The sequence below is a fragment of the Eleutherodactylus coqui genome, chromosome 7, assembly GCF_035609145.1.
Source record: "Eleutherodactylus coqui strain aEleCoq1 chromosome 7, aEleCoq1.hap1, whole genome shotgun sequence".
NCBI classification, from domain to species: Eukaryota; Metazoa; Chordata; class Amphibia; order Anura; family Eleutherodactylidae; genus Eleutherodactylus; species Eleutherodactylus coqui.
The window spans coordinates 119,416,787-119,477,734 of NC_089843.1; the positions used below are offsets into that span (position 1 = coordinate 119,416,787).

At 43.6% G+C, this 60,948-nt stretch overlaps 1 protein-coding gene across 2 annotated transcripts; it reads right to left on the bottom strand.

Moving 5' to 3' along the window:
* Nucleotides 1–10,751: 10,751 nt before the first annotated feature.
* TMEM144 (transmembrane protein 144) lies at nucleotides 10,752–51,378 on the bottom strand. Of its 2 annotated transcripts, none has more exons than XM_066573590.1 (12): nucleotides 51,307–51,378; nucleotides 47,241–47,413; nucleotides 42,894–43,016; nucleotides 39,581–39,680; nucleotides 36,505–36,585; nucleotides 34,472–34,553; nucleotides 30,832–30,905; nucleotides 22,213–22,331; nucleotides 20,444–20,563; nucleotides 13,822–13,919; nucleotides 13,224–13,277; nucleotides 10,752–11,618 (listed from the first exon to the last, which is right to left on the bottom strand). In XM_066573590.1, exons 2-12 carry the CDS (start codon nucleotides 47,380–47,382, stop codon nucleotides 11,535–11,537), a joined length of 1,077 nt encoding a protein of 358 aa, XP_066429687.1. In that variant the 5' UTR covers nucleotides 47,383–47,413; nucleotides 51,307–51,378; the 3' UTR covers nucleotides 10,752–11,534. The 2 variants fall into 2 exon arrangements, with proteins under 2 accessions (XP_066429687.1, XP_066429688.1); XM_066573591.1 differs by lacking the exon at nucleotides 51,307–51,378 and adding an exon at nucleotides 47,912–48,033.
* Between the last annotated feature and the right edge of the window lie 9,570 nt (nucleotides 51,379–60,948).

Below are 60,948 nucleotides of genomic sequence, written 5' to 3' on the forward strand. Positions count from 1 at the left end.
GGATGGGTCACAGGACAGATGGTGTCCATTGACTTCAATGGGAGCCACCTTTGCAAAAATGGAGCATGCTGCGATTTTTTTCTCTACTTGCGGAAACCGCAATTGGCTTTCGCAAGTGTGCAGGAAAAAGCGAGTTTCCATAGCATGCTCTGGACGGTATTTGCTGCCGATCCACGATGCAGATGCCCGCAGAAAAAATCCACCCCTGTGCAGATGGCCTAAAGAAGTGTTCTTACTGCGTTATTGTATTGGCTGTGTGACTCGCAGGTTCCTTGGCAGCTGCTGAAAACAGCGCTGTGATGTAATCCCCAAACAGAAACAAAAGGAGCCATTCACTTCTATGGTGAATCAGACACCTTTTTGGGGTTCCTTTTACAAGGTTTCCGTTAGTTTTGGTTTTATTTGGGAGTACAGAATAACGTACGTGACTACGCTATGGAAACTCCACTCTTTCTTCAGATCTGAGTGAAATGTTTCTGTGATAAGACAAGTGAAAGCTGTGGGTTTAAAAGGATCTGTAGCTGTCAAAAAGCAGTTACTGAAAAAAAGGAAACAGACAAAAGAAAAGTAAAAATTTGCACTAGAACTCAAACTGGACTTGTGAGATGTGGAGAGACACTCTATGAATCCAAATGTAACATCTTTCTAGTAACAGTAAGTAGTATGTACAGAACTGAGCCAAGCAACAATTCTTTCAACAGTTTAACTCCATGTGTGACACGTTTATAACAGCACCCCAAGGGATACACACCGGCTCGGCTACATCATCTGTATTTATGCAGGGGTTTGATTTTTTTATATCTTTTTCATTTCAGCACAAAAATATAGATAAATAGAACACAGGGGATACAGTTTCTTTTACATAGGATTCTTATGAAGCAGCTAAAATCTGTATCATCCCCCAAATTATATATCCCCCCCCCCCCTTCTTTACGTTGACATAGGCACAGCAGTGTATGATCACAACCTTGAGGGTACACATAGGATATATACATATATAGTGACACTCCAGGAAATTTGGACAACTTCTGATGAATTGCCCCAGAGATTAGAGCTTTCTTCTGGGGTCCCACCCACAGGACATCATGTGATCAGCTCACCATCTGGGGACCATTCTAGCAAAAACGCATCGTATAAACATAACAAGCTCGTTAATGGTTGCTCAGACAGGAATTAAGTGAAGAATGGGTTGGGTTCTGACTTTTGCGCAATACTGCATGTTGTGTTGACGTACTGTATGGAGAATTTATTACGGTAATGTGAACTGGATCTGCCCCTGCAGACCTTATAGTCCAATATACCCTTATCAGTCAAACATGAGGGGAATGCTCATCTTCTTTAACACATTGGCGCTATTAGGCATACATGTATGCCTTCCTAAGTTGGGGTTTGTGAGGAGCGAGACCGTGATCTTAAACCGCTCCATACACAGCCGGTTCTGGCAGTCTTTGACAGATGACGCCAGCCAGCAACAGCTGACGCTGATCATGGCTGTTTAAATGTCACAGTCACTTCTGACAGCGGCATTTAAATGCCATAATTAGCGTTTGAGGTTCCCATTGTGTCTATTAAGGATCAAACCCAATGATCTATTAATGCAATGTATGTTATGGATCCTCACCTTCTTGTCACCCAAATCATGAAATTCTATTTTAATGAGCTTAGTGCAGTGGTGTGCAGTGTAACGGATAATCCAGTTTTTGGATGATGTCACTCACTGAATGCCTGTGATTGGCCGGCGCTCGATCCAATCACAGCGCTTCCCCACACAGCGCTGACAGCGGGGGATTTCAAAACCAAGCCAGGGAGATGACAGCGGGGAGAAGACTGAAGCAGCTTGCCGCACTGCTGGGGATATACGGTACCTATTTGTCAAGTCTGCATTCTCATCGGTCATCTCCTGTAGCAAACAGTCTGGTAGAAATTTCGATAAAACAAGGTAGTATTTTATCTCCTGGTTGCTTCCATATAAAGCTAAAAACTGTGAATAAGCAGAACTCAGCCTTGCTATAGAAGACATGGGGAAGGTTTATGCTGTAAGATATTTCTCACTAAAGGTACCTTTACACGGGACGACTGTCGGGTGCTTTTCATTCTGTAAATGCAGGCGAAGCCGGATAGACATAATTCCGGCAGCCCTGCCTCAATTCACAGTAAACACGATTTGCTCCTGATTGAGTGGTTCCCGTTTACACAGCCCGATAAACACTTGGTGCTTAGCTTTACTTTAAACCAAATGACTCCGACAGGTGAGCGACTTCTTGCTCAGTGTACTGTCAGTGACCGCATGTACATCGGACGATTTTCGCCCAAAGGGGAAGATCTTAAGGTAGGCGTTGCCTTATTATTTTAAAGAAACAAAGAAAAAAGTATAAGACATTTTATTGAATTGTACAAAGTTAAGCCCTGCTAGGTAGGATGGAGGACCCCCGTTATCAGAAAACAAGGTATTTGTATATATGACATCTTTCAAGAATTTATTAAATTCTTAAAGGGGTTGTCCCGCGCCGAAACGTTTTTTTTTTTTTTCAACCCCCCCCCCCCCCCCCCCCGTTCGGCGCGAGACAACGGCGATGCAGGGACATAAAAAAAAAACCGCTCAGCGCTTACCTTAATCCCCGCGCTCCGGTGACTTCTATACTTGCCGGTGAAGATGGCCGCTGGGATCCTCTTCCTCCGTGGACCGCAGCTCTTCTGTGCGGTCCATTGCCGATTCCAGCCTCCTGATTGGCTGGAATCGGCACGTGACGGGGCGGAGCTACACGGAGCCGGCATTCTGCACGAGCGGCCCCATTGAAGACAGGAGAAGACCCGGACTGCGCAAGCGCGGCTAATTTGGCCATCGGAGGCCGAAAATTAGTCGGCACCATGGAGACGAGGACGCCAGCAACGGAGCAGGTAAGTATAAAACTTTTGATAACTTCTGTATGGCTCATAATTAATGCACAATGTACATTACAAAGTGCATTAATATGGCCATACAGAAGTGTATAGACCCACTTGCTGCCGCGGGACAACCCCTTTAAGTCCATCTTGTTAAGGGTGACAGTCATCTCAAATACAATAGCATGACATCACAGAAAGCAAAAAAGGTGATATTAGCAGGGAATAGACATGAATTTATTAAGATGAATGAGTGTTAAAGCTCATACATTCTTAAAGAGAATCTGTCATGTTGAGCCTGGAGTCTGATCTGCCAGCATCATGTTATAAAGCAGAATTTGCTGAGTAGATTGATATATACAGATGTAGCAGATTTAGCTTGTCTCTGATAACTTGTCACAGAAGGTTCTCTCTTCTTAAAGCCCCATTTAGACGGGATGACTGTCAGGCAAACGAGGCTTGACACTCGACCCAGCAAGTTGCGCAGGAACTAGTATCGTTGGCTCGCAGTGGGGCGGCTGGAGATTTCACTCCTCGCTCTCCCCCGCCCCTCTCCATTCACTAACACAGCGGCTGTTCAGTACTGAACGGCTGCTGTTTGCCCTGAACGTTCATCTCGGCCATCGTTTAAGCTGCCTAAAATCATGAACGACGAGTGTTCAGTACTAAACCGTCGCTGTGTTAAGTGAATAGAGAGGGGTGGGGGGGGGTGGGGAGCGAGGAGAAAAATCTTCAGCCGCCCCACTGAGAGTCAACGATACTCGGTCCTGTGCAAAAGCGCAGAAGTGAGTACATGCGGTGACGAGTGTCGGGCATCGTTTGCCCGACCGTTCTCCTGTCTAAATGGAGCTTAAGCCATTAGAAAGAGATTGTTCTCCTATCTTAACACAACAAAATCTTTTGTAAAGTAATTGAAAGGGTAATTAAACTGTGGCACAGAAAGTTATAATAATGCATTAAAAGTCGTGTTAAACTCTGCGGCATCTGTAGTTTTGTGGTAAAAGATTCAGCAGAATTTGTTTATTCATTTATATCCTTGCGCATTTTAGGCTTAGGAGTCCAGTGGGTGGTGTTATCAGTGATTAGCAGCTTTCTATATATGTACTCTTAGGCACTATTTTGACAAAAGTATTAGGACCCTCACCAATCCTGTGCTGGCAGGTGAAGGGGGTATGCAAATCGGATGTGTGAGCATTAGGTATAAAGGAGGGTACCACACACGTATGTAATGTTATCCTAGTACAGAAACCTTCAGAATGTCACGAGGTGTAGAATTGAACTTCCAACAGGGAATGATTGTGGGATGTCACCTGAGCAACCAATCTGTACAATACATTGCAACACTTTTGGATCTTACAAAGTCTATCGTTATTTGGAAATGGAAAATATCTGGTGTATAAAGTGCAGCCACATTTGGGGAGACTTCATAAACTGACAGAACATGGACTATGAAGCCTGTGAGGGCATCACACACAGGCTGGCGAAACACTCGCTCAGGAGATCTCACAGGCCCATGAAACATCCATTAGCACCAGAACTATTCATAGTGAACTGCATGTGAAGGGTTACTATGGACGAACGGTGGCAAACAAGCCCAACAGCAAAGCAGAAAATGCAGAGGGGCCTGCAATGGTGCTTGGAGCGTCGTTCTTGGACTGTAGATAAGTGTAAGTGTTGTGGACAGCGGAATCACTGTACACCATCTTCCGATCATATCTCTTGGGTGTGGGGGTTGCCTGGAGAGGAGTTTCCCAACAGTTCCAGTTTATGTTGGGAAGAAATCGTGCCAATGGTTATAGTGAAGTCTATCCTCAACGCCACTGGGTACAGAGACATTTCAGACAATGTGGAATTCGCTACCCTGTGCCAATACACTGGTACTGCTCCATGTCTCTAGCGAAATGACCGAGGTACCATGTCATACAGCAGACAGTATTGAGGTATGGTTTGAGGATCAGAACAGCTGCAAACTTCATTAGTAAGTTCAAACTCCAGATTTCAATCCCATCAAGCATCTATGGGACAAACTAGGAATGCTGTATCCGTGCAAGCCCAACATGCCCATCATGCCTCGCATCACTATCTGAAGCCCTCCTTGAGGAATACAAGCAAATCCCTTCACATATCTATTGGAATTTGGTGGAAAGCATGGCTAGGAGGGTCACTGCAGTCATTGAGGCCAAAGGTGGCCCAACACCATATTGAAATCTGAATAAAATCAGATTTCATCACCTTCAGTGTGTCCCAATACTTTTTTTCAATATAGTATACACAGAAGGGTGTCAATCACCAAGTAGACCACCCACAAACCTCCTACAACCCAGAATGAGCACAGATATAAATGAATAAACAAATTCTGCTGAATTCTGTCCCATAAAACTATAGGGCTTATGTACTATTCAAAAATGCAGCAGTTTTCTGGCGCAAATTAACTGAGAAAACTGTCTTACATACTTTGTGCCACATTTCCGATGTGTTTTTAGACCCTTTCGGACAGATTTTCAAACTTGTCTGAAGAAGGGGCATGGCCTAAATAGCACCAACATGTGTCAAAAGTTTGATATAAACTAAGCCAACCAATAGGTGGTCTAAACTGAGACTAGACAGTCATCAGAACTTCTATGTAGAAAGTATATGTAAATAAGCCTATATTAATTACACATATATTACTATATATAGGCTCCTTTACAAATACTGTAATGGTTGGTTATATATTATATATACACTACCGTTCAAAAGTTTGGGGTCACATTGAAATGTCCTTATTTTTGAAGGAAAAGCACTGTACTTTTCAATGAAGATAACTTTAAACTAGTCCTAACTTTAAACAAATGCACTCTATACATTGCTAATGTGGTAAATGACTATTCTAGCTGCAAATGCCTGTTTTTTTGTGCAAAATCTACAAAGGTGTATAGAGGCCCATTTCCAGCAACTATCACTCCAGTGTTCTAATGGTACAATGTGTTTGCTCATTGGCTCAGAAGGCTAATTGATGATTAGAAAACCCTTGTGCAATCATGTTCACACACCTGAAAACAGTCTAGCTCGTTACAGAAGCTACAAAACTGACCTTCCTGTGAGCAGATTGAGTTTCTGGAGCATCACATTTGTGGGGTCAAGTAAACGCTCAAAATGGCCAGAAAAAGAGAACTTTCATCTGAAACTCGACAGTCTATTCTTGTTCTTAGAAATGAAGGCTATTCCATGCGAGAAATTGCTAAGAAATTGAAGATTTCCTACAACGATGTGTACTACTCCCTTCAGAGGACAGCACAAACAGGCTCTAACCAGAGTAGAAAAAGAAGTGGGAGGCCGCGTTGCACAACTAAGCAAGAAGATAAGCACATTAGAGTCTCTAGTTTGAGAAACAGACGCCTCACAGGTACCCAACTGGCATCTTCATTAAATAGTACCCGCAAAACACCAGTGTCAACATCTACAGTGAAGAGGCGGCTGCGGGATTTTGGGCTTCAGGGCAGAGTGGCAAAGAAAAAGCCATATCTGAGACTGGCCAATAAAAGAAAAAGATTAAGATGGGCAAAAGAACACAGACATTGGACAGAGGAAGACTGGAAAAAAGTGTTGTGGACGGATGAATCCAAGTTTCAGGTGTTTGGATCACAAAGAAGAACGTTTGTGAGACGCAGAACAAATGAAAAGATGCTGGAAGAATGCCTGACGCCATCTGTTAAGCATGGTGGAGGTAATGTGATGGTCTGGGGTTGCTTTGGTGCTGGTAAGGTGGGAGATTTGTACAGGGTAAAAGGGATTCTGAATAAGGAAGGCTATCACTCCATTTTGCAACGCCATGCCATACCCAGTGGACAGCGCTTCATTGGAACCAATTTCATCCTACAACAGGACAATGACCCTAAACACACCTCCAAATTGTGCAAGAACTATTTACAGCAGAAGCAGGCAGCTGGTATTCTATCGGTAATGGAGTGGCCAGCGCAGTCACCAGATCTGAACCCCATTGAGCTGTTGTGGGAGCAGCTTGACCGTATGGTACGCCAGAAGTGCCCATCCAACCAATCCAACTTGTGGGAGATGCTTCTAGAAGCGTGGGGTGCAATTTCACAAGCTTACCTCAACAAATTAACAGCTAGAATGTCAAAGGTGTGCAATGCTGTAATTGCTGCAAAAGGAGGATTATTTGACAAAAGCAAAGTTTGATGTAAAAACAATGTTATTTCAAATACAAATCATTATTTCTAACCTTGTCAATGTCTTGACTCTATTTTCTATTCATTTCACAACGCATGGTGGTGAATAAGTGTGACTTTTCATGGAAAACACAAAATTGTTTGGGTGACCCCAAACTTTTGAACGGTAGTGTATATATGCGCTCAGCAAATTCTGCTGCATAACCTGATGCTTGCAGACCAGACAGCATAGTGTATCTAATGTTACATTCCCATGTCCACTCAATTAGTGAACTTCTGATAAAAGGGGCTGTCAGGTTATTGGGCAACCCCAGTTCAATACCACTGCACGCATTAAAACAAGAAACAGAAGTATACTTAGCCATCCACAGGATCCAGCGCTGCAGCCAAGGTGATTCTTTTAACAGATGATGTCACAGGAAATCACTTGACCATTGCAGCATCACATTCTTGAACCCCTGGCGTCATGCCACTCCGGATATGAGCGCCAATGCCAGGAGAATGAGCGTTAAAGGGGTTGTCTCGCGAAAGCAAGTGGGGTTCAGCACTTCTGTATGGCCATATTAATGCACTTTGTAATATACATCGTGCATTAATTATGAGCCATACAGAAGTTATTCACCTACCTGCTCCGTTGCTAGCGTCCCCGTCGCCATGGATCCGTCTAAATTCGCTGTCTTCTGGCATTTTTAGATGCGCTTGCGCAGTCCGGTCTTCTCCCTGGTGAATGGGGCCGCTCGTGCCGGAGAGCTGGTCCTCGTAGCTCCGCCCCGTCACGTGTGCCGATTCCAGCCAATCAGGAGGCTGGAATCGGCAATGGACCGCACAGAGCCCACGGTGCACCATGGGAGAAGACCCGCGGTGCATCGTGGGTGAAGATCCCGGCGGCCATCTTGGTAAAGGAAGAAAGAAGTCGCCGCAGCGCGGGGATTCGAGTAAGTAATAAACTTTTTTTTTTTTTTAACCCATCCCTTGGGTTTGTCTCGCGCCGAACAGGGGGGCCTATTGAATAAAAAAAAAAAACCTGTTTCGGCGTGAGACAACCCCTTTAATGCTGCAGCCCCCCACAGGCTGCAGTGGTCACCTGATTTGATATGACATCTGTCAACAACAATCATCTGGATGGCAGCGGGCTGCCGCGCTGCATCTTGGCGGTTACACAGGGGCAAGTATAGTTCTGCTGATTGTTTTTATGCAGGCAGTGCTATTAAATCAGTTGTTTTGTTTTCCTCTTGTCAAAACGGTCCCATGAATTCTAAGATCCTGACTGATTTAATTAACAAGACACACAATAGTTTCATTGCTCAAGTTTGATCTCAAATATCCAGCAAACAATGAAACAATAGCACCTTGTAGAGAGTTCTTCTTAAGGCCCATCTACAAGTAACGATTATCGCTCAAAATTCGTTCAAATGACTGAAAATGAGCAATAATCGTTACATGTAAAAACACAGGCATTGTGCACTTTTCATTTCAGCAATGATTTTAAGGTGAACTTAAAATCCATAGTTCAGACACAGAGATAAAGTGTCTCTCAATAGACCACATGCTATGGGACCTACAGAGCACAATGTCATAAGCTGTGGCAGTGTGCTCTGCCAGCACAGTCCCACACAGAACAGTGCAGGAATTTTAAAAAAGAAGCAGGAAGATAGAACTGATCAGCCGGAAACTTCCTGCTTCTATTTTTAAACTCTTGCACTGCTTTGTTTACAGGTTGCCACGGAGACCATTGGCGTGTCAGAAGCCTGCCGATGGTCTCTGTGGCAGGGAGAGCTGGTGCTTGGCTGTCAGAGGATAGCCGGGCACCAGCTCTTCCACAGCAGAGAATGGAGAAAACCTCCGATCTCTGCTGTGTTAACCCTTTACATGCCGTGGTCTATGCAGCCGCAGCATGTAAAGGGCTGACAGAGGGAGGGGGCTCCATCTGTCAGAGGACAGCTGGGCACCAGCTCTTCCATAGCAGAGAATGGAGAAAACCTCAGATATCTGCTGTGTTAACCCTTTAGATGCTGCGGTCTATGCGACTGCAGCATGTAAAGGCTGTCACTATCAGACCCCCGGAATGTTATAAGGGGGTCCTGATGGGTCTCTGTGGAAGTCCCCTAAAGGGACAAAAATTTTAAGAGAGTTAAAAAAAAAAAAAAAATTAAAAAATATATATTATATATATATATATATATATATTAAAAACACATTTCTCACTTTACTTTGTAAAAAATTAAAAACAAAATTACACATGTGGTATGCCTGCGTCATGATGACCCAGAGAAGGAAGTTAGTACATTATTTAACCCCTTAATGACACGGCCCCTTTTTTCCCCCTTTTCGTTTTTTCCTCCCCGCAGTTTAAAAAATCATAACTCCTTTATTTATTCATTGACATCGCTGCATGAGGGCTTGTTTTTTGCAGAACCAGTTGTATGAGAATGCAGTGAAAAATAAAAATAAAAACATGCCAGAATTTTACATGTTCCTAAAAATTTGATAAATGAAGACTAGAGTTCATCCCGCAAAAAACAAGCCCTTCTAGAGCTCTGGCAATGGAAAAAAAACAATTAATACCGCTCTTGGAATGTGGCGACACAAAAGCAAACCTTTAAGTAAAAAAAAAGTTTTAAATGTACAAAAATAGCAAAACATAAAAAAAACTGTATAAACTTGGTATCACCGGAATCGTGTTGACTCAGAGAATAACGTTATCACACTATTTATTCTGCACGCTGAACGCCGTAAAAAGGAAATCCAAAAGACAAATGGCAGAATTTCTTTTTTTCCCCCCAATCTTTCAACAATTTCTTTTACAAAAGTTATGCAATACATTATATATACCCAAAAATGATGCCATCAAAAAATACAACTTGTCCCGCAAAACACAAGCCCTTATATGGCCGTGTCAATGGAAAAATGAAAAAGTTATGGCTCTTGGAATGCGACTGGAAAATTGGTTGATTAAATGATTGGCCCATTTAAAAAAACCTGCCCTGGTGGGTCTGACAGGGTGGTAAGAAACCCGCCACTGAAGGGGTTAAGGTACCTTTACAAGGGCCGATAGTTGCCAGAATAAATTGCTCAGCCAGACACTGAGTGAGAAGTCACCGAGTTGTTGCCCATCGTTCAGTTTCAGCTTGCTGAAAAAGAATGACTATTGAGTGGCTTCTCACTCAGAATAAACAGAAGTCGCTCAATCTATGAGCTGGTTTATAGTGAAAGGAGGCGGACGGGCCGGAACAATACCTGGCCTGCTCCACCTCCATTCACTTGAAGGACTATCGCTCTTGTATAAAGCACGTACCGTGTAACTGTACCTTTATCTAGCTGGAAAACAAAGGATCGCTGATGTCTGATCCTTCTTTCTCCCTCAACAGACTTTAGCGAACAGTTGAGTTGTCCCATGCACATTAAATGGTCTGCGGATTCTGCTGGAAAAGCAAAAATGTATCTAAAGTGTACAGCCTAAAATAAAGCAGAGCCATCATTAGCGCTGACTTTATACCAAGGAAGATTTATGGTCTTGGTCAAGCAGTGGTTATAGGAAGGTTTGGAAATAAGCAACATACTACATAAGTGCTCCCTCCAGGAATATCAGTGCTCCTATAAGGCTCGTCTTTTTATAATGTGTATATTTATTATATGTCATTTGCTTTTCTCTAAAGACTCGATCATAGGTCCTCAGTAATGAGGCATCTTAAGAAGCAGTTCACAACCAGTCAACACTTTTATTAGATTCACCATTTAATATCTACAGCCTGAATTCACTCAAAATATTCTATATTATTAATGCTGAAAAGTGTTCAAAACCCCAATATTACCTCTTAGGAGATGGATTACAGACAAAAATTGTAATAAAAAAATGCCCAAAGATGTCCTATAGAGATGAGCGAGCATACTCTGTAAAGGACAAGACCCGAGCGAGTATCGTCCTTTTCGAGTACCTGCCTGCTCATCAGAAAAGATTCGGGTGCCAGCGGGGAAGAGCGGGTGGGAAAGGGAAGGGGGTGGGGGATCTCTTTCTCTCCCATCCCCCCTGCTCCTCCCTGGTCACTCCCGCAACCCACCGCTCACCCCCGCCGGCACCCGAATCTTTTCTGACAAGCAGGCAGGTACTCGAAAAGGACGATACTCGCTCGAGTATTGTCCCTTAACAAGTATGCTCGCTCATCTCTAAGGTCCTATAAATTGTAATAATTGCACTTATATGGCAAGGCATTCACAATTGTGTGTAAATATGGCACAGCCAGTCACACACACAGACATATATTCTGACATATACTAGAAAATACAGATGAAAAAAAAAAAAAACACAGTGGAGAAGTTCCGTGAAGTAATCACACAATACACAGTAGTAAAAAGTGCAGAATATTTAAAAATATAAACTGTATCATCATGGAAAAAAAGACAAGGTGCAGTTTCACCCAAACATTTTTTGTCAGGAATGTATATTTAACAAAACCACGCGAGCAGCACCATCTTGTGGCCAAATCAGATTTTTGAAAAGGCTGTTAGAAGAGACCCTGATAGTACAATACAGAATGCCAGTATTAGGCACAGGTAGTTTCTCATTCCCTTAAAAAAAAAAAAAAAAAAAGATGAATGTCAATGGCATCTTATATTCACCTTCATATATTTATACACCAAAACACTTATGCAAATGAAAGATGGAACAATACATCTACAGCGCCACCTATTGGAAGGCAGCATTAAAACGCACATATATCAAATCAGACGTGGACTTGGTTATTGATTAGAAACCAAAACCCACACTACACATCCCATTAACAGCGATTGTGCTGTCACCAAGGGCATCTAAAATCCACCCAACCACGTTTAGGTATTGGTGTGATATGTTGCTAGTAAGCCCTTAATTTGTTGTTACAGCAAAATCGCTAGATTGGGAGGGTATTCCCTTTTTGATTCGTCTGGCAGATGCTTTCCTTCCTTTACAGACTGATAGTAATTAAATCCACGAGGTCATAGGCAGTGATTTATATTTCGCCTATAATATTTAATTTATAGTATTTCCACACTACCCTCCAATCCTTAGTTAGCAGGTACAGTGTTGGAAGGGTTATTGTCCCCTTGTATCATGATCATCGGCGCGCTAGTGAGACAATCCTTCTCATATCCCAGTCTTCGATATCCCCTTCCCCATAGTTACAAGGAGGGGGATTAGCACTAGAGCAAAACAGTTCGTTCACTAGATTAGTTATCTAACTGACTAAGAGGGCACTAGCTGCCAGAATGAGGAACTGACTTGCTGGGCAACATTGTAGCACCCGATATGTAGTACCAGGCAGTCGGCTAGTCACTGCACTATACTCTACTAGTGGAAGTGTAATTATGGGGAAGGGGATATCTAAGACGGGGATATAAGAAGGAATGTCTCACTAGCGTGCCGAGACATTAAGAGATTAAAAAAAAAATAAATAAAATTTGCGCTGCGCATGTTGCTGACGCGACAGGACGCATTCGCCGTGCTGAAGAAAGAAGATCTGGCACGGAGGAGACCCGTGCTGGATCTGAACAGGTAAGAAAATTTATTTTCCTGTCCATGTCTGCAGGCACGACTGGATTCTGCTGCGGGATTCAGCAGTGGAATCCGTCCGTGCAAGTGAACATTGTGCTTAATTGAATGGCTGTCTAACTTTTTTTTACAGTTACTGACAGGATAATACACACCTAGACCTACAATAATGTCTGTATAAGAGTGTAAGGCCTTGTCGGGCTCCACCAGCTGAATATCGCAGCGGTATCCGACACGGCGCCCCCCCCAAAGACCCCATATTCACCTCTCCTGATCCGCCGCAAGAATCCCATCTGGGGAGCCGCGAGCATGCGCAGAGCAGTGCATAACGCTCCAACGGTGACGTGTATTCCCATGATACTTCCGCTGTACTCACAGTGGAAGTATCACGGGACAGACTGCTTCCATTGACTACAGTGGAAGCTGGCTGTGTGAATTTCCGCAGAAGATAGAAACTGCCACAATTTTTTTCACGCTGCGGAAAGCCGCAGTAGAATTCTGCAGCATAAGCATTGGAGGGCTGAAAGCCATCAGGTTCAATAGAACCTAATAGCTGCGGAATATGCCGCAGATTTCCGCTGCAGGAAACCTGGCAGAAATCCGTCCGTGGGCATTAGCCCTAAAAATATTGGAAGGACATAACTTACCCTTATTTCTTTAAAAACTAGAACTCCCCAAAGTGCAGCAACCAATCCAGGGCCCTGTGGTAACATTATAGAGGAGATGATGAAGATACACAGACAAATACTGGAAAGACCGCAACACATAGAATGGTGAAATGTGAAACGCACTCAGGTTATTCCCACTCTAGTGGTCTGAAGTCAATTTAAAGGGTTTACTGATATATAATTGCATAATGCTTTCTGAAGAGTATAATGTCACAACAAGCACAGTTAGGGATTCCAAATCTATAGGGGTTACGCAAGGAAACTAAGCAAACTGGGAATATATGGGAATCCTCATATCCCCGTGTGCTTTAACTACAATGACACTTGAATTACTTATTACACTATGAGTATATTGTAGCTCCAATTTGGGAAGGTTTCTGGTTCAATTTAAATTTTCATATCAATTTATATATAAAACAATGGCAATTACATGATTTCCATTTAATAAAAGTGCTGTGTTATCAAGGTAAATAAATGATAGCTCAGATACCCTGCCAATACGATATGCAATAAAAAAGTCACATTCAGCATACATACAATTCTTCAGCACGATTTACTGAATCAAGAAGCCACTCACCGCAGTTATTATGGGGAAGCTGACCACAGCGCTTAGATAATTATTAGCCAGGAACCAGCAGCAATTGGCGATTGCCCATAGGAGGCCAGAGATGAAACCTTTAGATATAAAATAACATACACTTTAAGTTTCACACTTGCACTACTTCGGGTTCTAAATTCCTAGGGTTAAAAGTTGTTTTAGTAGCACATGAAATGTGATCTTCAGTTGCTGGTTCCTTAGCTGATAGATATATATATATATATATATATATATATATATATATATATATATTCACACACACACACACACACACACACACTGTAATACGTTGGACACTTTCAGGTGTAACATATAGTAAACAATATATAACAAAATTCTAAACTATGTTGTTGCTCCCAGAAAGAGAGCAGTTTGCTTCAATTCACTTACAGCACACCTCAGGATTTTTAAACCTATTAAAGACGACTAATAAGTCCATAGGTATAGGGGTCAGAGCCTCCAAAAACCCCAACAAAAATATACTCCACTTGACAAAGACCCCAAGAGGCTCGAAACGTAGCAAGATTTTGGAGGAATAAATTATTGTTTTGCATTACGCCCTGGATGCTGCCATTCTATCATTGAGAAAGTGGAATAGCTCTCAGAAAGAGAAACAAAATAATATCCCTGCAGATATGAAATATTTTAATGATTAACAAAAATAAGATAAATGATGCTAAGCAGCAAACCTTCAAGTCTGTTTAGGTCTCTTAAAGACACCCAGCTAGTGTCAAAAACTTGCTGTTTAATATTTATTTTTGTTAATCATTAATAAGTATCATATTTGCAAGAATATTTTATTTATTTCTCTTTTTCAGAGCAATAACACTTTCTTAATTGGCCAACATTTAATCCTAGAGTGGTACAGTTGGAAGGGACCTCCAGGGTCATCAGGTCCTACCCCCTGCTCAATGCAGGATCACTAAATTATCGTCTGTTCAGCCTTTGTTTGAACACTTCGATTGAAAGAGAACTCACCACCTCCCGTGGTAACCAGTTCCACTCATTGATCACCCTCACTGTCAGAAAGTTTTTTTCTAATATCTAATTTGTGACTCCTCCCTTTCAGTTTCATCCCATTGCTTCTAATCTTTCCTTGTGCAAATGAGAATAGGGCTGATCCCTCTGCACTGTGACAGCCCTTCAGATATTTGTAGACAGCTATTAAAGGGGTTGTCCCGCGGCAGCAAGTGGGTCTATACACTTCTGTATGGCCATAATAATGCACTTTGTAATGTACATTGTGCATTAATTATGAGCCATACAGAAGTTATAAAAAGTTTTTTACTTACCTGCTCCGCTGCTGGCGTCCTCGTCTCCATGGAGCCCGCCTAATTTTCGCCGTCTAAAATGGTCGAATGGCCAAATTAGACGCGCTTGCGCAGTCCGGGTCTTCTGCTTTCTTCAATGGGGCTCCGTGTAGCTCCGCCCCGTCACGTGCCGATTCCAGCCAATCAGGAGGCTGGAATCGGCAATGGACCGCACAGAAGAGCTGCGGTCCACGGAGGAAGAGGATCCCGGCGGCCATCTTCAGCTGGTAAGTATAGAAGTCACCAAAGCGCGGGGATTAAGGTAAGCGCTGAGCGTTTTTTTTTTTACTTCCCTGCATCGGGGGTTGTCTCGCGCCGAACGGGGGGGGGGGGGGGGGGTTGAAAAAAAAAAAAAAACCGTTTCGGCGCGGGACAACCCCTTTAAGTCTCCTCTCAGCCTTCTTTTTTGTAAGCTAAACATTCCCAGATCCTTTAACCGTTCCTCATAGGACATGATTTGCAGACCGCTCACCATCCTGGTAACTCTTCTCTGAACTTGCTCCAGTTTGTTGATGTCTTTTTCAAAGTGAAGCACTGAGAACTGGACACAGTATTCCAGATGAGTTCTGACTTAGGCCTCGTTCACACAAGCGTGTGTTCGCGCATACATAAGTGCATCCACGAACGTGCAAAAACACGGGTGAATACAACTTCATGCACCATTGCTTTCAATGGGACCCCCGCTGCCGCCGGCAGCCCCATTGAAAGCAATGGACTGCTGACAACCCCTGCATTGATTTTCGGGGAACGACTTCATTGAATTCCATGAATGGCCGAGCGCTGCCTGTGATTGGCTGAGCGCTGTGACCAATCACAGGCAGCGCTCAGCTGTCATTCAATGAATGGCTGAGCGCTGCCTGTGATTGGCTGAGCGCTCAGTCAATTAGATACAGCGCTTTCAGCAGACGGGGGATTTTAAATCCCCGCCTGCTGAAAGAACTTCACTACACTGCCAGGAGATCAAGCGGCTAGACGTTCCTGAGCACCGACAGCAGCAGAGAGGTGAGTATATACTTTTTTATTTTTTACACAAGCCAGGGATGGTTTTCAAGGAAGGGCTTATATTTAAAGCCCTTCCCCGAAAATCACTGCAGGGGTTTGCCGGAAGCCCAGTGAAAGCAATGGGAGAATATCGCAATCCTCTGCCACAGCTGTGACAACTGTAGCAGGGGATTCTTTACTCCCCATGGGGAGTCCCCCCTTGTCACCGAACACTGTGACAGTGCTGTCACAGTATTCAGTGACAAGGGGACTCCCCACGGGAAATATTGACACGCACCACGGACCTGTGCATGCATTCTATATGTGCTTTCTTTATTTTTCTTGCCCAGATGTAGGACTTTGCATTTCTTCTTGTTAAATACCATTCTATTATTTGCCGCCCAACTGTGCAAGCTTTTCTAGATCTTTTTGAATACTGTCTCTTCCTTAGTGTTAGCTATCCCTCCTAGCTTTGTGTAGTTGACAAATTTGATGAGTCTCCCATCAATTCCCTCCTTCAGATCATTTATAAAAATGTTGAACAACACTGGACCTAGGACAAAGCTTTGTGGTACCCCACTTGATACATTCTTCCACTTGTATGTGCAGCCATTTATGACCACTCATTGAGTACGATCACTCAGCCTGTTGTGAATCCACCTAACAGTTGCCTTGTCAATCCACTATTTGGTCTTTTTTTCAATAAGGATGGTATGAGATACTTTGTCAAATGCTTTACTAAAGTCAAGATATTCTATATCCACCACATTGCCCAGATCAACCCAGTCGGTGATTCTGTCATAGAAGGAAATTGGATTTGTCTGGCATGACTTGTTTGTTAAAAATCCATGCTGGCTCTGGTTAATTACTCTATTTTTATCCAGGTTTTTGCATACATGCTGTTTAATAATTTGTTCAAAGATCTTTCCCGTATAAAAGTCAGGCAATTAGTTTCCTGGATCCACCTTCTTCCCTTTTTTAAAAATGCCAATCTTCTGGGACTTCTTCTGTTCTCCAGGAATTTTCAAAGATTGTGGCGAGTGGTTCAGCCACTACCTCTGCTGCTTCCTTTAGTATCCTATGATGTAATTTATCTGGACCTTGAGACTTGAATTCATTTAAGTTAGCTAATGTTCCCTCACCATCTCTTTGATTATAGATAGCCTGCATTCTTTTACTCCCCCAATAGCACAGGAAGATCAGTTGATGTTACATCTACTTTCTGAGAGAAAACAGATGCAAAATAGGAATTTAAAGGTTCGGCCTTCTCAACATTATTCTTAACCAAGTCACCATTTTCATCTTGTAAGCATCCAATAGCATCTTTGACATTTCTCTTGCTTTTGATATACCCCCCAAATCCTTTTTTATTGCTTTTGGCCTCTGTTGCAAGCCTCAATTCATTATTAGCTTTAGCTTTTCTGACACTTGCCCTACAGTTTCTGCAGAGCGCATTACATTCTTCTTTAGATATTCCCCCCTTTTTCCATTTGATAAACATATTTTTCTTCCTTTTTAACATATGTGCAAGCTCTGTGTTCATCGATCCTGGTCTCTTTAAATGCTTCCCATTCTTCCTTCTTTTAGGGATTGTTAACAATTGTGCTTTGAGAATCTAATTTCACAGTATTTCCTCACCTTCTTGAACATTTCTGTCCTTAAGAACATCCAGCCATTGGATTCTTCCGTCCCTCTTTCTGAGTTCATTAAATTCTGCCTTTCTGAAATCCAACCTTGAGGTCTGAGTTTTCTCAGGTCTTCCTCTTTTCATCCAAAATTCAAGGATAGCATGATCACTGCCTCCTAAGGTCCCAGCAATCCTTACTTCCTCAACCACTTCCTCCCTGTTGGTAAAAATTAGGTCCACGATAGCAGATCCCCTTGTTTTCTCTTCTACCTTTTAGAAGATAAAGTTGTCCGCGAGAGCGGATAAGAATTTGTTAGACCCATTACTTTTACCTGAGAGAGATTCCCAACAAATGTCTGGATTGTTAAAATCTCCCACGATCACTATGTCATGCTTTTTGGAGAGCATGATGTAGAAAGAGTTCATCCATATCCTCTGCTTGTCCAGGAAGCCTATAGTAAATGCCTACAATGGTGTCCTTTCAGTTGTTCTCCCCTTGTATTCTTACCCAATCAGTTTCTACAGAACTATCATGCTCTGAAGCTTGAATCTTAGTGGAGATTAATGTTTTCCTAAAAACAACGCAATACCTCCTCCCCTTTTTTTAGGTCTGCTTCTTATAAATACGTTGTATCCTTCAAGCCTTGTATTCCAATCATGTGTATTATTCCAGTTTCCGTTATGCTTATGACATCATATTTCTCTTCCTGTGTTAGGAGCTCCAATTTTCCTTGTTTGTTTCCCATGCTCTGTGCATTTGTGTGAAAACATTTTAGTTTGTGATTGGTGTCTCTTGCTCCTCTACTTTCCTTCTGAATTTTTTGTCTTTGCTGGTGTGCTACTAACCTATTCTTTTTGACTATATACATTATAACATCTTACATCGGGTGTGTAATAAAAATAAATATATGACAATAACATAAGGAAAATGAAAAAAAAAAAAAAAAAACAAAAAACATTTATTTTCTTTTACTGCACTAATGGCCAGAGACAGGGGCCATTTATTAGTATGTGGAATTAACAGCAGTAACGGTTTTGGCTATCCAAATAACTTCCACATCTTTGTTTCATGATACATGGGGATTTAATTTTGCTATTCCATTTTCCTGTACATGATTATGGGGATATCTTTCCTGACAAGCCATATGGACAATAGGGACCTGCATCCTGGAGATGTTCATTGACTTTTATGGGAGAGTAATGCGACATGCTTTGTGACCTCTGAAGAGGTCATTTTGTAAGGTGGGAGAAGAGCTGTGAATGGTGAATTATATTACCTATATATAGGTGCCAACTTTCATTGCACTCTTGCCTGTGATGATACTGAAAAGCGTTTTCTACAGAACAGGAAGTAACAGTCGCTTTATATGGCTTATCGGTCAGGGTAAAAACTGCAGGATTTCAGGGAGTTTAAGGACCCCTGCACACGAGCGGAAATTCCGCGGCGGGATTTCCCGCAGAATATCCGCCTGTGGAAGCTGCCATAGGATTGCGTTAGAAAACGCAATCCTAGGCAGATGGCCGCGAGTTGTCTGCGTGAAATCACACGCGGAAAACAAATCGCAGCATGTTCTATTTCTGTACAGGTCTCGCAGAGGCCCACACAGAAATGTCTCTCCCGGCGCCCTGGCTTTGCTCTGCGCCGGCTGGCCTGGCAGCCGGCACATCAATGAACCGGAGCCACGGGAGAAGTGAGTGCCACACTGGTCCCTGCAGTGGCTCGGGTCGGGTCCCGCTGCGAGAATTCTCACAGCGGGATCCGACCCGGCCGTCTGCAGGCGGTCTAAAACATCAATGAACCGGAGCCGCGGGAGGGGTGAGCGCCGCACTGGTCCCTGCAGTGGAAAATAAAAAAAATAGAAAAAAAAAAAAAGCAATAGTCTACACATTTTTTAACTTTATTTTAGAGCAAGTTTGACTATGAAAATAAAAGTTTTGAAAGGAGTTTGACTTTTCATTATTATTTTACCCACAGATTGGGTTTGGGCTGACATTGGTTTCATTACCAACATTTTATTGCTTTCACTATATGTTATAACACTTTTGGGGTACATTTGAGCTTTTGATTTAGCCCCTTGCAAAATAGCTGTTCAGCCCCTTGCAACTGTTCATAACATATACACCTTAGTTACAAGGGTAAAAAGAGTACAGTTTCTTTACAAACATTAAAGAACTCATCTAGGAAAGCTAAAGGCAGTGATACACACTAGTTATAGACTAGCCAAACCCACCGATTTTGGCAGGATCGGATGATGAACTAACGGGTTTAATATCGTCCTACCTCTCCCCTGCTGGCAGATGTCAGGGGAAGATAAGATCAGCCAATTGGATTTCAACTATCAAATCCCGTTGTTCTCAGAAGATAAGCCACTGCCAAAAGTGTCTGGCAGTGGCTTTCTCACTCCACACTACATACATAAACATCACAATTTTCTTTGGAAAGTCCATTTATGTCTGAAAGTCAAATCCCCCTTCTGTAGTTGCACATTTTTTAATATGGGTCATATACAGACCAGTCCCATGCTTAAGAGGTTTGTGGTAAGTGAATTTATCAATTCAAGCAGAAACTGAACTCTCCACATATGTACATACTGGTATGTACCCACACTGCATAAGTGTCATTGAGAATAAGATGACTAGTAATCAGGTTCTGCACTTAATTCATGTGAATTTGTATCCTTACCAGGCAGTATGGCTTTTGGATAGACTTTGGGTTGGTTCTTCATAACAGCACAGTAAATAAGGAAGTATACCGTGCTAGTGAGGAATATTCCACTGAAGTGTGCAAACACATAATCAAGATCTGAAAGAGAGAAGAGCTTATTTAAGTCACTTTCTTGAGAATTGCATTTTAAGTATGGCAAATGAAAGAAATATTTGTGGTAATGTTTTGAGAATGAAAAAGTCATCAAGTCTATAAGCCGCTAACAAGCAGAAAGTTTACAGTAATTTACCACCACTCACATAATTACATCTAACAGTACCGTTGGATAGTGGATTAGTCACCAATCTAGAATCAATCTAGCAGACTTTGAATAAAAAAAAAAAAGCTTCTATTGTATACACATCATATGATGTACGATTCCCTTTGCTGCTCTCCATTCAACACACATGAAGTCAGTGCACTTGCCATAGGGCACCAACTCACAAAATCAGAATGTTGGATACATTACTGCTTTTCATCAGATCACAGAAAAGGTACTGATCCCTGTCGGCGAGATTCAGCTAGTAGGGAGTCTTTAAAAAGGGACTTTGTTGGCTATTTTGAGCCCTATCAGCTAAGCTTATGGGCTCCAAGTACCTGACATGCTGATTCCAGGGATGTAGGTTTTTTACGATGGAGAGCTAGAATTGAGAAGGTTAAGCGGGGCTTCTCCCACCCCCCAAAATGAAACTCGATATCTGCCCCGCTGTCGGTTTTTAAACCTGTCACTGCAATGCATTCTGTGCACTACATAGGCGCATGCTATAGTCCGCCACAATTGTTTAGCGGCAGGTTTGACAGCTAACACCAAAGGAACAGTCTGAGAGTTAAAGGGGTTGTCTCGCGGCAGCAAGTGGGGGTATACACTTCTGTATGGCCATATTAATGCACTTTGTAATATACATCGTGCATTAATTATGAGCCATACAGAAGTTATTCACTTACCTGCTCCGTTGCTAGCGTCCCTGTCGCCATGGATCCGTCTAAATTTGCTGTCTTCTGGCGTTTTTAGACGCGCTTGCGCAGTCCGATCTTCTGCCTTGTGAATGGGGCCGCTCGTGCCGGAGAGCTGGTCCCGCGTCGTCATCGTAGCTCCGCCCCGTCACGTGTGCCGATTCCAGCCAATCAGGAGGCTGGAATCGGCAATGGACCGCACAGAGCCCACGGTGCACCATGGGAGAAGACCCGCGGTGCATCGTGGGTGAAGATCCCGGCGGCCATCTTGGAGAAAGAAGAAAGAAGTCGTCGCAGAGCGGGGATTTGGGTAAGTAATATATATATATATATATATATATATATATATATATATATATATATATATTTTTTAACCCATCCTTTGGGTTTGTCTCGCGCCGAACGGGGGGCCTATGCAAAAAAAAAAAAACCATTTCGGCGCGAGACAACCCCTTTAAGTATAAAACTTACATTCCTAGGCTCAAAGTATCAGCTACTTTGAGCCCATAAACTAAGCTTATAGGGCTCAAAGTAGCTGACAGATTCCCTTTCCTGTAAGTGAAAGCCTGACCCAGATCAGCACATTTCTCTCCTTTAGTTTAAAATGGGTTACACATCAGATGCATTCTTTGTGCAGCCAAGAACTTCATTTTCTCACCTGTATTCTTTTATTCTAAGTTGGGGGACTATTTGAAATACTCCAATATGATGGCAAGTTTATTGACTATAAACATATACATCAACCTTGATAAAACCGAAATTAGTCAAGATAATGTACATTTTACTCCTCTTACCAAATTGACTTGATCCAGCATATATACTTTCATTGTTCTTACTGTGGTCCTTGATATAAAGAACTGGAACAAAGCTCGAACCATAGAGGACTCCTGCTCCTATTGCCATTAGTGACCCTCTGTTACAGACAGAAAAGATGTTAGAAGCAGTCATCTTACATTAAAATTGAAATAAAAAAATCAATTCCTGAAGCCCCTTTAGCTGATATATTTGAAAACTGCATTTGGGGCAATTCTGTACTCTCCATCTCTGACCCAAATATCTCCATTTACAAGCAGGAGCAATTCTGCTAATAGAGGAGAGCAAGGAGGAAAAAATGAATTTCTGACAGCGGTTCTCCCAATACCAGCAGACTACAGGTCCCATTTACGATGCTTGTATTCGGTGAGTAAAAAGTCTACAGAGAACATATCTATAACTCCATCAAGGATGTCTATAAATCTGATGGCGCCAGAAACACAGCCACTTGGGAGTCTGATTTCCCTATAGCTGTTTTGTGAGTTAACAATTTCTATAATAAAGAGGGATATAAAAAAAAAATCAAATGACTAAAAAAATGTTAACCATTTGATGAAGAAGGGGCATTGATGCCCCTTTTCCAGGTCACATTCTGAAGTGTTGGTAACCTTACTTTCAAAAAACCTTCACTTTTCTTATTTTTCTGGTGACATATCTACAAAAGGGCTTGCCTTGTAGGAGGAGTTATGTTTTTCAATGGTATAATTTAACATATCATAATTGAAGACTTTAAAAAACTATTCTAAATGGGGTGAAATGGGGAAGAAAAACGCAATTACACAATTTTTGGGGGTAAGGGGAATTTTTACAACGTTCATGGTGCAATAAGAAGTATATGTTGTCTTTATACTGTGGGTCAGTACAATCACAGCAATACAAAATTAATATATATTTTTAAATATTATAATACAATAAAACTGAGTTAACCATGTGGGATTAATAATGTAATACTTTCTAAAAATTGGTATCGCTGCATCTGTAAAAGGTCCAATTTATTATTTATAATTTTTTTTTATGTGATGACTGGGAAAAAGTTTTTTTTTTTTAACTTTTAAATATTTTTTCTATAATTAAATCTTTATTGCATTTTTTTTCTTTTTACTAGTCCCCGTAGGGAACTTGAACTTTTGACCATTTGATTGTTTATACAGTACAATGCAATATTATAGTATTGCATTATAAGGAGTGTTAAGAGGCTTCCTATTAAAGATGTGCTATGCGTACATCTTAATAGGCAGAAACAGATATTTTTGGTATAACTTACCGTAAAATCTCTTTCTCGTCGTGTTCATTGGGGGCCACAGCCTAGACCATGGGATATAGCCACTGCCCTAGGAGGCGACACTAAGCAAAAAAGTGTTAGCTCCTCCCTACCTCGCTATATCCCCCCTGCAGGCACTCAGCTAATTAGTCTGTCTGCAAGCAGTAGGAAGCCAGTGGGAGTAAGATTATACATATTATGTTTTATACATACCAAAAACTCTTGGCACAATTTTCTGCCGAACCATGACCGAAGAACAGAAAGTTCCAGCAACTGCCTAAATAAACAAGGGGTGGGTGCTGTGGCCCCCAATGAACGCGACGAGAAAGAGATTTTACGGTAAGTTATACCAAAAATATCTGTTTCTCGTCCGTATCATTGGGGGCCACAGCCTAGACCATGGGACGTCCACAAGCAGTCCCGAAAACAATATATTGGGTGGGCATTCAAAGTTCGGCTGTGCGGTCAACGACCGCCACCTGCAAGATCTTCCGGCCAAGAGCGGCGTCAGATGATGCAGCTGTGTGGACCTTATAAGATTTTGAGAACATATGTAAGGAAGTCCAGGTGGCTGCCTTACCCTCCTGAAGGGCTGAGGCTCCGTGACGGACTGCCCGGTAAGCCCCTACCGCCCGTGTGGAGTGGGCCGTAACCCGAAATGGCGGCGAGCGCCCTGAGGTGCGATACGTCTCTGTTATCGGGGACCTTATCCATTTGGATAGGGTGACTTGAGGCTGCCAAGCCCCTTCGGGTCCCCTCCGGAATAACGAAGAGGGTGTCGGTCCTACGAAGCGCCTTTGTACTTTTCACATAGATCCTCAGCGCCCTTACTATGTCCAGGTGGTGCAGCATTTTTTCCTCTTTGTGTACTGGATCTGGACAAAAAGAAGGCAAGACAATTTTCTTCATTAGTATGAAACTGTGATACCACCCTTGGTAGAAACTCGGGTGATGGCCTCAGCACCACTTTGTCCTGGTGGACGGTCATATATGGCGCCTGCATAGCCAAAGCCGCCAGCTCCGAGACCCTACGGATTGCCGTAATGGCGACGAGGAATACCACCTTCCAGGTCAGTAGTCGCATAGAAATCTCCTTCAGCGGCTCGTACGGCTGGCCCGTCATAGTGTCTAACACGAAATTAAGGTCCCAAGTTTGGACCGGGGGTTTAAACGGGGGTATCGTATGGGCGACTCCTTGCAGGAATGTACGTACTGCCATCCTCTTTGCGATTGGTTTTTGGAACAGTACCATTAATGCCGACACCTGTCCCCTTAACGAGCCTACCCTCAATCCTACCTCGAGGCCTGATTGTAAGGATGCAAGAATTCTGGCCACCGACAATTGCATCGGTTGTACCCGCCCCTCCTCACACAGGTGAAGAAGCGCTTCTCAGACTCTATAATAAACTGCCGATGAGGCTGGTTTTCTGGCCCGTATCATAGTCTGGATAACCTTCTCCGAATAACCTTTCCTCCTCCACACCTCGGTCTCAACGGCCAAGCCGTCAAATGTAGAGACTTGGAATTTGGGTGTAGAAAAAAAGGCCCCTGGGATAGCAGGTCTCTTTGCTCTGGAGGATGCCACGGTGTGTCGAACAGTATTTCTATGATGGTCGCGTACCAGCTTCTTCTTGGCCAGTCTGGTGCTATTAATACTGCTGATCATCCTTCCTGCTTGATTTTCCCTAGGATCCTTGGTATGAGAGGAATGGGTGGAAATACGTATAGGAGCTTGTACTCCTCCCACGAAATGGTTAGCGCATTCGTTGCCGCTGCTTGTGGATCCCGTGCTCGGGACATAAACGGGCGTAGCCTGTAATTTAGTCGGGACGCCCTGAGGTGCACGTCTGGCGTGCCCCACTTCCGGCATATCGTCCGAAATACTTCTGGGTGCAGCCCCCAATCGCCGGGATCCACTGTTTCTCGGCTTAGGTAATTCGCCACCCAGTATTCTCTATTCCGGGAATGTAGACTGCGGAAATCGAGCTCAGATGCTTCTCCGCCCACGTTAGTATGCCTGCTACCTCGCTCATTACCGACACGCTCCGTGTTCCTCCTTGTCGGTTGACATAGGCCACCGCTATGGTGTTGTCCATCTGAATGCGTACATTTTTTCTCTTGGGATTGGGCCCGAAGTGTCGGAGAGTCAAGTAGATGGCCCGCAACTCTAGGATGTTTATATGTAGCCTTGTCTCTTTTTGAGACCACACTCCTTGAACAGACTGATCCCCTAGTGTTCCGCCCCAACCTGAAAGGCTGGCGTCCGTCGTCACTACTGTCCAGCGACTTGGGCCCAAAGGCCATCCCGCCTGAAGCCTCCCAGGTTCCAGCCACCACTTCAGTGACCTTTGGACTTGAGGGGTTATCTGGAGTCGCTGTTCCAGGGTCATCCGGAACCCATTCCGGCGTGACAATATCAAGTGTTGTAGTTTCCTTGACTGGAAACTGGGCGAACGGAACCGCCTCGAATGCTGCCACCCTCTGGCCCAGGATAGCCATGCAGTGTCTGAGGGTTAACGGTTTCCCCTGTATTAGGGACCGGACCCCCTGCCGGAGCTTGTCTACCTTTGCTTGAGGTAGCCGGACCTGGTGCTGGCTGGTATCGAATATCATGCCCAAAACTCCAAGTGTTGTGTCGGTATTAGGCATGATTTTTCACGGTTCACTATCCAGCCGAATTCTTCTAGCATCTTCATCGTGACGTGTACGCTTTTGATGTTGCCGTCCCACGACGGTGCCTTTATTAGTATATCGTCCAGGTATGGAATGGCTGATATACCTTCCGCATGGAGTGGCGCCATCACTGCTGCTAGTACCTTCGTAAAGACCCTTGGAGAGGTAGACAGGCCGAATGGCAGCGCTGTAAACTGAAAATACCTTCCCTGTGTTTCGAAACGAAGGAATTTTTGATGCGTTTCCCGAATCGGGATATGGAGATAAGCGTCCTTGATATCTATTGAGGACAGAAATTCGCCCGGTTGCATGGAGGTTATCACGGACTTGATTGACTCTATCCGGAAATGTTTTGTTCTGATGAATTGGTTCAACCTCCTTAAATCCAGCACCGGCCTCACTCTGCCGTCCTTTTTGGGTACAAGAAAAAGATTCAAATAGAACCCTTGCCTCTCTTGTGCCTCCGGTATCGGTTTCACAACCCCCTGTGCCAGAAGGTTCCGCACTGCCTGCTGTAGGTTGGCTACTCCTTCCGGGGCGGTAGGCACTCTGGACCTGCAGAATGAATTCCGTTGGGGAGTCGTGAATTCGATTGCGTAACCGGATGTCACAATTTCCTGCACCCACTTGTTACTCACGCGCCTCCCCCATGTCTCTCGCAATTGGGAGAGCCTGCCCCCCCCCACCCTGGTGACACTGGGTGGGGGCAGCATCTCATGCCGCGCTCTTTTGATCCCGCTGTTTTAGATATTCCGGGTCGGGATCGCCATGTTTGCCTTGTTTTAAAAGAGGGGCCCCTCTTTGCGTCTGTCGGGGTTCTTGTAGACTGGGACCACTGCCCTGACCCTGGGCGGGATGAAAAAAACGCCGAAAGGATCTAAAAGAAAGAACGGTTTCCTTTTTAGTGGAACCTTCTCCTTTCTTGCCGGCATTTGTGGTAACGACGTGCTCTTGCCGCCTGTAGCGCCCTTTACCATGTCATCCAGTTTAGGTCCAAACAGCCTGTTTCCTTTGAATGGCCATTTTGTTAGGGCCATCTTGGATGCTGTATCTGCTGACCAGCTTTTTTCAGCCAGAGAGTTCACCTTGCCGTCACCGATGCAGCGGATGGCCGGGCACCGAACTTGGCTGCGTCTAGTTCTGCTGTGCATACAAATTTGTTTGCCTGTATGACGTTGTCTGTCAGTTCGAGCAACTCATTTGGTGGAGCGCCTGCTACACTGTCTCTCCGTAGCTGCTTGGCCCAGGCTATGGATGCTTTGCTGACCCATGCGGTCGCAAAAATCGTCTGTAAGGTGGTGCTTGTGGCTTAAAACACGGTTTTGCCCACGCATCCAGCTTCCTGTCTTGAGGATTAGCCAGCATTGCTACCTTGGCTGTTGGCAGTGCTGTGCTTCTAGACAGTCACGACACTGGCGGGTCAACTACCGGAGGTACCGCCCAACCCCTTTTTCAGGCCCCCTGGGAATGGGTATGTACTTTCCCAAGTCTTCCCGGGTTGCCTAAATTTCTTATCCGGGTTCTGCCATCCCTTATTAAGAACCTCCGAAAAATCCGGATGGTCTGGGAAGACCTGTCGTGATCTCCTTCTGCCGTCTAAATGACACCGCGGAAGGAGGCGTCTGCACTGTTTCCTCCATTACTTGGAGGGTTTCTCTTATGGATATTACCAGGCCGTACATTAGGCTGGCTAGGCGCGACACCTGTTCCTCGTCTAGCTCCAAAACTGACGAGCCTGCAGAGTGGTCGTAGTCTTCAGACCCACTGCCCTTGCCTGCCGTTTGGGCCGTGTCCTGGGGCGCCCATGAGCAAGATGCTCGAGGGGACTCATCGCGAGCCCGGGCTGGTCTCGCAGAATACCGGGACCGTGAAAAAAAGCCTTGATCTATGATAAGTATGCACGGACTCCCTGGACCATGAGAGCCATGAGAGTCCCTGGATCGTCTGGACTTTGAGGGTCTAGACGACCTCCCGGTGTGGCGCGATCTATGGGGAGTGTCCTCGCTGCTAAGGGACCTCCTCCTTTTGTGTGCCCTCTCTCGTGCATATTCCGAGGAGGACGCGTCTGAGCTGGGCTCTAACCGGCGTAAAATCGCCGCAGAGGATATGGCCAAGCCAGAAACGGCAGCGGCCAGGGACCTCCCCCGTTGGGGTTCGGGCCCTGGCTCCACAGGGGCGGCGGGGGGCACCGGGGACCCTGGGGCTGCGCGCACCGCGGCACATCTAGTGCAGCGGGGGTCGACTTGACCGCAAGCGAACTTACCGCTGCAGGTAGTGCAAGCGTAATGCTTCACCCTCCCCTTGGCCGGGCTGGAACCCTCTGATCTAGGGTCAGACATGGCAACAGAAAACAATTCCCAGGTAGCGGGAAAGCTAAGTACCGTTACAGGAATGCCTGCAGGGGGGATGGGGAGGGCGAGGGGAGAACACCGCAAAGTGCCGCCTTGGGCAGGCTTACCCGGTCTAGCAGCTGTTTCTGCGGTTCCCCCGGTCCAGCTGGAGCCTCTGGTCCTGACGCTTGGGTGCTGTCGGAAGTCGACGCTGGTGTACCATACGATCTCGCTGCGTTGGTGACCCGGCAGGTGCTGTGGCAGGGACTGCTGCGGAGTTGCTACTGCTGCTGGTGCCCGAGACAGGAGGTGCTGCTGCTGTCCGGGTGCTTTCTCCGTTGCAGAAGGAAACTGCAGAGGGAAACTGCAGGACTGCAGGGCTGAACGGCTGGAAGGCTGCTGTGTGCTTCAGGCGAGCTGCAGGTGCTGGGCTCAGAGGTGTAGACCAATGAAGTGTCCCAGAGCGCGGCCATTCCTCTGTCCGGCGGTCTTTTTACACTCACCCCGGTCGGAGGGGGCGTGGCCTGCCCCGGAAGCGTCCCCGCGACCCGGAAGTGACGCTTTCCGGCCGTGACGACGGCGCTCCGCCCCCCGGAGCGCCGTGCCCGGAAGTGGCCTGCCGGCCGGCGTCCTGCGACACGCAAGCTTCTATCCCTGGCCGGGAGAGCTGCCGCTGCCGCCACCTTCGCTGCTGCTATCGCCGCTGCCGCTGCCCCCGCCGTTGCCACCGCCGACGTCCTGATGCTCCTTAAGGTATGCGTTCAACGTTCGGCTGTGCGGTCTGTCCGTGTGGCGCCGGAATGCTCCATAGTCCCAAGCGGGGGTGTCTTTGTCCTGGGAGCCACAGCCTGCCCTTGCGTCGACTACTCCAGCAGTGCTGCCCCCTACGCGTCACCGTCAAACAGTGCGCTACTCCAGGGAGGGGGAGCCCTATGGCTGGCGGGTAACCGACTCAGATGCGCATTGCATGGTCGGGCCCCTTTTTCTTCTCTGGGTGAGACGCCGCAGTAGTGGTGGAGACACCCCCTGCCTGCGTCTCCCCCGGGAGGCCAGTAGAGCCAGGGAAAAGCCCCGACTGCCCGGATTCCCGAATAGCTCTTTCCATGTCTGCCTCCTAGCAGACACTAAGCTAAAGACTAATTAGCTGAGTGCCTGCAGGGGGGATATAGCCAGGTAGGGAGGAGCTAACACTTTTTTGCTTAGTGTCGCCTCCTAGGGCAGTGGCTATATCCCATGGTCTAGGCTGTGGCCCCCAATGATACGGACGAGAAATACATCGCAGCAGCATTTTAAAAAGTTATCAATTAGAACCCGCAATTAGAGCAGTGTATGGAGCGGGTTCGGCTCTCGAGCATATGCTGTGGAGAGATATATACGTCCTTACTAGAGATGAGTGAGCACGCTCGGATACAGCAGTTACTCAAGCAAGCATCGCTCTTCTCGAGTAACTGCTTACTCGTCTGAGCGTGCTTTGGGGGCGGCGGGGGGGGGGGGGGGGGGGGGAGTGAGAGATCTCTCTCTCTTTCCCCCGCTAGCCGTCGCCGCCCCCCCCCCTCCAGCCCCCGAGCACGCTTGGACCAGTAAGCAGTTACTTGAGAAGAGAGATGCTCGCTCGAGTAACTACTGTATCCGAGCGTGCTCGCTCATTTCTAGTCCTTACTGCATGGGAAGTGTGCAGTTAGGATGCATATAGTCATATGTATGTCGGGAAGAGTTTAAGGAATATTCCTTCAACTATAAAGATCTTAAAAGGTCCAAAAATGCTGTCTGATTTCATAATTCATGCTTAAATTGGGTAAAGTTTTATTCTGTTATAAAGTTCCAAACTATCACTAACTTTGATGCAGAAAAAAAAACACTGCCACAAAATCTGCCTGTGTAATTCTATCCCTGCAGAATAATGATCTCTGTGCTTTATATTTGTCATGAAGCATAGTGTTTAGCATCCAAGACAGTGAATGGGAGTGATGACAAGTATAGCACTATTATAGCACAGGGATGACATACTCTGTATTATGCTACAGAATATGTATCTGCTATATAAATGTATAAAAGACATAAAAATTATTAAAGTGTTTAATGAAAATAAATATATGTCCTTGAACTTATAAGCAGTGTATTTAGTTAATTGGAGGAAAGAAATGCGATATCCTTTCAATCCATATAACTCTGGCATGTAGAACTGGTAATGGCAGTATAGTTTGTAGCATCATCTCTTTACAGCTCTGCAGGCACCAGTCCAGCTTCCTGTCCATCTCCACATGGCTCAGCTATTGTACATCTGAATATGCTGCTGATTTGACACGTAGTGCGATTTAAATCAACACTTTGCTTACATTATTCGCCTTTGTAAAGGTGATAATTGGTCTACCCATGATTCATCTGTAACAGCGTGTTCCTCAGCGTTAATCTGCAGAGAAAAAAAATCTTAATTTAAGACACTGAACTTTTGATGCAGTAAAAGAAAAAAAGTTTACTAAATGTCCTCACCATCTGAGCAGCAGATGGGTTGTCTGCAGGAAGCAGACAGCTCTGTACACTGCACACTGGGCCAAGTTGGTACTGCAGGCTGACTCTTGTTGAAGTGAATGGTACTCTGCCTGAAATACAAATTCGACCCATTGTGCAATGTACCAAGCTTACTTCCTTCAACAAAACAGCTAGATTTCTTTATGGGGGTGTTCTAGTTTTATGAAAGCAAAATGAATTCATAGTCTAATTCAATGCTATTCAACTTCCTAATATGTTCACAAGTTTCAAGATCTCTGCTTGATGTGAATTACTAGAAACATTTTTATGGTCCTACGTACACAGCTGGGAGTTTGTTTACTGGTCTTGCCAATCCTAGCTTTCTGGTTGTGGTTTTCAGGGATTATTCTTACCGCCATTATGGAGTCGGGAAGGACTTTTTCCCCCAAATGGGCTAAATCGCTTCTGCCTCATTGTTTTTTTTTGCCTTCCTCTAGATCAACAAGGTAGGGTGGCTGGATTGAATTGGTTGTCACTAGAGATGAGCGAACGTGTTCGGCTCCGCCCCTTTTAGCCCGAACACCGAACTTTGCGAGCAATTCCGTGCTCGGGCGAAAAAAGTTCGGGGGTCGCCGTGGCAGCGCGGGGGGGTGCGGCGGGGAGTGGGGGGGGAGAGGGAGAGAGAGAGGGCTCCCCCCTGTTCCCCGCTGCTGCCGCCCGCGCCGCCGCGCCTCTCCCCGCCCCCCGAATCTTTACGCGCGGACACTGAGGTCCTCGGTAAAGCCGGTGTCCGGGTGCGTAAGTGTTCGTTAAGAACACGTTCGCTCATCTCTAGTTGTCACATTATAGAGATTGTTATAATGCTCGGTCACTTTTTTAATCCCTTAATTATAATTACTAAATCATTGATGCACTTTATTTTATTATTATATGTGTGTTGTCTTTTTTTGTATTATGTAATGTACGGATGTATCTCTATTGCACATGACACTCTTGGGCCCTTTTACACAGAAGGATTATCATTAAGGCTCTACTAGATGATGCCAATCTGGACAATAATTGTTAAGTTTAAACGCTACCGGCGACTAAACGATAATTTATCCACTTCACATTCGCCGTTCAGATTTAACGGGCATAAAAATCCAATGAGTGACTGCCTGTTTACACAGGTCGATTCTCATTTACGAATGACTGATCGTTTACAGTGAATAGAGATGGGCGTCCCGAAGCAAACTTTGGCCCACTCTGCTTCTATTCACCGAACGATTATATCGCTCCCATGTGAAAGCACAGGAGCGACAATCCTACCGTGTAAAAGGACCCTTCATGTACTCACTTTGCTCTTATCTTGCTCTTTCAGGTTTTGTGTATATTTATATGATAACTTAGCATGTATTTGCGCTGTAAATGGACGACATCATTATAAGTGACTTGCTAGCAATGTGGTTTTAAAGTGTTTTTCCCATTCTATTGTTTAGGTGTGTATGCTTTTTTCCCCTCACATACTGTAACATAATCTGTGCTTTTTTGTTAAGTATAGCAAACCTCCTCATGGTTGTTTGTTGTGCGTGCCCTCCTCCTGCATGGCAGGTTGATAACGCTTAACTATACTAAGGCCTTATGCACACAGCAGGTCCGGATTCCGGCTGCGGAATCCTGCACAGAAACCGGCCCCGACCTGTGTACCGGTCGTCTTCTTTGCTGGTGTCTGCGTGGACCCATCTTTTTTCGGCTTCTCTGTACTGCAGATGGTCCGTACGGCTCACCGTTGGACGTGCGCAGTACAGTTTTTCTTTTAAACTACTGCTTTTCCCGCAGAATCTGTGGCCCGTCCACGATGTTAATTGCGGACGGGCTACGGGTCAGACGGCTTCTATTGACTTCAATGGAAGCCGTCCACGCGAGAACCACAGAAAAATGAAGCTGGCTGTGATTTTTCATCCACGAGCGGAAACCGCAATTGGTTTCCGCTCGTGTGCATGAAGAATCATTTTTTCTATAGCGCGCTAGGGAGGGTTATTGCTGCAGAATCTTGAGTCGTATGCCAGCCCCCAATTCCACAGCAAAAATCCGCTCATGTGCATGAGGTCTAATACATTGTAGCAAACGCTTGGGGCTCTCTCACACGGCGGTTTCTCCTGCGCACTGCAGACTTATTTCTCGCGTGAGGAGAATGCAGCAGCACACAATGCATTGTGTGCCAACAAATCCCCATACAAAATCTTGACATGCATGCGCACTTAATATGTACCAAGATAAAACAGGTCACGCTCTTTTTTTTTAACTCGCAATTGTGAGGCGTTGTTGAAAGTAATGTGAAGTTCATTACTGAGCATTACGCACACAAATCCTGTGTCTGCAATACGCGGTAAAAAACACCCGTGTGGGAGAGCCCTTAATTATTTTAGTTTAAACAAGAAAATGTTTTTTTGTTCACTGACAAAGGATCTGGAAAGCAGGAGCTCAAAATACATTAAGTTTTTCAAATTGCATAGCTTTTTCTAATTTAATGATTATGACTGGACATCCGCTTTAAATAGACACTTGTTACATATGCCCAAATCATGTGGAGTTAAAAAACAAACTTAGCTAAAAGATACCGATGGCATCAGCAAATGTTCCTAAATACGGATATAAGAAATAAATAGAACTATAAAAACCTAAATTACTTAGCTTGAACGGACTCAGTCTGCGTGCAAAATAATCTCTCTGTACAAGTTAGAAAAGGGAAGTGCCAACGTTTGTCCATATATTTTTTTCCCCTTTCCCAGCCAACAATATTTGGAGTAATGATGCATCCTATGGCCAGAAACAAGCCCTCGATTTATAGAATTTTCATACGAGTCTGACATCCCCACTGACTGATAGAACTTTAACTCATGTTGCCTTTTTCGGGAGTGCTGCCATCAGGTCATAGACTATACTGGCTTGACAAGGTCACTCAAGTGAAGCCGAAAGGATACACCCTCTTTGTTCTAGTGATCATTAAGGGACTAGGGTTGGATACTGGATATCTTCTGACATATCAAATGAATCAGGTGCACTGCTCAAAAGTGTGCACTCACTTAAAGGGAATCTGTCATCTCCTATGAGCCCCTTAAAATAACAGTAATGGGCTCAAAGAAGATGCAATTCTCTCAAGTCCAGAGATAACTTTCTTATACTTAAACTCTTCAGTGTTCTCTCACTGTCCGCCTGCAAAACCGCTGCTCTATGCACCCTGTGGTCTACTTATGTGCCTGCACATAATGAGAGGACTAGTTCCTGCATTATGGTGGGTGTACCCAATTAGTCCCAACACAAGTGATATGGAAAAACAATAAATCTAATTGCCATGCAACACTACATATCGAAGCTATTACTAAATCTTACAATCTGTTTTGATCCACTTAGCAAAATCAATACAAAGTAAAATGCTGTGTGCTGGTCATAAATCTCAGGTAAATATACAGTAGTTGAATGGCACCAGCTGACTGTTAAACTGCTGAGATATAATAGAATACGTACACTAGTCCTTAGAAGCGGAGTAGTTTCTGATTCTGAGGTAACACTTTTTACTTCAGTTTTCACAAACAGAAAAATAATTGCACTAAAAAGCAAATACAAATTTTGCATTTGAAAAGACTTGGATCATCAATGTATTAAAAAGCTTCATACATCATAATAATGACAATCTAATCCATTAAAATTACAGAATGTACCTGTGGAGGGATTTGTTATTACCAACGTTGCTTTCATATACTAAGTTCTCCTATACACAATGCATTGGGAAAGTCTTCAGACACTTCCACTTTTAACATTTTGTTATGTTGTGGCCTTGTGCAAATAGCTAAAAAAATTCCAAGTTCCCCCCATCATTCTGCATTAAATACCCCAAAGTGAAAACAGAATGTTAGTTTAAAATTTTTAAAGTATGTACAAAGATTTCAAACATTTTGCATTGACACAGGTATTCAGGCTCTTTGGTAATGACACTTGAAATTTTGCTCTGGTGGCCTCCCATTTCTCTTGATGATCTTCGAGATGTTTCTACACCTTGACTGGAGTCAACCCTGTCTTTATAAGATCTCACTACTCACAATGCTTATCAGAGCCAATACCAAGCCATGAGGAAGAAAGAACTGCCTGTAGAGCTCAGAGACAGGATTGTGTAGAAGCACAGATCTCAAGAGGGCTACAAAAAAAAATTCTGCTGCACTGAAATCAGTGGCCTCCATAATTCTTACATGGAAGAAGTTTGAAACAACCAACACTCTTTCAAGTGCTGGCTGACCCACCAAACTAAGTAGTCAAGGAAGAAAGGCCTTCGTAAAGAAGGTAAGCAAGAACCCAATGGTTCCGGTTCCAAAGATTCTGTGTACAGATGGGTATTGAGTGCAGAATGGGGATAAACTCAACCCCCCCCCCCAAAAAAAAACACATTCATTTGCACAAGACCACAATATAACAAAATGCAAAAACGTGAAAGGGTCGAGTGCAGTATATTTTCAATGTCTATGGATCATGGGACCGTGGGAAAACTAAAGTTCTCAGTAGCACACAGCATCACCAAGTGCTCAAGTCTGGTTATAAAAAACAAAAAAACCAAACATATGAATGGTCAGTATATATGCATTTTTCATGCTTTCACTGGTAGTTCTAATGGATGTACTTAAAGTAAAAAATGGGATATTTTTAAAATAAAAGATTGTATTCACCAACATTAAAGGGGTTATCTGTGACAGTGGACATTTTTTCTATTGAGGACCTACCCACAGGATAGGTCCGCCACTCGGGAACCCCGACAATCAGTTGATTCCGGTGATGCTGTCAATGTGGTCAGTATTGGAAGCCAATAGAGCTGCAAACATTGTAGCCAATTGTCTGGTGCTGCACTCACAGCTACCAATTGCATTCAATGGGAGCCATGCCTGCAATTACCAACTCAAACAGGAATCAGCTGATGGTCAGAGATCCCGAGTTGTCATCAATAGAAAAAAAAGCCCAAAAGTCCCACGTACTGAGCAGCAAATGTGATTTTGGGAATTCCCTTTTAATATTTCGAGGTGTTTGCAGCCACCACTAAAATGAGCTTACTGTATACTATACATGTATAACAGTAAGCCCCCTTTAATGGTGGCTGCAGGCAACTGGTATTGAAAAATAGACATTCATTTAAAGTAAATGGCCATAGTGGCCAATATCTGAAATGTTTCACTGTGAGATAGTATAGACACTTTTTAAAAGAAGATGTCATTAGACTTATGATGTTCTGAGAACGCCATAAACTAGTGAGAGACACCCTGATCACAGTGTTGGGTCACTTACTTTGTTGGCTGCAGTACTTTTCATAAAAAGAGTCTCTTCATGCTGCACCATGAGTACAGCATGTAATCCACTCTATGCTGGGCCATCATTGTGCAGTCGGTTTCGTGTAGTCAAGTGCTGTACAGCGATCAGGGTTTCTCTCCCTGGTTAATGCTGTAGGGCAGCAGAAATATGGTGACCGATTCCCCTTATACAAGTCAATCATATAACCACTCAAAGAGGACAAAACATACCTCACTGCTGAAAGAGCTGCTCCGGCATAGTTTAAATACGGCCTTTCCACTTGTTCCGGGTTTATTCCAAACATTCCAAACCTGTGAAAACAAATTCATAATTTTACTACCTTGTCAAATGCATCTAACATTATATTCTATATACCATAAAAGAATGATATTTAACGAGGAAAAATGCAAAGTCTTACATCTGGGCAATAAAAATAAAAGAAGAAGCACGTACAGAAAGAGAGGAATTGGGCTTAACAGTAAGAGAGGAATTGGGCTTAACAGTAACACATGTGGTAGACTTGGGTATACTAATAGATCACAGACTGAACATAAGTAAACTGTGTGATGCAGTAGCAAAAACGACAAACACAATTCTAGTATGTATTAAAGGGGTTGTCCCGCGCCGAAACGTTTTTTTTTTTTTCAACCCCCCCCCCCCCCCCCCGGTCGGCGCGAGACAACCCCGATGCAGGGACTGAAAAAAAGAACAGCACAGCGCTTACCTGAATCCCCGCGCTCCGGTGACTTCTATACTTACCGGTGAAGATGGCCGCCGGGATCCTCTACCTCTGTGGACCGCAGCTCTTCTGTGCGGTCCATTGCCGATTCCAGCCTCCTGATTGGCTGGAATCAGCACGTGACGGGGCGGAGCTACACGGAGCAACACGGAGCCCCATAGAGAACAGGAGAAGACCTGGACTGCGCAAGCGCGTCTAATTTGGCCATTAGGCCATTTTAGACGGCGAAAATTAGACGGCAACCATGGAGACGAGGACGCCAGCAGCGGAGCAGGTAAGTGAAAAACTTTTTATAACTTCTGTATGGCTCATAATTAATGCACAATGTACATTACAAAGTGCATTATTATGGCCATACAGAAGTGTATAGACCCACTTGCTGCCGCGGGACAACCCCTTTAAGACAAGCATAGAGTCTAGATCATGTGAGGTCATTATCCCCTCTACTCTTCCTTGGTCAGACCTCATCTGGAATACTGTGTCCAGTTCTGGGCACCCCACTTTAAAAAAGACATAGACAAACTGGAGCAAGTTCAGAGAAGAGTTACCAAGATGGTGAGCGATCTGCTAATCATGTCCTATGTGGAACGGTTAAAGGATCTGGGAATATTTAGCTTGCAAAAAGAAGGCTGAGAGGAGACTTAATAGCTGTCTACAAATATCTGAAGGGCTGTCACAGTGCAGAGGGATCAGCCCTATACTCATCTGCACAAGGAAAGACTAGAAGCAATGGGGTGAAACTGAAAGGGAGGAGACATTAGATATTAGAAAATACTTCCTGACAGTGAGGGTGATCAATGAGTGGAACAGGTTACCATGGGAAGTGGCGAGTTCTCCTTCAATGGAAGTGTTCAAAGGCTGGACAAATATCTGTCTAGGATGATTTAGTGAATCCTGCACTGAGCAGGGGGTTGGACCCGATGACCCTGGAGATCCCTTCCAACTCGACCATTCTTTGATTAAATGCAGTCTAAGCCTTGACGATCAAGTAATTTACTCTTCTTTTCATCATCACATTCCAAGAGCTATATAGCTTTTAATACAGCTGTATGAGGACTGTCAGGTGAATTATGCTTCTTAATGGCACCATTTTTGAATACATATACAGTAATGTATTGTACAATTTTTTTTTGGAGGTGCGGGGAATCAACCTTTTTAGGCGGGATTTTGTTTTTCCAGCATACACTGTACAGATAGGATAGGACTGCAGAGTTAGTGAGTTTATAGTTATTTTTTTTACTTTTGCACAATAAAAACATTTTTAAAAATAATTTGTTTTTGTGTTGCCGCATTGTATGACCCATAACATCTGTATCTTTCCTTTCATGGAGCTGTATGACGGCTTGTTTTTTTATGCAGCGATCTTAATTTTTCACTAGTACCATTTGGGGTGCATATAATTTAGTTACTCTTGTTCCACTTTTTGAAAGGTGGGATGAACAAAAACAGTAATTCTGGTATTTTGAAAATGTGATAATTTTATAGTTTGGATCGTTACAGATACAATGATATGAATTATATGTGGTTTTATTAATGCTTTTATTTTTCCAAAGAAATAAAATCTTGCAAAAGTGAAAATGCAGAATATATATATATATAACTTCATTATGCTTGATTACTTCAATAAAACACTGCAATACTTCTGGGTTTCAGTGTATTATAATGCCAGTATTATATTGATAGTCAGCCTCCTAGTTCCTGTCTCTTCAGAAACTAATAGGCATACACTGATGGCAGACCTGGAGACCTTTGTGAGGCAGTTTGCCACCATGGTAATCTATCAGGATCTATCATACCCACCAATCAGCCCCATAGAAAATAAAGCAATTCTTGGTTCTGTGGAGTGACATGATGCAGAACACTAATCTTCTCTGCCAGTCAAGTAATGAGATCTAGGACTTCTGTTCCACAAAAAGTCTCACAAGTATTTATTCTGCTACAGATCCATTTAGTCTATATGATCGTTCAGCTGTACTGACAGTACAGATCATCATACTAATACTCTACTTTACAGAGCTTTGTCATATTCACAGGTTTTCTTTAATTCATATTTTTTTATTATTATAATATTTAAAGAGGCCAAAAAAAAGCAATTTTTTAATTTATTTTTACATCATTTATTTGCATCAACAAAATGCTTTACTTTATGGATTATTATGCAATGCCAGTGTTCACAAGCGTTACTGTTCCCTGTACTGACACCACCATCATTACTAAAGAGGTTAATGCAGAAGTAAGATTAGCAATTACGACCGACTTTCCATGTATGAGTCACAACTATTTTTATATTCATGCATATCCAAATAATATGCACATCCTGCCAAGCCAAGCATGTATTTTAGTCGGCAGCACTGGTTCTGATAGAGGTTTGCAAAGGATTGTTCAGCACACAGCTATGTAATGTGTATGGTCAACTTTCACTCCCCAACCAATTCTCTAACATGGCAGATTTTGCACAGAAACGTAATAAATCAATGCATTCTTTAGGCAATACATAAGTTCAGCTACCTTGATCTAAAATGCCTAATAATACATATATGACATTTCAAATTATATTATGCCAGTACCTTGAACTTGCCCAGCCAGTAAGAAGATTTACAGATGCCCAAATTAGAAGGCCTAAGCCAAGTCCAAGTGTCTTTACAATTGGAACAACTGTAATATTACCTGAAATGATAAAACATAATTACTTTTTTTTTCTTGTGCCCCTCTGTAATCTGGTAATCTCTTTTGAGCGATAATCTCTTGTGTGCTTTACAGCCCAAGGTGATCACTCAACGTTTGAGCGATCACCTTGCGCTCCGAGAGGAGGATACAGAAGACAAGCGGGGCTGCTTGCCTTTTGCATCCAGCTGTACCCCGCTCGGCGCGCCTGGCTGTTATGCAGCTGAGCACTCCGAGCGGAGGATGCAAAAGACAAGTGGGGTGGCCCCACTTGTCTTCTGCATCCAGCTGTTCTCTGCTTGTAGCGCCCGGCTGTTATACAGCCAAGCGCTCCAAGTGGGGTATGGAGAACAGAGCTGGACCGCTCTGTTCCTCATACCCAGCCTGTCATCAGGGAGCGGGATACAGCTGAAACAATAGTATCAGCTGTATCCTGCTGTGAATTCCTGATAACTGATCACTGATTTTTCAGCATGCTGAAAGATCAGCGATCAGCGACAGCTTAACGAAAACTGCACCATGTCAGTGCAGTTAGACACAACGATTATCGCTCAAAAGACGGCTTTGAGTGATTTTTGAGCAAAAATCGTAGGGTCTAAACCAGCCTTTAGATGTGTTTTCTACAAGAAGCAGCCTATTCTCTTAAGTAAGCTTGACTTTTCAAACTTGAGCAATAAAGAGCATTTAGTAAAAATTAATGAGAACTAGGATTGGTGCCCTGAGAGAAGTAATATTTATCACCCATCAACAGGTTAGGTAATGTTAGATCACGGGGAACTAAACTGGGCACTAGAATGGGGATCTTGAGTTAGGCGGGTGGAAAGGGTGTATGGAACAGCAGCTGAGCATGGGTATTGTCATAAAATAGGAACTTAAGTTTCATTAATTCCACAATTGTCAGCATGACTCTCACGTAATCAGCATTTCTGACACGAGCTTGCAATATGTGAGGAGGTTCTTAACCCTTTCCAATCCAATTTGTATCCTGGTTTTCCTAGGGGGCTTACTCTTTTCCTGCCGTTAAAGAACAGCACTATCTACTAACTAAAGCCGGTACTGCATGAGGTGACACGTTGGATAGGCTCCAACAGCAGAGAAGCTGGCAATATACAGTAAGAGAACCCCGAACGTCTTTTAACAGCGGAGCTGTACAGCCTTAAATCATAATGTCTTCAGAGGTCAGACAGTGAATTGGAAAGGGTTAATAATGCTATAAGGCTAAAGCAACCCTCCAAGCCTGGACCATGATGGCTTTATCGCTTCTCTGCCTATGCATCGGTAGTCTAAGACACTACATGTTGCTCTGACTGGCAACTGACTTGCTGTAACTGAGCCTCTAGTGCACACTGGTAGGCTGTATAAGTTGGTGTCCCAGATGTGTGACAATGTGTTGTGGAGGCATTCCTGCGATAACCTTGCTGTGTGCGGCCAAGCATTATCCTGCTGGGAAATGCCTCTTGGGTTCCTCTCATGGCGGCTTCCATGTGGCTGCAGGATGTCCTGAACATATCGCTGAGCTGTCATTGTCCCTCGTACCACTACCTGGGGTGACCGACTCTCATAAAAAATAATAATAATAAAACTTTATTTGTATAACGCCAACATATTCGGCAGCGCTTACATAGACAGGGGGAATACAGAAAGACAAAAGTACAAACATTACAGAACCACGGTTACATAGTAATCAGTTCATGGAAACAATAGGGGTGAGGGTCCTGCTCCAACGAGCTTACATACTACAAGTATTGGGGTGATACAGAAGGTAAAGGGCTGGAGATGTGCACGGTATGGCGAGGTGGAGAGTGAGGGATGCTATACACATAGACAATGGTCAGACATTTGGCCGTGTGACGGCAGAAACGGTATGACTGCAGGAGCGGTTTATGATGGCTACCAGGGACTGCAGTCAATAGGTCAGGGAGCATGTTATCAGGGGAGTACAGAGGGGTTTGTTTAGGGAATGCGGTATGCATCCCTGAAGAGGTGCGTTTTTAGAGCACGCCTGAAGTTCTGCGAGTCCTGGATTGTTCGGGTAGCCTTTGATAGTGCATTCCAGAGGACCGATGCTGCTCTGGAGAAGTCTTGGAGGAGGGAATGAGAAGTTCGAATTAAAGGGGCGCTCAGTCTGGTTTCGTTAGCAGAGCGGAGAGCCCGGGCTGGGTGATGGATCGAGATGAGGGAGGCAATATAGGGGGGCACTGCGCTGTGGAGGGCTTTGTGGATGAAGGTAGCGAGTTAAAATTGAATTCTGTATGTAACGGGCAGCCAGTCCAGTGAGCGGCACAGGGCAGAAGCGTCCAAGTAGCGGCTGGACAGGAAGATGAGCCTGGCTGCCGCATTCAGGATGGATTGGAGAGGGTAGAGTCTGGTGCAGGGGAGGCCGATCAGCAACGAGTTGCAATAATCAAGCTGAGAGTGGATGAGGGCAACAGTAAGCGTTTTTAGCGTGTCTACAGTGAGAAAAGAGCGGATTCTTGCGATGTTCTTGAGGTGCAGCTGACATGTTCGGGTGAGAGATGGGAGGTAGGGAGTAAATGATAAATAAGAGTCGAATATGACCCCAAAGCTGCGGGCATAATGTCTAGGAGTTATGGTGGCGCCACACACTGAGAAGGAGATGTCAGGATGAGGTCGGTTAGTGGAGGGTGGAAATACCAATAATTCAGTTTTAGAGAGGTTTAGTTTTAGGTAGACATAGTCACAGGATAGGGGATAATTTGCTGATCAGTAATGTTCGAATCCAGGGTTTTACACACATCTTCAATGAGGCCAGCGGCAGCAGCGCCAACCCCATTGAAAACAGTGGGAGAATATTGTGATCTCCTGCCGCGGCTGTGACAGCCACGGCGTGAATGAAGGGAACCCCCACAGGAATGCGAGGCTGTTTTCATATGAAACCACCTCACATCCAGGGGTTTTCAGAAGGATTGCGAGGGCGATATCAGGCTGTAAATCACAGCCAGATACCACTCTCGCCAGTGTGCAGTAGCCCTTACATATGAAAAGCTTTTCTATGTCTGGTGTAGACCACACAGCTTTCTACAATCTTGTGTAGAAAATGCAAAGAGGTGTTCTAAAGGAACAATCAATGAAATATCTACAATTATAGCAAAAACTGCCAGATAACATTCAGCATTTGGGATACAAAACTGGCAATCGCTGCTTACAAACAGTGACCACTACCAAAAATTGGGTAAAATGAAATACTTTTCTTACCTGTAGCCCAAACACAACCTCCAACCATAGCAAGAGGCCAGAATTTGGGACAGTGAAGAATTAGATTGACGACTAGAGAAACCACCCATATTGATGCGCAGAGAATCCATTGGAAGAACATGCCTGGAGACAAATCAGAAGTTTAATGACAGAAAATGAAAGCTGCTAACTTGAAGGGCTCTGTGTAATTTGCAGTCTATCCTTATATGTCACTATATAGGTTTATGTCTTATGATCACAACCTCTTTCTATATTCCCTTCAGGCAATGTATAGGCAGCTGGGAATAGCCCCCGATTACTGGGAGAATCTGAAGCCAATGGGTGCCAATCACTAGGTCAACTTCAATTTAGCTGCTGGTGCAATTACTAATTGAATAAAATAAATTGAATAAAAGAGCCCTGGATTTACCATTAACCCCTTGAGGACCAGGCTGTTTTGTACCTTAAGGACCAGACACTTTTTAGGGATTTTACCCATGTAGTAGTTTTACTGCCCTATTCTTTTTCCTTCAGCTATCATACCCGTCGCGCGTTGCTGCGAAGACAGACATACATACATTCGTTTTTATATATCTAGATAACAACCAATCACAGCGCAGCTTTTTTAGGTTACCTCAGTGGTATAATATATAACAACCAATCACAGCACAGCTTTCATGTTACCTCAGCAGTATAAAATATAACAACCAATCACAGTGCAGCTTTCATGTTACGTCAGCAGTAAGAGAAATAACAACCAATCACAGCGCAACTTTTATTCTGCCTCAGCAATATAAAAAATAGCACGAATCACAGCGCAGCATTCATTTTACCTCAGCGATATAATATATAGCAACCAATCACAGCACAGCTTTTAATTTACCTCAGCATTCTGAACATCCAGGAATTGTCTTGTGATACGTTTGGCGGATGCATCATTTTGTAGTTGAGCATGCCTCCCATTGCTCCTAATGCCTTTTGCTTTTGTGCTTGAGATGGAGATCAAACGATCTTTGTCTGGGGGGGGGCATAACTGTCGACGACGCTCGCACGCGCGCGCGTCACCTATCGTAGGATAGATGTATTATGCCAGTAATCTTCCCAGGAGTGTACTCAACAACTTCCCATAAACTTTTCCTATTTATGACAATCAATGCTCGTGCCAAATTTCAAGTTTCTATTACATCGGGAAGTGAGAAAATTCGATTCCGTACGTGAAATTTGGACGCCAATTGTTTTGCGCTTAAAATTGAATAATCGAGTTGGGACCCATTAACTTTTCCTATTGATGACATACTCAATGCTCGTGCCAAATTTCACATTTCTATGACACCGGAAAGTGAGAAAATTACATTCCGTACGTAAAATTTGGACGCTAATTCTTTTGCACATAGAATTCAATAATCGAGTTGGGACCCATTAGCGTTTCCTATTTATGACATATTCAATGCCCGTGCCAAATTTCAAGTTTCTATGTGAGAAAATTACATTCCGTACGCAAAATTTGGACGCTAACTCTTTTGCGCATAGAATTGAATAATCGAGTTGGGACCCATTAACTTTTCCTATTTATGACATAATCAATGCTCGTGCCAAATTATACGTTTCTATGACACCGGAAAGTGAGAAAATTACATTCCGTACTTAAAATTTGGACGCTAATTCTTTTGCGCATAGAATTCAATAATCAAGCTGGGACCCATTAGCTTTTCCTATTTATGACATAATCAATGCTCGTGCCTAATTTCAAGTTTCTATGACATTGGGAAGCGAGAAAATTAGATTCCGTACGTAAAATTTGCGCGCTAATTCTTTTGCGCTTAGAGTTGAATAATCGAGTTGGGACCCATTAACTTTTTCTATTTATGACATAACCAATGCTCGTGCCAAATTTCAAGTTTCTATGACATTGGGAAGCGAGAAAATTAGATTTTCCGTACGTAAACTTTGGGCGCTAATTCTTTTGCGCTTAGGATTGAATAATCGAGTTGGGACCTATTAACTTTTCCTATTTATGACATAATTAATGCCCGTGCCAAATTTCACGTTTCTATGACATTGGGAAGCGAGAAAATTAGATTCCGTACATAAAATTTGGACGCTAATTCTTTGGCGCTTACAATTGAATAATCGAGTTGGGACCCATTAGCTTTTCCTATTTATGACATAATCAATGCTTGTGCCAAATTTCATGTTTCTACGACATTGGGAAGTGAGAGAATTAGTGGCAGTGATGGAAATCGAACGATCTACGTGAGGGGGGGGCGTAACTGTCGACGACGCACGCACGCCATTTATCGTAGGATAGTTGTACTATGCCTATAATCTTCCCAGGAGTGTACTCAACAACTTCCCAAAGTTTCATGACGATCGGATGAATGGTGTAGTAGCGCATAAAGGACAAACAGACAGACAGACACGCACGCATACAGACATACATTCAATTTTATATATATAGATGATCACAACCTCTTTCTATATTCCCTTCAGGCAATGTATAGGCAGCTGGAAATAGCCCCCGATTACTGGGAGAATCTGAAGCCAATGGGTGCCAATCACTAGGTCAACTTTAATTTAGCTGCTGGTGTAATTACTAATTGAATAAAATAAATTTAATAAAAAGAACCCTGGATTTACCATTAACCCCTTGAGGACCAGGCTGTTTTGTACCTTAAGGACCAGACACATTTTAGGGATTTTACCCATGTAGTAGTTTTACTGCCCTATTGTTTTTCCTTCAGCTATCAAAATTATTTTTGCTGCATTTCTTTCCAAGACTATTTTTTATTATTTTTTCCACTAACCTTTTTTCCTGCTTTTCAGTTTTATTGAGGGTAAAAAATGTTTAACATTTATATCTTTTTTAAATTAGTATATTTACGCTAAAATAAAGTATAAGAATGAGTTCCTCATTTAGTTTCAGATGTTTGATATATAATATGTATGGTTTTTTATTACAGGGGGCATACGGCGATGGTTTTGGTTGGAGTCAGCTTTGGGTCATTTTCTTTTTTATGTATATATTTTTATTTTATTCTGCAACAATTTTTTTAACCATCTATGTCCCCCCCATGACATCATATAAGACCTCTGGTGGACATTCACATGGTCTTTTTTTTAAATTATTTTCACACACTTTTCCACTGTAGCTGGGAAAAACATCCTCCTAATGTGACAGTAGTAACTGGCAGAGCTGATCAGGTTCTGCTAGGACTCGGCAGCTCTACTATGCCAGGGGGCTCCCGGCAGTCTCGCCTAGCATAGTGGAAGAAATACTTTCACGTTTTAGTACATAGTGCTATGTACCCCAGAAAGGAGAAGGCAGAAACTGTTAAAAACCGCTTCTTCCTTCTCCTCTGGGTTCTCAGCAGTGACCGCCCGACCTGCTCCTGCTTGATTGCAGGAGTAAAGGCTTTACTCCCGCGCCGTACATCTGCTATCAGGCGGGATTAAAGCCCAGAACCAAGTGCCATAAATTTACAGCACTTATTCCTTAAGGGGTTAAACCACGGCCACCAGGCCAGACAAGTGAAATACTGCGCAAATTAACAGACTTCGCAATAAATGTAGAGTTTATCAATAAAGAGGTTTTCCAAGTTATTTATTTTACATAGTTTCAGGTTACCCATGCCCACAACTATATAAAACAAATACACTCATCTAAGTGTTGGATGGCCATTTCAGCAGTCCGGTGCTACAGCATCTGACAAATAATGTAACTCGGCTAGAAAACCCAGTGACGTCCTTCTTGGAACTTCTATTAGCTGCAGCATTCGCATCAGTCAACAACCCAAATGAGCGTTGCAGAGCTTGTAAATAGAAGACCAGTGGACTGGGAGAGCGTTTCAGGGAGGTGGGTATTGTGGGGGTAGGGTGAGGGCAGGGTGGTTCTGTACTGTGCATCTTCCCACTGCCACCAATAACTTGGAAAGCCCCTCTAAGGTGGACAGGAAGATTAACAGTTTCAGCTGCCAAAGAAAAAAAGTAAAATATATATATATATATATATATATATATATATATATATATATATATATATATATATATATATATATATATATATATATATATATATATATATATATATATATATTTTTTTTTTTTTTTAAATGAACAGCTGAATTTTTTTGTGGCACGTTAGAAAAGCACAATGGAGGAGGCCCAAAACTTTGATGTCTAATGAAGTCCTAAACGAAGAACTGCAGTAATTAGTAACAGTCCAGTCCCTTCACCTCTGAATAGCCCCAGGATTTCCATTGTGAAACATAAAAACTCACTGACCTCCATAGAGCTCTGGTCTAATTCATGCCACCTGACAGTCACCAAAAATACACAAAGTTTGCTCAACAGTACGCCAGGCTTTCTTACCATCTCCAGTGTCAAACTTCTTTACAGGGACAAAGTTAGAACCAAACAAAACAACCGATACGATGGATGATGTGAAGCCAAGTGCCAAATTAGAACTGTTAGTACTGACAGTATGGTTATCTTCAGTCATCCACTCCTCCATAACTTGGGTTCCTTGGGATCTCCCTCTGGATCTACAAAATAATAATAATGCAGAATATACATTTCAGGAGGAGATCTGAGAAAGATTAATGCGTAGTGACAATTATATTGCTAGAAACTTCATGAATAAGTTTACTCCCCCCACCCAGTCACAACAAAAGTGGAGAAACCCTACTGAAACTGTCACTTTTGTATTGTAAATTTTGAATTAATGTCTCGTGCTTATATATTCGACGCAAACCTCGATCACCTTAAATACCGTATATTTTTAACACCTTAGTGACATAACTAATTTTAGACTTAAGACCAAGTGAATAGTTTCAGAAAAAGTACTTAGAGCCAAAACCTGGACATCAAGGGTTCTAAGACTCCAGGTCCTTATCAAACCCAACCTGGAAGAAGTCAAGGATTCTAGGCATTTCTGAAGCTTGTAAATCTGGTTGATCCGAACCACACCATAAACAAAATTCCCTCCATACCCTCGAGTATACAGAAGAGAGTTTATGATTCTGTAATAGAGTATTTATTACCTCACTAGAAAGACCCTGGTTTAAAAGTGTGCTTTTCGGGATCCATGCTGCTAATCTTAACATCTTGATCTCCAGGCAATAAACCAGACTCTAAAACAGAAGGTCCTGCCTCCGTGGTAGAGGAATTGGGTCTCGGACTGAAAGAGAAGTCAATAGGGGGAACCAGGATTTTTTAGTCCATAATAGAGCTATGAGAGTTACTTTAGTTCTGCTTTTCCTGTATTTTACATAGAACCAAAAGGAAGTGAGGGAAAGGCAATAGCCAGATCCATGTCCCATGGAGAGCACATCAGACCCGTTGGGTTGTCTCTTGGGTTTAGGGAAAAGAATGTGTGGCATTTTGAGTTTTGAATATTTGTAAAAAAAAAAAATCTATTTGAGGCTATCCCCGCTGTTCTATGATCACATGGGAGGTTTTCCAATTGAGTGACCATTCTCCTGTTTTTTTTTTCTTCCAACTCAAAATAGTCCACCGCAGTATTTTGGAATCTCTTTAGATGCACCGCTGAGAGAGATGTTAGTAATATCCACTCAGGAAAAGATTTTTGCTATACAAGTTTGGATTTAAGGATATCTGGTACCTCCCTAGTGATGAATAAAAGATACGGCCATTACATTGACAGAAAAAAAACATTAAACACATTTTCCCTTTAATAGTTCTTTTGACTGGTTAAGGGGCTTCCCAAATTGTTCTCAATTCTCTATAATTAGACTTATATACAGCCTGTTCCATCAACTATCCGTGAAAATAGCAGTAAACTACTTTAGCGCCCCAACATATGTGACTTGCAGCTAAGGTTGCCGATACAAAGGGAAACATAGACCACTGAATTCTTTTCCTAAGATTCATAGTGTTTAACCACTAGGTAAGGGATTTTTTTTTAACTTGAATGGTAAATGAAACATTTCTTGATCTAAAGAGGAATCATTTCTATCCCAGGAAGACAGAGTGAGCTTCTGTAAGGGTCTGGCATGAAACTGAGTTCAACAGACCATTTATATGCAGAAAGTATGAAGGAAGGAGGATTGTTGTGGAGTAATACAGAACTTATTTAAAGGGGGGGGGGGGGGAGGGGGGGGAAGAAAATTCTATTTTATAACCTGAGGAAACTGTATGTAGTGCTCAAGGGTTATTGGGTACCTGCCTCCAAGATCCCTGGAATAAGGATAATCGCTGTGGGAAGCCTTAGATAACTCTCTAGTTGATGCAGCCAAATGTAGATTGACCGAGCTACAGAAGTGGCAGCAATATTTATTTCCAGGATGTTAGATGTATTCTCCCATGACTTCCAAAAGAGCCCATCCACCTTCCTCTCCATTGGATCCCCAAGTTGTGAGGATTCTTCAAAACAGGAGGGAGGTCTTTTTAACCACTTAGGATATTAAGATTGGGAAGACGTACAAATCCTAACATTTTCTTGGGAAAAGAGAAGCCCATCTTTAAATTCCCTAGAAATAAATGTTTTTTGGCCTCATTTCACTCCTCCATTACTAGCTATCTTAAAGTTTTTATTAACTGGGAAAACCATCTTACGGCGGGACCTCAAACAGCCAAAGATCTTGTCATGGATGACCTGGGCTGCTGTACGTCCTCAACTTCCATGGTTTCCCCTACAGCTTTAATAAGCTCATCAGTAGAAGAAAAGTAAGATTTCTTATCCTCTTCAAGAGTAACTGGATCTTCTTTCTCCATAACTTGTACTGACAGCGGACCAGAAGATCAGCTGATCGCAGGGTCCCCAGTGATTAAATATTGATGACCTAATCAATAAAATTTGCCTGGAAAACCCCTTTAAAATTCTGAACAAAATAGCATGCCGTGTTAGTTCATCTGGGAAAATGCAGGATGAAAGCTGAGTGGATCCCCGTATAGTCAATAGGATCAGTCAGGAAATGCTTGTTTCCGTCACTGATGTGGCAAAAAAAATGGAATGCCAAACACTGGTGTGTACCCAATCTAAACTGCTTGGACTTCAAACTGATACATTGTAGCGAACTGCTGGGGAGATTGAGCTACAAACATCAGCAGCTGCACCAAGATCATGTTTAATATTTGATACAACATCTCTGGCCTCTAAACATAAACACAAATGTGCTTATTCAATGATGTCAAACATTTCCTGATAATGATGGGTAATTAAATGTAAAATCTATGAGAAATTAATATTTTACATTTGAAAAAATGATTCCCAGCTTCTCCCCGCTGCCCGTCGCATTCTGCTCCCAAGATGTGCCAGTGTTTTATAGAAAGGATGTAGCATAGGATACTCAGCTTATTCTGAAACCTAGGAGCCTAGATGCAGTGGCCAGTGGGAGAAGAACGACAGGACTAAGGTGAGAATACTCCCGATAGAAAGACGGAGAACTCCTCTAGGGTGCGTTCATACGTGGTGGATTTGCAGCGGATTTTCTGCAGTGGAAAAAAGCCTGCAGCAAATTTATAAAATCTGCATCAAAATCCCATTTTGGATTTGCAGATTTGGCCCTGTATTCTGGTACCAGTTTGCAGCGCTTTTTACTCGATCAATTTAAATTCACTGTGACAAAATCTGCATGAAATAGTACAAATGTTGACACCGATTTTGGGGTGCATTTGCTGTGGATTCTCACACGTGAAAAATCCGTACCAAAACTTGCGAAAAAAAAAAGTAAAAGAAAAAAAAAACGCTCACATGTGAGAACAGTCTCCAACGCGTTTCGGCATAAAACTAAGCCCGATTCATTCGTATAGCCTGTATAAGCAACAAGTGATTTAAAGGTAGAAGGATGTGACTTAATAGATACCTGACCACGTCTGCTGCGGTTTTAGAGGCAGAATCGACGCAGAAAAAAAAACTAATATGGATTCCACTGCGTGAACATCCCCTTAGGCTGGCTGCACATGAATATAATTCACTGCGTGTTGCCTGCATGTGACAGTCACGTAGTTACTAATGCAGTGATACTGCGTACTTGCTGCAAGCTGTTGATTGCATCTTGGCGTTAATACGTGCGTTATATGCACCAAGAAAGAACATGCTGGGATCTTTCTTGAGTGCCTATTTTGCACAATGTGTGTGAGCAGCAGCATGGAAGCCTGGTACAGCACATGCCACGCACGGTGGTGTGAAGGCGTAATAAACTTCATGTATAATATGCATTATTTCCCTCATTCTTATGTATGCTTCATGTAAATGTGCGGAATGAAAAAATAATATATATATAAATTCCCATAGAAAGCATTTCATTTCTCCAGTACAAGACCGTCTCCTGTAACTCCCGGAGAGTTTACTAGCCACAAGTACACGGCTGAAGGAGGCTATAGAGTGTACTTACTATATATAGTAACATATTATATACTCTACACCCCATGTATAGTTTTCTACACTGTGCAGCTCCGGGACTGCCGCACTTACCCGTCGCTGTGCGCTCTCCCGGCTCTGCTATGCACTCTGTTCCTGATGCTACAAACAGGTCACGTGACCTTCTTCCTGATCACATGACTGGGAGATCCGGCTGCCTATTGTGTCCGCTCACCTCTGTACACGCAAGCCGCGGTGGGCGTGGTCTCAGCTGTCACTGCACGCTGCCGCCTCCGTGCTCTAGGGTGGGCGTGGTCTCAGCTGTCACTGCACGCTGCCGCCTCCGTGCTCTAGGGGTGGGCGTGGTCTCAGCTGTCACTGCACGCTGCCGCCTCCGTGCTCTACGGGTGGGCGTGGTCTCAGCTGTCCCTGCACGCGGCCGCCTCCGTGCTCTACGGGCGGGCGGGGGTCGATGGAACGCATTTTCCTCATTCTTTTTTTCTTCTACTGATCTGATAGTTTGCAGAGTTCTGCGATATGGGCAGATATTGCACGTTAACATTGCTTTTATTCACATGAGCAATTTTTCTCTGAGACGTGAGATAGAAACATCACTCACTGCATGTCCTGTTTTTGAATGATTCTATTTCAGAATCGCCCATTCTTTCATGTGGCTGCAAAACAAATCGTATCACACTCGCATTTTGTAGAGATGCAATGCATTTTTCTTGCAAAACGCATCACACTCACAGCAGAAATGGCAGGTTTAAAGAGGTTTTCCAGAGAAATACTATTGATGACCTATCATCAGTTCTTCAATAGTTGATTAGCCGGGGTCCGTCGTTCGGGATCCTGACCAATCAGCTGAATGGGCGCAAGCTGTCTGCGCCGCAATAACACAGAGGTTGGAGTGGAAGCCCCTTGCGTTGACCTCCTTATAGTTGCCTGTGCTTGTAACTGCAGGCACAGTTCTTATTAAAATAAATGGAACCCGTGCCTGCAGTTACAAGCACCGACCACTATAAGGAGGTCACTGAGGAGGCTTCTGCGACGACCCTCTGTGTGTTTAAAGTGGAAGTCCCCGCGCCGCTCTCCCATGTAGTGGCCGGTGCTTGTAACTGGATCGCCTAATCGTCAAGCACCAACTGTTTCCAGTGTTTCATGAATAGAACATGTATGGGACTTTCTGGAAATCCAACTTTAACAGCCTGCAAGTTTGCATGATCTAGAGGCCCAATTTCAGAACCTGTATGCCTCCATGCCAATCCATATCACATCTTGCATCCAAATTAGAGGCAGGCCAATATGGTACTAGAGCCTCCATGCCCGCCTGTATCACATCTTGTATCCAAAATAGATGCAGTACAATAGGGTACTAGAGCCTCCATGCCCCCTGTATCACATCTTGTATCCAAGGAAGATGCAGTACAATAGGGTACTAGAGCCTCCATGCCCGCCCGTATCACATCTTGCATCCCAAGCTAGAGGCAGTACAGCAGGGTACTAGAGGCTCCATGCCCGCCTGTATCACATCTTGTATCCAAGCTAGAGCCAGTACAACAGGGTACTAGAGCCTCCCTGCCCGCCTGTATCACATCTTGTATCCAAGCTACAGCCAGTACAACAGGGTACTAGAGCCTCCATGCCTGCCTGTAACACATCTTATATCCAAGCTAGACGCAGTACAACAGGGTACTAGAGCCTCCATGCTCGCCCGTATTACATCTTGTATCTAAGCTAGAGGCGGTACAACAGGGTACTAGAGCCTCTATGCCCGCCCGTATCACATCTTTTATCTGTAGTGGCCCATAGTTGGGGTCCACTACTGCACCTCTGTATGCATGTTTTATGTCTGTCTTGTGTTCATGTTGTACTCATGGAATGCATCAGTTTTATGTTTATTGGAGTCTGCAGGCATGAAAGGGTTAATGTCTGTTCATGTCTGGTGTTGTCTGGAAATTGTATCGTTTTGTCTATTTGTGGATTGGTTGTTGGTCATGAGATGAATGGGTGATTAGGTGATTGCATGAGAGTTCCAGAGACAGAACTGAAAAGTCAGTGAGAAAGACAGAATTAGAAAGAGAAGGAGATGGAGAGATGGTCTGCTGCTCATGCCAAAGCCTGGCCATACCAGGAACCCTCCTTTTACCAGCTACTCCAAGAGAGTATGAATGCCTGGACATGCCGGAACCGCATGGGAGTACCGCACAAGAACCACATGTAACCATAGACAGTGAGAAACTGCAAGTCTGCGAGAGAAGTGAGTGTGTGGCCGTCGTTAGAGAGAAAGTTCAATGGGGAAGAAAAACCTACAGAGAACTGGGACTGTAGAGGTATAATACACCAGGAATCCTCACCACATCAACACCCTGTAATTCGTTGTGTGCAAGAACTGTTAATTTCTTAATGTTCAAGCAAGTTTAAGTAAATGGACGGACTGGAACGTTCCCGTTCATAAAAGACTCTCTTTGTGGTCTACTTTATTCCTGTGGAGGCTCCATGTCAGAGGAGGGAACGTTGGCATCACGAGTGACAAACAGGACTTCAGGTAACAGATTACTTTTGTTGTGATCTCCCCCAGCCAGCAACAAGGTCAGGTTCCTAGCCACCCATAGCGAGAAGACAGTAGAGCCCCGTGACAAGGCCTTCACTCTTCTCCGCTGTCTCCTCGGCTCAGGGCCGCTCCTCAGATGCTGCATATCCAAGCTAGAGGTGGTACAACAGGGTACTAGAGCCTCCACACCCACCCGTATCACATCTTGTATACAAGCTAAAGACGGTACAACAGGGTACTAGATCCTCCATGCCCGCCAGTATTACATCTTGTATCCCAGCTAGACGCGATACAACAGGGTACTAGAGCCTCCATGCCTGTCGTATTACATCTTGTATCCAAGCTAGAGGCGGTACAACAGGGTACAAGAGTCTCCATGCCCTCCTGTATCACATCTTGTATCCAAGCTAGATGTGGTACAACAGGGTACTAGAGCCTCCATGCCCATCCGTATCACATCTTGTATCCAAGCTAGAGGTGGTATAACAGGGTACTAGAGCCTCCATGCCAACCCGTATCACATCTTGTATCCAAGCTAGAGGCGGTACAACAGGGTACTAGAGCCTCCATGCCCACCCGTATCACATCTTGTATCCAAGCTAGAGGCGGTACAACAGGGTACTAGAGCCTCCATGCCCTGAAATAGTACCATGGTTCGGGAAGTGCTATTGATATTGTTCTCCAGGTATTACTGTTACGGATTGTTCACAAGGTATTAATATTTTTGTGTTTTATAATTAGCAGTAGATAGCGCCTAGGTATTTGATGGTAAAAGTTCAATTGTCTAATCACTACAATTTCATTGTTTATCTTTATTTCTGTTTTCTTAATATTACATTTTTCCACATCGTCTAGTCATTACAGCACACATGGAGGTTGCCCTCTGACTTCTGTAGGGACAGGAAGAGGGAGAATTTAAAAGCACCCCTCCCTTTTACCTCCAGTTCTTACTGTTCCTACAGTGGATACAGACAGGAGAGTCCCTTTTCTGGGAGTGAGGTGGACCAAGCTTCATAGAAAGCTGCGGCTCTCCTTCCTCCCTGGGCTACGCAGGCTAAAACCCTCTGTGGGTCCCTTAGCCTTCTCCCGCTCCCGGTGGATAACAAGTGGAAAAATGACACGCAGGATCGCTCAGTGTGCTCGTGGTGATGGTATCACTGGGCACGAAGATAAGTATGTGCTTCAGTGTGGACATACGCTTCAGTTGATGTCACTCTCAATCCAAGAACCCATGTCTCTACCTCCCAGACAGGATCTTCCAACCCAGGGTCCAATCTGGTACCAGGGTTCCACGATGTTAAAATTGACAGCTTCGATGCTGAATAACAAAGACTCTTAGATCATTGTTTCTACAAAAAGGAAATAACCACCCTCTTCGAGAGTCGTAAATTATTGACTTCCTGTATATTTACTAGAGTGTGGAAGAAGTTTTGCTCTTGGTATAGCTTAGATTAGTCCAACCTGTCCGATTCTATCCTGCCTAGAATATTAGATTTCCTCAAGCAGGTCTAGAAGAGGACTGAGTCCTAGAACCCTTAAAGTACAGGTTTCTGCTCTTAGCACCTTTTTTGACCTAGTAGAACATAGATGATCCAGAGCTTCATCAAGGGAGTGAATAGGCTTCAGCCCAGTCCTGAATAGTCTCTGCAGTCCTCCCTTTAAACCTATAGAGACATTTTCTTTAAAATTCCTCACCCTGAAAGCTTTTATTCCTGCTAGCAATTAGATCTGCTGGACGGATTAGCGAGATCCAGGCTCCTTCCTGCAGGGAGCCCTATCTCTCAACATTGGATTATATGTAGAATAATTCTCAAACTTCCTTCCTAGGGTGGTTTCTACAGGGAATAGGAAATAATTCTGCTTTCATTCTTTCAAAATCCCTAAAACGATAGAGAAGAGTGCTTTGATAAATTAGAGGTTAGATGAGCAGTGCTGACCTATTTATGGGCTTTGGAGCCATTCAGGAAGGATAGTAATTAGAGATGAGCGAACCTACTCGGCCACGCCCCTTTTTCGCCCGAGCGCCGCGATTTTCGAGTACTTCCGTACTCGGGCGAAAAGATTCGGGGGGCGCCGTGGGTGAGTGGGGGGGGGGTTGCAGCGGGGAGTGGGGGGAAGAGGGAGAGAGAAAGGGCTCCCCCCTGTTTCCCGCTGCTACCCCCCGCTCCGCCACGCCTCCCCCCGCCCCCCGGCACCCCCCGAATCTTTTCACCCGAGTACGGAAGTACTCGAAAATCGCGGTGCTCGATCGAATAATTACTCGAAACGAGTACGTTTGCTCATCTCTAATAATAATCTGTTCAATTCCAGGTTCCAGGGTTCCAGATAAAGGGAAAGTGGCCTCAAAGGACTCCATTGCTAGATGGATTAGAATGGCAATCCAGAAGGCATATAGGACTTAATACATATCCACTCCAGAGGGTCTCAGAGTTCATTCTACGACAGCTCCCTTTTTTTGGGGGCTGAACATGCAAAAGTTTTGGTGGAACAGATATGCAAGGAGGCTGGCTGGTCTAACATTCACACCTTCTTTTACAAAACATTACCGACTGGACTTATATTCCAACAGAGAACTGACTTTTGGACGGAAAGTGCTCTAAGCTGTAGACCCCCTCCCCCCGAGATTGTAATATGGTCCTGCTCTATGTACGCTATCATGACTGGATGATGTGGAATATAGGTATTATGTCCTACTGTTAATTCGGTTTGCAAGTGTGCATCATGGGAGCACCTCTACTTGCCCACCTTTAAGTTGTCGTAATAATACACATGACACAACATGGTATAGATTATTTCTGTTAATAAATGATGAAGTCTATATACGTTGTAGTTATTGGAAGTCAAGGAAGGTGGGTAGAGGAGGAAATGCATTTAACCTCTCTATCTTCGTGTCCACATGGAGGTCAGAGGGCACTCTCCATGTGTGCTGTCATGATGGACTAGTGTAAACCAAATTACCAATAGAACATAATTCTTATATTTTTGGTTACTCCATCTGCCGTATCATATCCTGAATCCTGCGTCGCTACATCTCCACCATTGAAAATACACATTTTGTCAAAGAAACTTAAAGCTATTATATTGGCTTAATCAGATTTAAAGGGGTTGTCCCGCGCCGAAAGGGTTTTTTTTTTTTCAATAGCCCCCCCGTTCGGTGCGAGACAAACCCGATGCAGGGGTTTAAAAAAAACCCCGCATAGTACTTACCCGAATCCCCGCGCTCCGGTGACTTCTTACTTACCTTGCGAAGATGGCCGCCGGGATCTTCACCCACGGTGGACCGCAGGTCTTCTCCCATGGTGCACCGTGGGCTCTGTGTGGTCCATTGCCGATTCCAGCCTCCTGATTGGCTGGAATCGGCACACGTGACGGGGCGGAGCTACGAGGAGCAGCTCTCTAGCACGAGCGGCCCCATTCAGAAGGGAGAAGACCGGACTGCGCAAGCGCGTCTAATCGGGAGATTAGACGCTGAAATTAGACGGCATCATGGAGACGAGGATGCTAGCAACGGAACAGGTAAGTGAATAACTTCTGTATGGCTCATATTTAATGCACGATGTACATTACAAAGTGCATTAATATGGCCATACAGAAGTGTATAACCCCACTTGCTTTCGCGGGACAACCCCTTTAAGGGTTTTTTCCTGAATTAAAATATTCGATACAGCATTAATATCAAATTGGTGTGGGTCCAACTCCACATTGGAGTGCTGCAGCTCCTTCACTCAAAGAGGGTGTCGGGAGTCAGACCCCACCAATCTGATATTGATGGCGTATCTTAATGTAGGCTGACACCAAAGCAATCTTTTGTACAACCAAAGTCACCTAATTTAATTCTTCAATAGGGCATCTGCCAAGGAAATTTTAAAAATTTTTTTTCAGCCTTGGTAGTAGTAATAGACTCATCTACAGGTTTCAAGTATCGGTGTACCACCTACTGTATACAAAATGTTTACAATCATCATTTCAAGAATGTATACAGCATATAAGCAACTCATGCAGCTACTATAGGTCTAGTAAGGGGTGATGATCATCAGGGCTGTATTTGCCACTAGGCACTGGAAGGCCAGTGCCTAGGGTGTCCAGCCAGTGGGGGGCAGCCCTAAAGCTGTCAGATTTTTTTTTAAATTTGTCTTTAATCTCACCTCCCTGGACCCCAGATACCTGACTCCTACAACGCAGGTGAAGGGCAGGGTGAGAGGGATGGGCTGCGGCTCATGGTTTGGCTGTTGGTAGTACAGGAGCCATCCAGCAATGCATCCAGGGCACAGCAGGGTAGAGAATGTGTGGGAGCTGGCTGGCCCCCGGCGATTATAATAGTAGGGGGCTCCATCTCTGCCCTGATTGCTCATTGCTTAGTGTCCCAGGGCTCCATATTGCTGAGAGTGCCCACTGCTTCAATCCACTTGTTAGTGGGACTGCAGTGCAGCTCGGCCCTGTCACGGCTCCCCAACATCTGACCTGGGGAAGGAGACAAAACCGTCCTGATGGTAGGGGTCCCTCTACTCTCCGGTGAGTTTCATATCCATCTTATTCCTGGCTGCTCGTCATCTCCTTCACTGAAGAGGATTGCCCCATCAATGCTGTAGGTGTGTGTGTAAGTCTATGTAGATGAAATCTATCTATGTGTGTCTGAATGCCATTTTCAGCATATTAGATGGTACCCGAGACAGGAAGCATGGACGGATGCCTGAACGAGGTGTGAATGTAGCCTGACATGCAGATTTTCCACATTTTGGTGCGAATTCGCTAAAGATTTCACCTCCTCATTTGAAGAAGTGAAATCCACAGTGAAAATGCATAAATTGTGAATTTAAAATCTAGGTCAGTTTGTGCTGAAGGTTTTTCCCACATTGTATTCTCCATATACAAATTCACATAGGAAAATCCACGATGTGTGAGCGTACGCTAAAACATTTGTGTGTAAGATGCGCTGTCATGTCTCCCACTTCTGTGTTTGGGGTGTATTTTTAAATTCTGTAACTTTGGCAAGATTTTGTACCATGTAACTACACATTACTACGATAAAGTAGAACTGTATGCCTACTATATGCTGTTTTTGATAGACTTTTTTTTTTTTAATGGTGGTAGATTTTTTTCCTGATAGAGGTAAACATAAGTCTGGTTCTAGTACTGTGTCTATGTAATAAGCTTGGTTCTGTTATTGTATCTATTTAATAAGCTTAGTTCTGTTACCACATCTATGTAGTAAGCTTGGTTCTGGTACCATATCTATGTAATACTTTTGTTCTGGTACAATGTCTATGTAAAGAGTTTGGTTCTGGTATTGTGTCTATGTAGTATGCTTGGTTCTGGTATCATATCTATGGAGGAAGTTTAATTCTGTTACCGTATCTGTGTAGTAAACTGAATTGTATTACTGTATTTATATAGTAGTCAAGGTTCTGTTGCCATATATATGTTACTGCTGAAGATAAACCTCTGTCAGATTTGGGCAGTGGAGTCAAGCTTTGCATACGTAGGGTACTTTTACATGGGCCAATAGTCACCCAGGTAATCGCTCAAAAGACGGGTAACTGTCATCCTATGTAAACATGGGACCTGACAGAGAATCTGTGGTTTTTAGCTCACCTACAAACTAAGCGACACATCGCAGAGCAGAGAGAGAAGACGCCGGACGGGTAAGCGAGAGGGCACTGCAGGGGCACAGGTCACATCCCGCTGCAAGAATCTCGCAGTCGAAATCTGACACGGCCGTGTGCATGAGGCCTAAGGGCTCCCACCCACTTGCTTTTTTTTTATGCATTATAGCTTGCTTTTTTTTTCATGCCATATGGGCTCCTGCACACTTGTGTTTTTTTCACGCATTATAGCTTGCCTTTTTTTCATGCTATATTGCTGCTTTTTTTTCACGCGATTGTCAATGGGACTTTCTAATGTTAAAAACGCACCAACTTGCAAAGCGTTTTTAACATTAGAAAGTCCCATTGACAATCGCGTGAAAAAAAGGCAAGCTATAACGCGTGAAAAAAAAGCAAGCTATAACGCGTGAAAAAAAGGTAAGCTATAACGCGTGAAAAAAAGGTAAGCTATAACGCGTGAAAAAAAGGTAAGCTATAACGCGTGAAAAAAAGGCAAGTGGGTGGGAGCCCTTAGAGTTAGAAGCTTGCAGACAATATAGAGGCTGGGCAGCATCAAAAAGTAAAAAGATTTCCCTTAATCGTCCATAGCAGAGGAGGGTGTACAAGCCTTGTCTACTTTTGTAAGAGTTAGAAGCTGACACATCAGTGCATTACCGGGACCTGTCATTGATTTTAATAAAAGCTGATCAAATATCAAATTTTTTTAGCTGGTTTAATATATGGCGCACCATTGCATATGTAAATTGACTTGCAAAGAATTGACAATAAAATTGTTAATATGTAAAGTGTGAATTCTTCTATTTATATGAGACTAATATGTATATAATATTAGGGGCAGCATGGTGGCTCAGTGGTTAGCATTGTTGCCTTGCAGTGCTGAGGTCCTGGGTTCATATTCCACCAAGGTCAGCATCTGCATGGAGTTCTCTGCGTGTTGGAATGGGTTTCCCCTGGGCACTCTGCTTTCATCCCAAACTGCAAAAACATACTGATAGATTAATGTTGAAAGCCCCAGTGGGGACAGAACTCAATATCAGGTGATGTAATATGCATGCGCTATAAAATGTAAAGGTGATGTATGAGTGATACTGTGTGTTAATGTGCTATTTGATGTTCAATGTCTACTACAATTAAATGTTGTAAACATCTCGTTGTGCTTTGAGGCTTCTTTTACAGTTTTATGAACTTGTAAATAAAACAATAATGTGTATTGTGCACCTGAAACAAAGCCCCGTATTGACCAGTAGAGGTCCCCATTGCAGTTCCACAATATCTAATGTAAGTGTATACAGTACTGATCACACCTCAGTAATCTGTAGGTCTGAATATTAACCATGTTAATTTATGACAAACCTTTAAATAACACGTGAACCTTAACTGTGGTTAAAACTGCTTAGGTTCAGAAAACAGGAAGAGCTGAAGTATTTGTTTTGGCTTCAAGTAGTTCCTTGTGGCAAGTCTTTTTACTAGTTCAGCTACCCCTGTTTCCCTGAAAATAAGACAGTGTCTTATATTAATTTTTGTTCAAAAAGGTTTAACTTTTTTACATGTATAGCTGCCTGGACACTATTTAAATGGACTTTTTAAATTAACTGTTAG

Bases quoted from the DNA above. Each gene is read 5' to 3' on its own strand.
- TMEM144 (XM_066573590.1), bottom strand. From the start codon at position 47,382: ATGGAGGAGTGGATGACTGAAGATAACCATACTGTCAGTACTAACAGT. The intron at 30,906-34,471 runs GTACGTATTCTA...TTTTCTCTGCAG, and splicing joins CTCCGCTTCTAAGGACTAGT to ATTAACGCTGAGGAACACGC. The intron at 22,332-30,831 runs GTAAGCAAAGTG...TGTCTGTAACAG, and splicing joins CCTTTACAAAGGCGAATAAT to AGGGTCACTAATGGCAATAG.